This window comes from Fukomys damarensis, unplaced genomic scaffold (assembly GCF_012274545.1).
Source record: "Fukomys damarensis isolate Sample0158 unplaced genomic scaffold, DMR_v1.0_HiC HiC_scaffold_2, whole genome shotgun sequence".
Taxonomy (NCBI): Eukaryota; Metazoa; Chordata; class Mammalia; order Rodentia; family Bathyergidae; genus Fukomys; species Fukomys damarensis.
This window is the reverse complement of record NW_022900914.1, coordinates 41,902,605-41,974,693: the sequence shown is the minus strand read 5'-3', so window position 1 is coordinate 41,974,693 and position 72,089 is coordinate 41,902,605. Positions and strand designations below refer to the sequence as shown.

At 43.0% G+C, this 72,089-nt stretch overlaps 1 pseudogene; it reads left to right on the top strand.

Annotated features, from left to right (window-relative positions):
• The first annotated feature begins 23,559 nt into the window (after positions 1-23,559).
• On the top strand, positions 23,560-68,996 carry LOC104852265 (annotated as a pseudogene).
• Positions 68,997-72,089: the final 3,093 nt, after the last annotated feature.

The window sequence follows — 72,089 nt, the reverse complement described above, 5'->3', positions numbered from 1 at the left end:
GCTTCAGCAACCTGTTCTCCAATACGCTCATACCCTCTAGCTGCCCTTCCAACAGGTATAAAAAGGGGGTGTGATAGATGTATTCACATCAAGATGGCCAAGACTGAAGACTTACCTTCTTTCTGGACTGTTCACATTTCAACAAAAGAACTGAAGCAAGAAGACAATGCTGCTTAACAGAAAGTTTAGGCTTAAGAAGAAGGATTTCTTTCCTGAGCGTTCTGGTTTGAGTTTTGGTTTTTTGTGTTTTTAGAGGGGTGGGTGACTTTCAAAAATCCTCCAACACCTCTATTTCTTTGGTAAATAACTGACCCTGCTGTCATCGGAAAGGGGGTGGGAATCAGCTGAAGCTTCAAGCAAATGCTCCATTTCCCAGGCTTATCTTATTTTCCCCCTCTCCCATCCCCAAGCCTGGGTGGGACGTTCAGCTCCTGTGGCAACCATGTCCAACAGGGCATCTCATCCCACAAGCACAGTATGGGAGGAAGCATGAGCAGGAATGTTCTGGTCAGACTCCAACCATCCTCCCACACCTGCTAACAGCACTCCCTGCTGCCAACCCTCAGCAGGTCAGGGAGTCTTTCCGGCAGGTAGCCAATCTCCCAGGTGGTGGAGTTCAGGGCAGGCAGGGTTGAGAAAAAGGAGGTAGACAAGGAGGCAGGCTCTGGGGAATTTTACAGAGACCCAGGCAATGTTTCTGAGCTCTGGCTTGGACTGGTCATTAATCAAGCCCCTCCCAGGTGCTCAAGGGTGGCTTCTTCCCAACTTAGGAGAAGTGCCAAAGAGAAACCCAAACAGCCAGGGCTCAAGTGCGGTCTAGGCAGAATCATGAAGAAAATACAGAGAATAGGCAGACAATGAGGGCTGCTTCGTGTTGCTGGTCCACTTGTTGAGAAGCCACATGGGCCTCTGCAACCTCAAATTTACCAACACAGACTCTGCAGAAACTGGTGGAGTGTGGATGGTGGCCAGGAGTCAAAGGTCAGATCTCAGTGCAGAATATAGTGGTGCAAAGCAGACAGAATCTGGCCCTAGTCTGAATCACAGATCTGCCATTGGCTAACTATTCTGCCCTTGACAACTTCACCATCCTTTAATTGTCAGCTCAAGGATATTCCACCAGGCATGCCAGCTTCGACCTCTCAAAATAGATCAGATTCTCACTTACAAATCTCAAGTCTAGTAATCCCTTATAATTTTTATTCATGACATTTATCACCACTTGTTAATTTTATATTTTTATATGTGGAACAATTTGTGTAATTTCTTTTATCTTTTCTGCATGCTGTGCTCAGAGAGGGCTGGGACCAATCTCTTTCATTCTTCATTTTATCCCAAGGACTAGCACATAGAATTGAGGCCATACTCTTAAGTGAAATTAATAAGACACATGTGTGTAAATACCAAATAGTTTCTCTGGTGTGAAAAACTAAAATTGTAAATAAGGACCAAAGCGTATAATTGATACTGTGTAATAGGAAGAAAAGGTCTCAACAAGTAAGGGAAGTGGGAGGAGTAGGGAAAAGAGAAAAGAAAAAATATGAGAAAAGGAAAAACATGGAAACAATCTCTTTGTAAACAGGGAAGGGTGGAGAGGGTGAAGGAAGGGCTGGGAATGGGGAAAAATCAGAACCAAGATAAGTCATGTAAAGATACAAGATCCCAATTGGGCTGGGGATTTAGCTCAGTGGTGCTGCTGCCTTCCTCACAAGGTCTAGGTCCCAAGTTCAACCCCTGGTACAAAAAAAAATCCCAATGATGAATGTAACTGTATTTTATACCTAAAATGTACCAATAAATTTAATTTTTTAACAATTTGAGAAATAAATGAAGTATGCTGAGTTTTTGTCATCTATTAAATTGGGTGACAGCATTTTTCTTGTAGGTTTGTTACAAAGATTAATGAAACAATATCTATGGTTTTTCTTTTTTGTTGTTGTTTTTTTGGTTTTTTGTACCAGGGATCGAACTCGGGTCCTTGTGTTTGAGAGGCAGGCAGCAGAACCACTGAGCTAAATCCCCAGCCCCAATATATATGTTGTTTTTTCTTAAATCCTCCCTGAGTCTGCACAGAGCAGATGTTCAAAGTGGACCTATCCTTTGTTTCTTTGGAAATCCACCATAGAAGGACCCACTTGATCACCAAAGGTGCTGTGTGAGCCATGAAATTCACCAAAATAGAAAACCAGAGACCTAAGCCATCCACAAATTCCATCACCAGTCCTTGAATAATCAAAACTAGTTGGCACATTACAATTAATCACTCCTTCTCTCTAGATATCCCTTGATGGCAGGAAAAGTTATCTCCAGCTTCGGTTTTCTTCCCATCCCAGATAGAGAGCAGCCAGAGGGACTGTAAATTCATTCCTAACATTTTCAGTTGTTTGAGTTATGTTCTACTGGAATTAAGAAGGTGACTTTAAAAACATGAAGGAGAAATAAAGGTTGCACTTCCCAGAGCAGAGTACAGGTGTAAAATGAAACTGAACTTTTAATATGGGGATGCTCTGGAGGAGGAACTGCTAAGAATATTTATATAGAATACTTGCATTATGGGTAATTTTTTTAAACCCAAGCTTCAACTTGCATGACACAGAGGCATAAGTCTACCACTTAATGACATTTATAACTCAGTAACAATACATTTTGTATAAATTACTGCTGAGGCTTAACATTTCTGATTATGATATATCGAATAAAGTGATGTCATAAAGGCAAAGTTTGTAAGTTACGACTGTCCTGTTGCTTTAAATAAGAAGATTTCTGGAGACAATTGTCTTGATGAATATAAACTCAAATGAACCTTGAATCTCTTCAATTATTCTTATTTAGAATTCATTTTCCTTTGAACTCTCATTTAACTCAAAGCACAATTGTTTCATATAAATCAAATGCGTGCTTGTATTTCCTGCAATAACAAGTATGCTTTAAATAATGAAGCAACACCTATGATCATAAAAGAAACTGTTTCAATGCACAAAAATACAAAAAATCAAGAGATTTATTATCCTAGTTCAGTGACGAGAGTTGAATATTTTTGTAGCAACAGACATCCCTATTCCCGACAACACTTTTTGTTTGACTTTTTAGTACATTTTCTTTTTCACAAGACTAGGTTGCCTTAGTACAAGTGAGAAAAATCAGGGCCAGGGATTTAGCTCAGTAGCACTGCGCCTGCCTCACAAGCACAAGGTCTTGAGTTTGATCCCCATTACCAAAAAAAAAAACAAAAAACAAAAACAAATGAGAGAAATCCCAGATTCATTGCATCATGCCACTGGTGACTAAAAAGCTCAGCCCTCTCCTTCCTCCATTTCCCTGGGAGGTTAAAGAATAGAAACATCTCTCAACCTATCTGGGCCTCTTTTTCACTATGAAAGGGCTGGGCTATATCATCCCAAGCTCTAAACACTATAGCTCTGTATGCTTTTCCTTTTCCACAGAATTACAGTGGGGAGGGCCAGGGATTTAGCTCAGTGATTCCGCTATTTGCCTCCCAAGCACAAGTATGTGAGTTTGATCCTCAGGACAAAAAAAAAAAAAAAAAAAAAAAAAAAAAAAAAATTACAGTGGTGAATAACTAAGTTAAGGAGTGTGAATATACTTGAAAAGGTATAAAAGTGCTATACATCATACTTGCTAGCTTCCACTCTGAATTTTATAAATACTGTTACATATCTGTGATGTGAACTATGCTGCACAAGATACTACAGAAAAACTCTGGAGCATCTCCAAGCTATTACAGGTAACACAGTTTCATAAAGCAGAGCTTCTGGAGTTCCCATAATGAATTCTCTAGAATAGAAGTTAAATCCCATATAAAATAGCTCAAGTGACCAGATGATCCCAGACAAAGGCCAGCATCCCCTTGGAGAATCTCCCCCAGCAGACAGAATACTGAAGAGCTAGCCAGGTAGGCTAACAGGTAGAAATCTCTCTTCCCATTCTCTCTCCATCTTCAAAGCACTGCAACCTGTCTTTAATACAGCCCTGGGTGTGGGATTTACATTTTTAATACTGACATTTATGGTGTGGCTTTTTCCTGGTTAATTGATATCAGAGCAAAACGTTTTCCTCCTCTCCTGAAATAAATCTCTTCAAGAGCTTCAGTTGAACATTCTTTTGTTCTAGCCCTCATTTGAAATGGGCTCTATAAAGCCGCCAGACCACACTACATAATCTTTCCCCTCTCACGTTTTTAAATCTGGGAGTTTATGCTTTAATGGCTTTGATGTGCTTACTATTCAGCCTTTTACTTAAACCATGTTCTTCCCCATCCAACAACTGCCTTTCCCTCAGCCAAGCAGCCTGTACCCTCTGAGGCTGAAAGGATTTATTTATCATCCAGAACGTTTCCATAATTTTGGAAACATATGTTTTGAAATTGCATTCCAATATTTCATACTGTGTTCTTTGTCTTGCATCTGTTCTATAAAGACAAACAAAACACACATAATTGTCTTCCAATGGCTGAAAAGCCTACATTTTCCACAAGAGTTGGTTCTTCCACATCAGTAAAAGAGTCACCCAAAACTAAGGCACTTAACTCTTTTGATGTCATTTGAACACATATTCTTTGTGTTAATTAGAGCTAACCACCAATAATAGCAAACTTCTACATCACTGTGTGAAACTTTAGTTGGCTCACTTCCAAATTTATTTCAGTTGTACAAGATAATCTCTTTATTGAAAATTAGCTGTCATTGAAAAAACTAGTCTCAAGATGACCCTCAACAAGGCACAGAGAACTCATAACCTTCCTCCTCCGGGGGATGGATGACCTGCGTTGTCAATATTCTTTCAAAAAACATACTTCCCTCCCCCGTAGTATCCTACTAGAAAGACAATAAGCTGATGCACAACAAAAAAGATCAAAAGCCAAAAACAAAATTGAATGAAACATGAAGGAATAAATGGCCAAAGTATGTTGAGGTTTTTTTTTGCTTATTTGTTTTTTCAGTGCTGGGGATCAAACCTAGAGCCACACACACACACTGGAGGAGTGCTCTGCCACTGAGCTACAACTCTGGCCCTTTTTACTTTGTGTTTTGAGACAGGTTCTCATTCAGTTGCCCAAGCTGGTCTTGAACTTGAACTTTTCTCCTGCCACAGCTTCCTGAGTAGCTGGGATTGTAGGCCTTTTCAATAACTATTCCAACCACACACCAGCCCCCTCCTGTTCAAAATGTTTATGCACCACACATTCCCCTTCCTCTCCCTCCCCCCACCTGTCTCTCCATTTAAACATTAAAGACCTCATCATTTTACAAGTGTCTTTATAATGTGTGATCAAAAATTCAGTGAATGCTGCTACCAAATGCCATTCAACAGAAAGGCAGGCTCATAAAAAGATTACACTGTATGCTCATCCACCTGATTCACCAGATCTGTCACTACATAACTTCTGGCTCTTCCCCAAAGTCAAAATGACCATGAAAGGCAAATGCTTTAAATCAATTCAGGACACTGAGGCAGCCAGGACAGCCCAGCTAAAGACACAAAAGGAGACTTCCAGAACTGCTTCAGAAAGTGGCAAGAGTGCTAGAATAAAAGGTGACAGCAAGTACTGCAAGTGGGATTAATGGCAACGTTTTTTGGTGTACTAATTTTTTTGATTTTACACATTCACCCTATTTTTATCAGGACTTTTATATTCACTGTATTTTCCTAGAATGTCTGATATCAAAGCAGGGCAAAATTCGATTGATCGGCTGTGAAAAATTGAAAAAACCCCCAAAACTGAGAACCACTCTTTATCCTATTAAAAATCAAATCTCATCATGGAGATAAATGCTTCTGCCTTTTTTACCGTGATCATCAAACTCTCAGCATTTGGACACTGCTAAAAGAGACGTCTGATGTCTGCAGTGGTATGCTGGTAAATATTTAACCACCGGCTCAAAGTGAGGGGGAGGGAACTCTGACCTAGAACATTTGCTAAATTCCGTAATGTAAATACCTTCACCATGGCCAATTTCAAGATCCCGAAGTGATGTCGCTGAGGGTGAGAGCTGGGAAAGTCTATGTGCAGTTGGTGCTTACAAGGTGATGTGAGTTGTGCGTTGGTTCCACCGCCCTACCAGATGCCCACAACTCCAGGATTTTTACTGTGACATGGCAGCAGTTGTAGAAGTTATACAGTCTGCTGTCAACCAGCCTGTTCCAAGAACAATTTTTAGACATTCTTGTCAATTTCCTAGGCTAACAAGCATGGATGGAAAGACCAGTCCTAGTTACTGTGTTCAGCCAACACACAACATAGCCCATGTTGGAGATGAGGAATTCACTGGGGAATATTCAGAAATTTGCAGTGTTTGGGACCAAAAGGTCAGAGAGAGCCAAGTCAAGGAGAGAAGGCCCAGAACACCCACTGAGCTGCTGGGACTCCATCCCACAGGCCTCTGGTTTTCAAACTTTTTGACATAGAAATTTGTCCTCAGAGAAAATCTTCATCTAGATACCAATGTATACAACTAACCTGATGGGAGATGAGGGGCAAGTCCAGAGCACCCCCTTCCTGTTGGCCTACTTTGCCCCCAGGCCTCCTGGCAGCACAGTTGGAAGACTATGGCTCCTGGCCAGAGACAGCAAGCAGAGGGGCCCAGGGAAATCCTGCTGCTGTGGCTTCATTTCAAGAAATTCTTCTGAAGTCAATAAATTCTATATATCTACTTTTATCTTGAACAGACATCTTGTTCTCTCCAGTACCTCTTCCTCTGCTGATTTGCAGACTTACCCCCATGCAATTTAACACTTAATTGCATCCTGTCTTGTGTCATTGTCAAGTTGTTTCTTGAGCGTGTTTTCTCCTCATCCAGATAAATGATCCTGAAGACAGGAAACCTACATCACTTCTCTTGTACCCTCTTCAACGGGCCACACAGGGCAAGGAATGGGGTATGGAAAGGAATGGCTCTTCCAACCCTAAGATCCTAAGACTGCACACAGGATGGACAGAGTAAAAGCAGTAGGTACCGTATCCCCACAACAAGCATTAAGTTAGTGGACATGGAGTATTTAGGAGGCAGATGTTTGTGTCTAGGGACTAAGAGTTAATTTAAACAAATTCTTCAGTGCATGAATGCTACTGTTTTGGATCCATACACAAAACCTCTTGTCACACTTAGAATTTCCTTTACTTTCCATTCCCTAGCCCAATTTTGTCTCCCTATAACCCTTTTATTGTGTTTACATGTATATGTCTGTCTATTGCCTTGTGCACATTTTCTTTAATGGACAGAAATAATATATGTTTGTGGGTTTTGTTTTGTATTTTTATTAATGCATTAGTTGTACATATTAATAGGGTGAAGTAGGGCTGGGGATTTAGCTAAGTGACACCATGCCTGCCTCACAAGCTCAAGGTCCTAAATTTGATCCCCAGTACTGCAAAAAAAAAAAAAAGCCATCTGATTTAATAGGGTAAGTATAATACATACATGTATGGTATGCACTGATCAAATCCAGCCACATTTTTTCCATCACTACCACCACCACCCTTCCCAATCCCTAGTAAGATAGCTCTACTTTTCAGGTCAGCTCTTTTAGCACCCACATGTGAGACACAATGTACAGTACTTGTCTTTGTCTGGCTTTCTTCACTTAACAAATATCCTCTAGTTTCACCCCTTTTGCTGCAGACAGGATTTCATTCTTCTTTATGGCTGAATAATATTCCATTATGTATAAATACTACATTTTCTTTAGTCATCTACTGATGGACAGCTATGGTGATTTCATATCTTAGCTATTGTGAATAATATAATAAATATAGTCATGCAAATATCTCTTGTGTACACTGATTTAATTTCCTTTGGCTATATTCCAAGAGTAGAATAGGTAAATCATATGGTAGATCTACACCAGATTTTTTTTCTAGCATTAGAGATTGAATCCATAACAACCTAAATGTTAGCCTCTTAGAATATGATGCTTTAAAAATATCTTTTCTCAAACTATCATTCAGTAACTTTATGGATTCCTAATTGGATAAAGCTGCTTATCCTCGATTTAATAAAAATTCATCAACTTTTTTCATTTATGACTTGTACATTGGGGGTTTTGCTTTGTTCCCCCACCCATATGTTACAAAGATATCCTACTACAGAATGCTCTAAACCATCTTTAATGTTTAGAGTCAACACATGTATATGGTGCACCTTACCAACCCACTTACCAAACCACAGTACGACAAAACACTCAAAGTACAGCAGCAGAAAACCATAAACAAGGCCTCTGCTCACACATTTGCAGCATCAGCAGGAATCAGCTCATCTTTGTGCCATGGAGTATGAATCAATACAGTGCCACTGGGGCTGAGGGATCCATTTTCAGGATGATGGGTAGGGGGCTGATGAATTGGTGCTGGCTGTCAGCTGGGAGCTCAGCTAAGGCTGAGGGTCAGGGACCTCGGTGCCTTTCCACTTGGACCTCTTCACAGGCGGCTTGGGCCTCCTCCCATGATCATGGCTGAGTTACAAGGGAAAAAGTCACAAGCTGTATCACTTATTATCACCTTTAGATATCACGTGATAAGCCTGCATCAGCGACATACTGCTTTAGAGTTCAGCATGACACCCACTGTCGTCACAAACCTGCTCAGAATCATGACAAGGAAATACGCATCCCACTTCTTAGTGGGAGGACAGTCAGAATTACTTTTTAAGAAACACGTGTGGGAGGTGAAATAGTGTTACCATTGTCTTTAGGAACAGAATGTGCCATGGGATCCAATTATCTTAGTAGGTCATTTTTTCATTTGTTAAATTCCTTATACATGTGGGCTGTCAGCGGAGCTGTCCATTCTATTATGCTACTCTATTTGTCTCTATCTTACCACATACTGATGTTGAAGTTTATGTCGTAACATCTTAATATATCTTAATATCTGATGGGGCAAGAATTTCTCTCTTTGTTCTCTTTCAGATTAGTCAGTCATTGATGAATCTTTAACCTTCCATACAACTTTCCAAACACATCTATCAAGTTTCTTTTAAAAAGTGCAACTATAATTTTGTTGCAGTTGCCTTGACTTTATAGGTTAATTTAGTAAGTAAAATTAACAAAACTTTATATACTCAAGTATATAAAATTAGCCCAATCTTTCTTTTATCACTTTTAATATTTTCAATAATTCTTCTTTGGAGGTTATGTCTATATTTGTTAGTCCCTATATAGTTTACAGATTCGTTGCTGTCATTAATGTTATACTGTTTTTAAATATATTTTCTAATCTGTTTTTGCTGGTGCTGAGAAATTTAATGATTTGTAAGTTGGTCTTACATCTGGCAGCCATGTTTAACTCTAATAGTTGGATCTGTTTTTGCTGTGAAGATAATCATATTATCATCTTTATCTAATAACAGTTTCAACCCTTTTCCTCTAATACATGTATATTTCTTTTCTTTATTTATAGTGTTGGCTAGGAAGTCCAGCATTGCATTAACAATAGTGAGTGATAATGAGGATCCTTGTCTTATTACTGTTCTTAATAGAATGTATTTCTCTACTAACTATAATTTGTGCTTCTGCTTTTTCAAAGTAATGAAATAAAGAATTTTATTAAACACCTGTCTACATTTACTGAAACAACTATGTGATTTTTTCTTTGTTAGTCTAGTGATGTGATAAATTTTACTATGTTGAAACATTATTTTACTTTTGCATAAGATTACTGAGTGATATCAATACTTTTAATAGTAACACGATATGCTATTGCAGTTTTATTTATGATTTTTGTGTCTGTGATTTTAAACAGAATAAATCAATAATTCTCTTTCTTTTCTTCATTCAATTTTGGAATAAAGATTATGTTCACCTCAAAAATGAGAGGGGTAGTTTTAATTTTTCTGTTCTATTTTGAGGTAGCCAAAATTTAAGTGTAAACCTGTCAGGGCCAGGTGCTTTTTTTTTCCCTTTGGAGTGAAGTCTTTGTTTATTATTCCAATTTCTTACATGTTTGTTCATTTATCCAAGTTTTCTGTTTCTTCCTTTTACTAATGTAGAAATCTCACAGTGTTCTCTAAATAATTTCATTTCATGTAAACTTTCTAAATTTAGTAGGATAAAGTTATTCAAATTTTCTTATCAATTTTATATTTCTGTCTATAGTGATTCTCCCTTTTCAATATGTATTTTATTTATTAAATATTTTCCTGATTAATCTTTACTAATGCACATTTTCATTAACTATGAAATATTAACAGGATAGTTCCTGCTATTTGTATTTTCAAAAAGAAAAACAACTTTTTGGTTGTCAGTCTTCTGTACTTTTGCATTTGTTTGTTCTCCAATTATTCCTATTCCCTTATATTTATTATTTCTTCCCTTCTTATTTATTTCAATTATTGTGTTGTTCTTTTCCAACTCCTTGAGTAAAATTCTTAACTCATTTGATGTTGACCCTTTTTGTTTTCTGGAAAACTAGATTTAAAGCAATACATTTTCCTCTGACAATCATTTTAGTTATGACATACTTATTTGGGATAGAGAACATAATATTATTATTATTTGTTATTTTTTAATTTTGCTTATATTCTTTAGGAATGCAATAAGCAAACTTCTCTTTTAACCATTTTCTTAGTAGTATTATTTAGTTTGCAGACAGGATTTTTCCAGGTAACTTTTAGTTCTGTAGTATTTTGCATAATTATGATTCCTTGGAATTTATTGAGGCATCACATGCAACATGTAGATGGTTGATTTTTACAGATGTTTCCTGTGTGCACTAGAAGCTCGGGAAGGCAGAGTGCTGAGTGCACCCCACAGGCTCTTTCTGAGAAGGGATGGGTCCCAGAAGAATTTGAACCCAATGTGGACCTGATCACCACATTAAAGATAGAGAATAATATCACATGTGGTTGAATAGGATTAAACGAAATGAGATATGTAGGAGTGATTTTTAAATCACAAAGTGCAACACAGATATTAGTGATTCTACTCATTCCTTCTGAAAAGCTCCAGTACTTCATCTGCTGTTGGTCCATCATGTAACTCTCACGTTCAGACTCTTGGCAAACAACCTGGCCTGCTGCTCTACAGAGCCAACAGAACCCATAGGAAAAGAATTCTGCCAGCTCCCCATCGAGCCACCAAGTTGAGGGGTGCTCCACATCCTCTTATTTCCCAACATCACAGCTGTTCCCATGGAGAACCTGTGTTCCCTATCCAGGGCAACCCCACCTTGGATAACTCACTCCCATTTCTTCCTGCCTTCTCCAGGATCTACCTTTATCAGTTACTCCTTCATGCCCTGTAGCTCTCAGCCATTTTTGTCTCTACTCAATCCTTTCATCCTAATCTCTCCACGTCATCCTCCCTTCCAATCCCCAGACCCACACTTCCTTTTAGCTCCTTCCACTCTGACTTCTTTCCTTCACAAAGTAACCTGCACTTGCTTTATCTGCCTTCTCATCACTTTTGGCCTCTTCCAGTCCGATTTCCATTCTCATGCCTCCAACAAACCTAACTTTGCAAAAGTCTCTCGAGTTACCAGATCCAAACTTTCCCCTCCCTTGATCTCTCAGCAGCCTTTGATAGAATGACCAACTGCTCCCACCTTCAAAAGATCATCTCCTTTCTTGACTTGAATGAATGAATAAACCACATGGGCCACTGGTCTGGCTAAAAGGCCCCCCTCTGCATACAGATAGTCCTGGGCTCATGATGGCTTGACAAACAACTTTTTGACTGGACAACTATGTGAAATTGACGCACATTCAATAGAATCTACACCTCAGATTTTGAATTTCGATCTTCTCCTGGGCTAGTGATATGCATTGCAATCTTCTCATGGTGCTGGCAGCAGCCCCGAGTCACAGCTCAGATTCAACCATGTGATCTGACCCCCCTACCATGTTCCTAAGCGATGATGTTCAGGGCATTAAGGACAATAAACGTATTTGGGATTATGATGTTTTCAATGTACAAGGGGCTTATCAAAACACCTCATTTTAAGCCAACAAGCACCTGTGTATCTAAGGTCTTGCAGAAATTGTCAAAACGTCCATCCTAAACTACAGGATAGAGACAGGTTTTCCACATACAAGAAATGGGCCCCCATACCATAATGTAACTCAGTCACCATAGAAGCTGCCATTTCTAACAATGTAGGCTACAGACGATAGAGACTGTCCAAACCCCTTCTCCTGAATAGAAAACAGGAATAATCCTCAGCCTAGAGCACTTGACAACCAGGGCCTTACCTCCCTGTCCTGGAGAACATCTCTCGGTTCTGTGCTCTTTGCTACAAAAGAGAAGCCAGAGCCCTGACTCCATGACCCTTTGGGCCACCACTCAAATGCACCCTCTCACAGACTCCTGACCCACAGGTTACAGGGGCTTTTGTCCCGTTCTTCTCATCCACCCCCCAGCAAGCAGCACAACTGAGCAAACAGTTACAGACTGCCTCCTGTACCTTCTCTGTACAAAGCAGCACCCGTCACAAGAAAGGACTGTGAGCAGGAACTGGGGCAGGGGTGGGCACTTCAGCACTGAGCCACTCTAAAAGCTGTAGAGGGAAGGGACTCCAAGTGACAGCAGGGCTGAGGTCCAGCCAGAAACCTGGAGCTATGACCCCCTCTGCTGTTCCTTTACAGACTAAACAGAGATCTGCCCTAGCAACACAAGAGGGAAGGGGAGGAGGACAGATCAATAGGCAGGGAAGAACACGGCGGAAGAGCAAAGAAACCAGGAACAAATAAGAAATAACAGTGACGTCAAAGCTGTTCCTATGTGAGAGGCCTAATTATGACAATTAGTGTCTGTAGTTTGCCACACAGCATTTTCACAGGGCCCATCTCACTGGATTCCCAACAGCCCCAAAAGTGGACTATCCCAGTTTAAAGATGTGAAAAGTGTATCCCAAAAGACTATGAAATTCCCCATCTTACAAAGCTGGCAAGTGACAGAAATAGGGCCCAAAATCCTGACATCTGTCACTAACATGGTCATCTTTGCCCTAAAGTTCATGGCTTCCAGAAACAGCATGCTATGGGATAGATGAAGGGGAGAGGGCTTCTAGGTATTTTTCCTATTTCTGCAAACCCTCATCCCTCCAGCTACACTCCTCCTCTGCATCCATTCATCCACAGGAAACTGCAGGTTCATGAAAAGTCACCTGACTGGCTTCCTAAAGAATATGCTAAACTAAATGTGGTGGCACATACCTGTAATCCCAGCATTTGGAAGGCTGAGGCAGGAGGATCATAAGTTTTAGGCCAACCTGAGCAATTAAGCAAGGCTCTGTCAAAAAGAAGAAGAAGGAACAGGAGAAGAGGAACATACTGTAGTTATTTGCACAGAGCTAGGGCAAGGCCTCTACCACCAGCATCTTCTGGCACAGAGAGAAGACAAGGCTGTACCATCCTCATCCTTTCCTGGCTCAGATCCTTACCTTAGGCACCAATCTCGGTGCCCTGGTAGATTCAAGGGAAGATCTTAAAGCCCTTACAATGACATTGATGGCATGATGCATTTATCACAACAATAAAGAGCAACAAGGATACCAGCAAACATCTCCTGAGTGCTTGCTATTCACTGCCACCATGCTATGAGCTTTCAATGGCTTTGAATGGTGCTGGCTCCTTGCGACTATCTAATGGGAGGTTCTAATCTGATACCATGAATGTCTTCCAATATCTGGACTGGGATAAAAGGCTTCATGAACCTTGGGTTCCAGCACCTCCACAGAGAAAAAGGAAAAGGAAAGGGAGAGATCAAAAGCAACCTGAGAGCCACGGATTTAGCTCAGTGGTTCCGTCACCTGCCTCACAAGCACAAGGTCCAGAGTTCGATCCCCGGTACCAAAAAAAAAAAACCTGAGTGGCTTCATTCATGCCATCACCATTGATGGCCAGTCTGTGAGAAAAAGGACTAGTGGCAAAGGAGACCAGAGTTAACTTGAAAGTGCATAGTAAAACCATTAAAAATGTGTCCCATAATCTGACTGTTCTGAGACAAAGTTTCCATTCTTGGAATAGGTCCTTCTGACTATTCCCTGTGGCCTCGTTCAGAGCTGAGTGAGTGTGAAGGCATAGACTCTTGAGATGTGGAGATGGGCCTCTCCTGTGAAGAAAAAGAAGAAGGTCGAGCAAAACTGCATCCGTGCAGGCCTGAGCCATGTCTGCTGTCAGTCAGGGGCACTCCACTGCATCGGATCATCACCCTGGGGGACATGTAAATGTCCCTGAGTCGAGAGGTTGGTTTGTTCTTTCTGGTTTCTTATTTTTATTTTTAAAAAGCACGGAGAGGGCCAGGGATTTAGCTCAGCGGTCTGGCACCTGCCTCATAAGCACAAGGCCCGAGTTCAATCTCCAGTACCATATATATATAGCATGGAGAATTTTACCTTATGAGTCTACAGGAAATTTGTAGGGTGTTCCATAGTACTCCCAACTGCATCCCTGAAAGTTCCCTCCCGGGATGAAGGTGGTCTGACAGGTGGCGGGGTCTGAGGCTGTACTGTCCTGAAAGTCCTCTCTGACCCAAATGGGCAGGACTCATGTCCAACCCCAGGGGTGTATGCTTGATTCTCTCCACCTATACACAGGAAAGATGCTGCCCTATACACACAGTATTTTTACTTGGTGTACCACATATGTTAACTAATTCAAAGTTTTTAAATAGGGATATTTGAATACAGAGAAAACAAGAGTAGGGAAAGAACAGTAAATCCAGGGATGAATCCACCAGACAGTTGTGTGGTTTTCAGACTTATCTAATTCCAGCTACACGTGCACATCATGAACCGACAAAAGAGGTGCCCACAGTCCACTGCTATGGCTTATTGCAGACCTCTAAGCAGGGTAGCCAGCCTCCCAGTGCCCAGGTATTTCCCACTGTGCCAGGTGGGCAGGCTGTCTGTCAGCCTCCAGGCTACGAAGGGAAATGCCCTTGTGAAAGCTTGCCGATGCACACCAGCGTCTGACTCCCTCTGCGCCCACACACCTGTGTCCCTCCTCGACACGACTGCCTCTCACTGGACACAGCGTCCAAATCTTCCTCGGGAACTGAAACACCTGAGGAACTATGACAAAACCAAAGAGAACCTGTCTCTCAAAAGTTAAAGGTTATTATCAATGGTCAGTGGAAAGGTGGCACATTTGGACAAATTCCACCCAGGTTTTGAGACCTCCACTTTGAAGGTATCCTGCTTCAGAAGCACAGTTTTAATGGACACTAGGCTTTATTAAAAAATATATATATATACACACACACATATATGTGTGTGTGTATATATATGTATATGATATAACATATCTAAATGCAATGATTTTACCGCTAAACTAATAAGACAGAAACCACAAAATTGAAATTCTGTCTTTCAAAGGGTTTTATGTACTCCTCTAACTAAAAACAGGTTCACAATAAAAAGATCCAGTTTTACAAGTGAACCTCACCAAAAATAGTAACTATGGCCTTGAGAGCATATATCCCATTGCTATATAAAGGATTTAGTGCATATAAATGTCTAAGCATAATAATCTCATTTATAACATACCATTTATGACATACCAGGGCCCTGAGGTACCCTACAGCCACAATGCTCCAATTAAAGCATCCTAAAGCCTAACAGAGTCACCCCAGAAGAAGCTATTCTACAAAACCCAGCTCATCCCACCAAAAAGCGCTGGTTCCACGGTAAGAGGGTGGTGACAAAAAAGGGGGCTTTTTGGATGGAAAGAGAACATTTGGTGTCTAGTCCCCAAGCTCAAAGCCTCCCACAGCACCTAGGAGCAAGAAGTGACCCCAGAGCAAGGACGCATCATAAGGAGGGGGATCTGAGTGTCCATCTCAGGCTTCCCTAATGAATTTGGTATTTGATTATTACAAATGAGTACTTCTGAGCTCAAAAACTTGATATGTCCAAAGGACAGCTTACACTGGAAAACAAGAAGAATGCTTCTGCTCCAGAGGACTATTTGGGCATGGAATTGGAAACCTCCAGTCGACCCCAGGTTACTGTGTATTTGTAGGATCTCAGCCACTCATAGGAGTATGTGTTCACAGGGGAGGTTGTCTCATCTGTCCTATCACAATAGACAATTTCATTGTCACCAAATGGAAAGATACGTGTCAAAATGTACTCTCCAAACCAGGTATGGTTGTGCATGCTTGTGCTCCCAACACTCAGAAAGCTGAGGCAGGAGGATTGCCATGAGTTTGAGGCCAGCCTGCATTACACAGTGAGTTTTAAGGTCCACCTGAACAGCATAGCGAGACCTTGTCTCAAAAACAAAAAAGTACTCTCCATTCCTAGATATCAATGGACAAAGGAAATTTCCAACAGACCTAAAAATTTGCTAAATTAAATATCTTCAGAGTCAGCTCAAAGCTGTTCTTAGAGAAGAGGGAAGACGGCACCCTGAGTGTACGGGGTGGGGAGGGATTAATACAGCAATGGAGAAGAGAAAATCAATGCTGTGCCCCCTCATCCTCTCACCCATTCCTTTACACTTACTAATGTCAATGCTCAAAGCACTGTTAGCAAGACAGGAAGAGGGTAAATTGTAATTCTTCTTTTCTTTTTCCATGCTGGAGTTCAAACTCAGGGCCTCACACATGCTAATCAGTGTACTACAGAGCTGTCTCTCTGGCCTCTAAACTGGTACATGTTTTAATACAAAGAAGCAAATAAAAAATAAATTGTAACATTAATCCTTGAAGTAATTACCATTGCCATTTTAGTGTTTCCTGGCACTTTTACTATGTGCATATTTAGATACAAATTCTAAAACCATTTAAAGCACATTTTCTATATAATTATATAATCTGGCTTTTCCTTTTATACTACATTATAGTTATCTCTCTAGATCTGTAAAAGATTCTTGATAAATATTAAGATGTCTCAATTTTTAAATTAAAATTATGTATAATCAGAAAAAATAAAGGATCGATTTGGAATTTGCTTAGCAAATTACTATGTTTTGGTTTTTTTGTTTTGTTTTTTGTTTTGTGGGGGGTTGGAAACAGATATCAAACTCAGGTCCTTGCACTTTTGAGGCAGGCAGCAAAACCACTGAGCCAAATCGCCGGTTTACAACTATACAGTTTAATCACTGGCTTAAAACTATACAGTTTCTTTCTTTTTTCTTTTTTTTCTTTTTTTCTTTTTTTTTTTTTTTTGGTACCAGGAATAGAACTTGGGACCTTGTGCTTGCAAGGCAAGCGGCAGAACCACTGAGCTAAATCCCCAGCCCTGTGTTTCTTAATAGAGTGGAATCAAAGGAAGAAAAAATGTGAGATCTAATCCCTTCCCTTAAACAACTGAGTTAATAGATGAATCTGTATACCTAGTTAAAACCTCTGTACAAATGGAGATTTGTACATATAGAGGGGCAGGATGTGGAGCTCAGTGATAAGGCACATGCTTAGCATGCACAAGGCCTTGGGCTCAATCCCCTGCTGCAAAAGAAAAGAAAAAAGAAAGAATCTGTATCTTTGGACAACCAGTAGGACAAAGGAAGGGAAGCAGAAATGCTGGCCCCAGTCATCAGCACCTGCTTAATGAGGAAAGCAGGGAACTGGCCTTGGGAAGTCGTACAAGCACTTTCATCCATAAACAGAGCAAGAACAATACACTGGCTTGATTGTGGGCATCAAGAGGTTCACTTCCTCAGAACAAAGCTTCTCTGCACACCAATAGCTAACTTCTACTGTTGGGGATATATCTCCCGATCGCCTATTCTCTATCCCTCTTACAAAGCACATGGCCTTAGGAGTGTGGCACTTAGCCCGGATGTGCTCTTCCAGGCTCCTGTCCCCATGAGATGCCATGGGCCAGTCTCAGTACTTCTGCAGCCTGAGATAACCCTCAAATACTCAGCACAACACTTAACTACTGCCCAATGGGGCAAAATTGGGAAATGTGTGGAACATTACTTGCCATCCCTTATTAAAGTGATAGCAATAAATTTATCCTTGAGTAAGAGGCGGGAGTCTTACAAATTTACCACCTCTCTTATCTCATTGAACAGGCAACATTTTTTAATGCCAAAATGGAAGATTTAAGAGTTACCGGACATTATTCAATGACCGTGCTTATGAGACAGGTCCAGAATACGGAACCCAACTCTGCTAGTTTCCTCGTTCCTTCTCAAAGCACTACATACTCTTACACAACAGTGCAAAAGAGCTGACGTTCTTTGGTTCTGAGAGCCGGTTTGAGGAGAGGAGAGCATGAGGATCTAGGAAGCTTTGAAGGTAAAGACAGCATTTCCCAAAAAAGACATGGAAGATCAGAACCCAGTCACTGGGCAGAAGGGATATGATAATTTCGAAAAAAAAAAATTCTTTCCCCTGGAGGGACCAGTACATATATTCACTTTCCCACCCACAACCGGTATTTAACTGGAACTCTACCAAGAATCCCATTATGGGCAAGAACAGCTCCCGCCACATGAAAGCCAGGAAGGGCCCGCGTGGGAAGAGTGAGTCTCCAAGCTCGGCTGAAGGACTTAAGCTGTTCTGCTTCACTCGGGCATTGCCCATGCAGCCCCTTTCGTTATTCCCTAGGCCTCCTCAAGTCCCAAACACCCAGCGGAAAACCCATCTCCCAAGACATCCTCTTTAGTGCTTTACACCTGCCTCTCAGACCTGCTGGGGCTGCTCTGTGATCTACAGCCCTGTCCTGTGGCTCCAGCTGAAGCCATGTTAAAGCTAAGCTTCCATAAACAAGGGCTCCTCCTGAGACACGTGTGTCTTTATGTGTGTATGTGTCCAAGGACACCCTCAACTACCCTCCAACCCAGTCCAAGCCAATACTGAAAGTGTGACAGTCCTAAAGTGTCTTAAAACACCAGAATTAGCTAGCATGTTGAATCTGAGGTTAACATACGGATTTTTTACTTTAAAAGGCTAGATTTTTCACAATAAACATGTGTTGCTATAGAGACAGCATAAGCCTATGTAAACTTCAGGCGTTCATATTCATAGAAACTCCTGAAGCAAGACCAAATGTTGGCCCTAACATTCTTGTTCTTGCCAACTTCCAAATAGTGCACAAATTATGCCAAAAATAAATGGATGTGACTAATACAAGCTTAGAACATTTTTTTTTAATTTTTACCTTGAGGGTAACATTTGTTGATATTGAAGCTGGGTGTGTTAAAGCATGCTTCCCCCCTTTATAAATCCATCTGTTTTATTTACACTTCCTAAAAGACCCGTGTGCACATTTTTCCATAAATTAAACAACTGCTACTAATCACGTATCATTTCAACCTGCGCCCCAGTTCTGTTTTAATGCTGCGTCGCTTCTCTTTTGTTTGTGTTCTGCGAAGCACACACCACAGACAGAGTAACCAAGACTTAACTCTTTGGGTCCCAAAAACACACTCCAGGGCTGTAGAACTGTCGACAAGCTTTTGCACAGGCAACACCTCCCAGGTCTGCAAGCTCAGGGTAAATCCTATTACAACTCAGAGAAGTCAAATTGGTTTCTGCTGCTGACCTTCTTTCCCATGACCCTTGCTCCAGCCTTCCAGGCCCCAATCCCAAATCCCTCATTTCTCCCGCACGGAGGTCAACCTGTACGACAACTGCACTCAGCCCCAAATCTACTCTCTTCTGCACTGGATCCTTGCTGCTAATTACTGTAGTCACACTTCTTAATTCAACAAGCGCCAGGCGGCTGGCTGCCGTCTCCCCATGGGATGGGTCACCAACTATCTCGTGCAGGTCACTAAGTCGGAGTTTATTTCCTGACAGGAGATGGCATTACAAGGTAGCTGTTCCAACACGAATGGTAATCAACAATAATTAAAAACGATACACCCATTCTGACTCACATGATAGTGATAAAAAAAAAAAAAAAAAGAAGAAGGGCAATGGAAAAAGAGAGAGAAAGAGAAAAAACTAGCCACAGTGGATAAGAGTTTCATTTCCCTTTAGAATTTCTAGAAAACAATGTGGGTCTTTGTTTTCTTTCCATTCATACAGAGTGTGTCTACATGGTAACTTCAGTGAAAAGCAGTGCTTCCGGATTTTCTGTAAAGGGAGGAGATTTTTTGTCTCCACTACAGAGACACCAGGGAGAGAAGCAAATTAGGAATCCTGTCACACATGGCACCCCCATGTCTCTCCATGCGTGATGCCGACTTTTAATCTTAGAAACTGAGGAAATCACTGCGGCCAGCCCCTGTCACCCAGAAGTGGGTTAGCCTGAGTTCCGTGAACTGACTGGTGCCCACCTTGGGCCTCTCTAGATAGCTGGTGGCCCCAGCCCTAGCCCCACACTGCAGTTCGCCCACCTTGCCAATGAGCAGATACTGTAGTCCTCCCCACTGTGCTTTACTCACAGGTCGAGCCCATGGTCAAAAGCCAGGGCAGTTTCACCTTATGAGTGATAGGGATTATCCAGGATCTACTCCCTCTTGTCGCCGTTACCCAGCTCCTACCCTGACGGTAAGCCAGGTTCCTGGAATCAAACCTGGGGACTACAGTCCACTCACCAGTAACCGAGCAAGGTACGTCCCTGAGGAAAACCGGGAAGGGTGGAGAGGACTCAGAGCAGGGACAGGAAAAAAGCCAAGCACGGTGTGATTCCAGGCCGAGGCCCAGCCTCAGCCTCCCCCTCTCGGAGAGTTTCTGAGCTTCTGTGTGGTAACAAGGGGCTGGGCCTTCTTTCTCCCACAATCAGTCCTCTGCTGCCACGGGGCAGGGAACCCACACACGGTGGGCTTTCTCCACCATGATCCAAGCCGCCCCTCTGCAGCAGCCCTGTGCCAGCCTAGCAAAGCGAAGTGGTGTGTGGGCATGCAGAGTTATAAAGGTTGCCGGGGCCCTGGCAAGGACTATTACACCCCCAGGGGAAGGGAACACTAACAGCATTTTAACCTTTAATTCTTAAAGCAATTCTTAACCCAAAAAAGCAGATTATGTAGAGAAGCAGGTATGAATCCGGGGAGAAACAATCACATTCTTGATCACTCGTCCTAAGAGGGAAAGATCACAGTGGACAGTCTACTCATGTGGTATCGCACCTGGACCAGGAAGTAAGCGTGGAGACCTGAATAGCTGCATGTTAGAGTGCTGGGAATCTGGAACCTTAAAGGGGTATGTGATTCTCCTTCCCCCATGACCACCATCTAATCATGATTATCCAGCTCCTCCAGTGTGGCAGCTCTGTAACGAACTGCTACATGTGGTGGTACACACCTGTAATCCCAGCCACTTGGGAAGCTGAGGCAGGAAGATCCCACGTTCTAGGCCTACATGGGCAATTTAGCAAGACCTCACCCCAAAATAAAAGTTAAAGAAAATGGACTGGGCATGTAGCTCAATAGTAGTGCATGTGGAAGGCCCATGGTTCAATCAAAGTACCATAAAAACAACAACAACAAAAAAGTTGTGGGCCGGGGATTTAGCTCAATAGCATGGCACCTGCCCCACAAGTGCAAAGTCCTGAGTTCAATCCCCAGTACTGCGGAAAAAAAAAGTTATAAGGGGAATCCCATGCCCAGGATACCCTGCTGCCCTCTGACTAGCCTGCTTCTCACCTCTTACCAACTTGGGCCATTCCAGGGAAGATGGAGAAATGGAGGGCAGGAATTGTAAAGGGGCCCACATGCTCCCCATGAGGTCTTCTGAGCCTGAGCCAGCTCTAAAAGATTCCTAGAGGGCGTATTGCTAGGGCTGCCAGACAGGATGTGTGTCTTATCTGTTATTGATGCTGACAGCTGTAGGATAAAGAGATGAAGGCCCAGCCCTGCAGTGTAGAGTACACCAGAATCTCCTCTCCTACTGAAAGTAGGTCCCTTCCAAGGCCTGCCCCACTGCACAAAAATTGCAGTCGCAACAGATTAAAAAAAAAAAGTAATGACTGTACAAGCCTATAATCCCAGGACTCCCTCGGTCTGAGGCAGGAGAATCACAAGCTCAAGGCTAGCAATGGAAATATAGTAAAAGCCTGTCTCAAAATAAAAACACTTAAAAGGCCTGGAAGTGTAGCTGAGAGCAAAGACCCCGGGCTCCAGTACCACCCAAAAAAATTTTTTAAAGCTTACAATTGTCACTGTAAAGTTTGGCGTTGCAGAATATATAAAAAGAGGGTACATTGTTTATACTAAAGTAGTGATTCAAAAAGAATATAAGACAGGCCAGGCATGGTGAAATATGTCTGTAATCCCAGCACCTGGAGGCTGAGGCAGGAGGATAGCCATAAATTCAAGGCCAGCCTGGAATTTGAAAAGAACCATGGCGGGGGGGGGGGGGTTGGACTGGGGCAGCAAGAGCAAAGGAGGATGGGCTTTTGATCCAACGGGAAGATGCAAAGGAACCACTAGTAGGCAGTGAAGCCCTGGAAGGCCAGTCCAGAAGATCAGCTCCCCTGAACCCCACTCCACACAAAGCCACATTCCTGCACCTGTCCACATTCTAAGTGGCCACATCCTGAGTGACTGCAGGGAGGCCTTTCCTACGTGGGCTGCTCGAGGGCACCTGCCAACTGCTGGAGTAGACAGAGGATGGGATCCGAATGCCCGCCTCTTGGACTCCGGTGCTGCCCGTGCCAGCCTCACCAGCCGCCGGTTCCCTGCAAGCGCACTAGAGCGCCCCCAGGAGAAGGGTGAAAAGAATCGGGGGTGGGGAGCTCCCCCTTCACCTCAAAGAGTCGTGGCAATGGCTGCCTCCCTGTAGGACAGCAAATCACCCCCATAAACACCCTCCAGCTGCCTCTCACCTCCTTGCTGATTTATTTTCCAGCAATTGGCCTGTGTTTAATGAAACCTGATCAGCAGTAAGAAGACTAATCAGACCCAGGACCTTCCCCGCTTCCCTCCCACTCTGGGCAGGGCTGACCTGGACTCAGGCTTCCAGCTTCCCTCTCTCTCCCCTCCTGAGGATCCCCGGCCCTCCCTCGCTCAGCGCTCAGCCCGACTGCCCTCGACTGTCCTAAAACAATGGGGGCTTGGGCCGGGGCGGGACGGCTTGGCGCAGATGGCAAACCCGAGGCTCCTGGCTGGCTGGCATGGATGAGAACTCGCCGGAACAAAGTGTGCAGTTTTAGAGGCTTTGGGGTGTGGACGGGGGTGCCCCTCATCCATTCGACTTTAAGAACAACTCTCCATCCTATCCGCTCCCAGCCTAAGTCGCTGCATTTTTTTTCTTTAAAATAAGAAACCAACTAATGATAGCTCTTCCCCAATTGCCCCATCTCCTCAGAGATGGGACTGTTGTCAAGAGGACTAACTCTCTGACAGCTGTGGATTAACAACAATAACAATTTGTGTTTATGGGGAGCTTTTAACTTTTCAAAGTCCTCCTCCATCCATCATCCCGCTTGATCCCGCTGACAGCAGAGTACTCAGGTGTGGCAAGGATCACCAGGGCCGGCTGGAAGCGTAGGCCAGGCAGATTGCGTACTCCGAGGATGGGGCCCCGGGGAGGGACGAAACCGCCTCAGAGAATCCCTGCCAGCAAATTGCACCTGCAAATGCCGTTCACAGAGGCAGCCCTTCCATTTCACATTGCAGATGAGGCTGAAGAGGAAGTAACTTTCTTGCAGTGCGGGCTGCGGGGCAGCACCACCAGTGAGCGCTTGTGGAGCGTTGCGCAAGCGCAATGAGGAAAGCTGATGCCGCCAAAGGGAATAGGAGGGTAACTGGGGAAACTTAACTTAGGTGGCAGTTTAGCAGGGGGCCACCCCTGAGAGGTGAAAAGACACAAAGAGGCCAAGACACCCACTCATTCATTCACTCGCTCCTTGATTTAAACAGGTGTCTAGGAGCTCCCATTGGGCCAGCCACACCACAGTGGGACAGGAAGTAGACACAGAACCTGCCTTCAAGGCACACGCAGTGAAGTGAAAGGCAAGCAGGGACAGCAGGATGCTATTTGAGATCCTGCCCTCTACCCGCCCTCCTTGGCCCCTGCATCCCCTTGCACTGGGCAACAGAGATGCCTCTGTGCTCACTATAAAGAGAGAGAGGACTGATGCAGCCCAGGACAAGTGAAATTGGTTTCAGAATGGCCATTTCAGACATGGCAGAGCTTTCTCTGAAAGAAGGATTTCGTAAATCTAAAATCTTGGTTTTCTCACCAAAAGCCAACTTCTAGAAGTCTCCAAACATAGAATTCGTGTCATGAACGACAGAGCATTGGACAACAGACAACTTTGAAGTGTGCCTGATTCTAGAATATTCCACCAGCTTTACAACTCCCCAGCAGCTGTTCAGAGCAGGTGATTCCTAGGGATCCAATCACGTGAGAACAATGGAGGGTCTGGAGGACAGAAGCCCTGATTTACAGCCTGCATAGTCTGGGTCCCCTATCATTTGGTCTTTGGACTGATGATTTAGACATTTCTCCCCATACATGCAGAGAAAACTGACTGGAGTATTTACAAAGGAAGTGTTTTTGTTGTTGTTCTTGTGGTTATTTTTCAAAAATGCCTTGACATTACCAATTTCAAATATGATGAGATTTGACATGGCAATGGACAAGTTTTAGGTATTTAATCTTTTTTAAATTATAACTTTAAAAAGGAGAATGTATAACATTGCCACCATAACCACTTTTTTTTTTTGTACTGGGGATTGAACTCAGGACCTTGTGCTCAAGGAAGGTGCCACTGAGCTAAATCCCTGGCCCTGTCTGGGATGTAATTTGTCCTCCATGTGTTGGAAACTCTGTCCCCAGGGTGATATTAACAGGCGAGACCCAGTATAAGGTGAAGGGGTTATGGCCTAAGAAGGGATTAAGATAGTCCTTCTAGGACCCTGAGCTAATTCACAGGAGAGCAAGTTATTAGAAAAGAGCAAGCCTGACTATGGACTTCTCTCTGGCTTCCTAGCTCACCACATGATCTCTTCCTTACACACTCATACTCCTACCATGATAAGATCCACCATTAGGTAAATCTACAGGGCTGCTCAGGCTTGGACTTCCAGTATCGCACACCCATGATCTAGTATCACAAACTCATGATCAGTATCACAAATCTGTGTTCCATCACCTCCTAAAAGCCCCACCTATGGATGTGTGAGACTTTGCAGGGATACCTAGATATAAACCATAACATAGGCAGTCTCTAGTATCTTGTTATAGCAACCAAAAAATAGCATAAATCGTATGTCTAGAAGTAGGATTGCTGACTCATATGGTAGTTCTTTTTTCAATTTGTGAGGAACCATTACTCTGTTTCCATACTAGATGTGCCATTTTATATTCCCCACCAACAGTACACAAAAGTTCCAACTTCATATTTTCATGAACACTTATTTTCTTTTTTTATAGTAGCCATTATACTGGCTAGAAGGTGATCTCTCATTGTGATTTTGACTTGCATTTCTCTGATGATTAGGGATGTTGAGCCTGTTTTCACATGCTTTTTGGCCATCTGAAATTCAGTAACACTTTTCAAAAGTATCGATTTCTAAAGCTCTGAAATCCAGTTTGCTGCTTTGGGGACAGATCTCAGTTGCCACATTACAGGCATGCAGCACCATACCCGCCCAGCCTCAGTTGCCACATTTCAAGAAGAATGTCCTGGTGGAAAAAGACTTTCGATTTTGTACTTTTATCAATTGACTAAAGCCAGATTTTTCAGCCTTATCACAGTTGACATCGTCTTTGCTCCAGGGACACGCTTGCATTGTAGGATGTCAACAGCACCCCAGTTTCTAGATGCCAACAACAGCCCCTACTCCACTTACAGCAACCAAAAATGTCTCCAGATGTTGCCAGTTATCTCCTGGGGAAGAAAGTGATCCTGATCACATGTTTAAATACCTCATGTTTCTCTGGTGTGAAAAAACCCAGAGCGGAAATAAGGACTGAGGTGTACAATGGATGTTGGGAAATGGGAAGAAAATGTTCAAATGGGAAGGGGAACAGGGGAGAAGGGAGAGAGAAAGGAAGGAAGGGACAAAAAAAGGGGAAATGGAAGGAAAAAGTGAAAATAGAGTCTTTGTACATAGGGAAGGAAGGGGACTTGGGGGGGTGGATAAAATAAAATTTATTTTTTTAAGAAGTGACCCTGTAGGGAAGGGAGGAGGGGGTGAAGGGAGGGCAGGGATAAGGGGAAAAAATGAGAACCAAAACCTGTCATGTAGAGGTACAAGATCCCAAAAATGAATGTAACTGTACTGTATACCTAAAATGTACCAATAAACTCAATGAGAAAAAAAAAGTGATCCTGTACTGGACTACAGTTTGCACTGTGAACCCAACACAGCTCCTCTAGAAACTGCAGAGGATCAGGCAGGGCCCAGCTGAGCAGCTCCTGCTTTATCCAAGTCTGAGTTTGTACCCTCTGTGCAGCCCATAAAACAACAACCCTGTGTGACTGCTATAGAAAGCTCTTTCCAGTTTTTCAAGTGAAATAGCTCTGATTTGCCTGGCTTCTCCTACACCAACGCAGGAGTACAGAAATCCCAGACCACAGGACTGAAATCATTTGAACTGTCTTTCTGCTTCTCACTTTCACACACACACACACACACACACACACACACACACACACACATGTGGCTTACAGATAGAAAACATGGACTAGAAGTCAGATGAGCAGGTTTCTCATGCTTGATCTGTGCCCTGGAGTAGCTCAATTCACAGAATGCTCCTTCACTGTCCACTGTGGGAAATATTTCAAGTCAAGCTCAGGCTGTTCCAGCCCTGCCTCCCTTATCTCTCTCAAGTCACTAGTGAAGGGATGAGTTTCAAGAGTTGTTCAAGCTCTAAACATCTGTGACCCGTGTGACTCTAACACTGTAAAAGCTTGCTATGCTGGAAAAACTGAGAGCATTTGTGGAAAAAGAGGAACAGAGTAATTAGTGGCCAAAGACTATAGAACCCCTTTAAACAAATACAGTTGAAATTTCCCAGTATATGCCATCCTGCCCCGGAGACTGTGTGAACACAGATGGGGTACTACACAAGGGGGCACGCCACCAGCCCCCCAGGGCCACCTGTGAGGAGTGCACATTTCTGTCTGTCCCAGCTGCAGGGAGTTACCTTGCCCAGCAAACCCATATCTGGTGAGTGTGTGACCCAACGGGCAATTGGCCCTGCTGCTGCAACCCAATGCAAGGCTCAGGTGACACTTGCCCCACAACCCCGCTGCCACTGGCCAAGGCTTCATCGTGCCTAATTGCAGTTCATCTTCTTCCTCTGTCCCATCCCACTTCCTCCTCATCTCTCCATAGGAAATCAACCATAATAACATTTACACCTCAGAGGCTAGGGATTTAGCTCAGTGGTGCCACTGTCTGCCTCAGAAGTGCAAGGTCCCAAGTTCGATCCCCAGTACCAAAAAAAATTTTTTTTATACCTCAAACATTGTCTTGGCATCCTGACATCTGCTCTGGAGAGCAGTTGGCTATTATGGGATAGCTGTGCATATATAAATATGTGTGTGAGATGTGGATCAGGGATGCCCCTCTCCTCGACTCACCCAGGACTGAGCCCTGACTGGTCTGTTGTTCTAGGCTGTCGGTGTGAGCATCTCACCTCACTCTGGCTGACTCAGGGAGGGATGGAGGTCCAATCCTGGGCAGAGAGATGAGACAAGAAGTATGCAAGTCATTTCTAGGAAATGTTTCCTCGGTAATAAAAAGCAACACAGGGAGAAGTTTCTTCAGCTAGACAGAGTCGTATCTATGTTTATCTCCACACTCTGACAGCCATCTTGGTACAAGAAGAAAGCACCAAATTTCATGCAAAGGACAAAATGGGGAAAATGGCAGCCCTTGGGATATTTCTGAGTTATAAATTTTTAAATCAGTCCTAAAGTTTCTGAATTTCAGAGTTCTTGTTATACAAGATAACAAATTATCCATATTTTTAAACCATTCTGACCTGGCCTATCTATTTGTGGCCAAAAGCATTCTATCTTATGTACAGGCAAATTAAGCACAACTTAATAAAGATTCTTGTAAGGTCTAAAATGAATACATAAAAAATCATAAATACTATGCCAACTTATATATGTAAGGCAATTAAAAATGTGTCAAGACCAATATAAACATGTCTTTGAAATTCCACTTTGTTTGTAGTATCTTAAAAGAATTTATCATGCAAAAACAAACCTCATTCCAATTCCTACTAATTGTTGTTGATTGTCAAAGTATTCCAAGTCCAAGGTAATAGCTTCAGAATTAACCACTTACCAGCCCAATTCTTTAAATACAGGATGACCAAAAATTGCACATTTTTTGTTAATTTCACTTATAAGATAGTATAACAGATAATTTTAAAATGACAATTTTTTAAAATTTATTCAATACAAGAATCAACTGGTTAAATGACACCTGCCTGAGCAATGCTTGGGAGAGTCAGTATGTGAACAAATGCACTGCCCAGGTGACACTGGGGGTAAGCTGCCAAGTGGTTAAGGTTTCCTAGAGAAATTTCCCAATTTACTGATCCTACCTATGTATCTAGATTATTCCCTGGAAGCCCAGTAGGACCTATGGTAGCATCTAATTCTTTCAGACCACCAAGAAAACAATTTTGGATATAAATCCAGAATTCACTGGATGATTCCCTAACTGCTACATCAAAGGGGCCTCTCCTCTAAACAGATAGTAGCTTGTCCCCAGAGAGACTTGCTCCTGTAGTGTTTTCCAAAAAATATAACTTGTTAATGGGAAGCCATAAACTTCTCATAGTCTAACAGAAAGAAAAATTCTAAACGGACAGAAATGCAAATTTCTGTGCACAAGTCCACACATAAAGGCCAAAGGGCAGCTCACTCATGAGCTGACAGGGCCAGCAGGGCCCCAGCTCCCCAGCTGGACACAGGCAATCTGTCTTCTGTCTCCACCAGCTTATGGTTTCCAGGGTTTGGGCCCAGAAACTGTTCCCTGTGCCAATTCCCTTTGGCAGGAAAGATATCTTCTGGCATCACCATTGCTATTCCCAGTCCTTCACCCTTGCCAACCTCCTCATGTTTTATCTATTTTTATTTGAATTGGTGATCAAGGGATTAACCTAGCTTATACAAATTCCATCTTCCAAAAGCCATTATGATGTAGTTGCAACAGTGATATTTCACTCTCCAAATGAATCGTATTGGATTTTAATGCTAGTAGACTCCATTAAGCAACACCTGATTGGGTTATTTCCTGGAAATTTCATCTTCATTGTTTTTTTTATCCCTGTTATCCAAAAATCACAGCAGAAGAGCTATCAGAGGCTCCTGCCAAGCTGTATTGCATTATCCTTGAAATCATGGTCACATTTCCTTCTGTTTCTAACAAGTCAAATGCCTATACCTGTTTCATTCATTCATGCCACAGCATGCCCTTACAGTTTCAACATCTACTGACAAAGGAAAAAAAACTCCAGTTTTGTTTACATTACTTAGTAATTGTGAGGGACTATAATTCTTCACAAAAACTCTGATGTGGAATAAATCAATTATATGTGTAATATTCTATACTTACTAGAATTTATTTTAATGGCATTAAAGCATTTTTCTCCTTAGAATGAAAAGGCCAATTTGATTTTACATTTACTTATGTAACCTGACTTAAGTCTATATGAGTCAAATGAAGAGCCAAACAATTGTCTGGAAACTAGTCTGAAGACATCTGATTTTTCCTCTCACATCTCCAGAGTTGAAGCAGTTCATAATCTTCTCTACAAAGCAGTGTATTTAGGACTTAACAGAGTCTAACAGTACAAGTTCCTGAGGACCAAGTGATGTTTGTCTTGTCCCCACAATAACTCCAGGGCTGTGTGATGCTTACTGTATAATAGGTGATCAATACTTGTTGAAATGAATGAATAGACAAATGCCTGAGAATAACTATGAATATCCAGGTTGTGGATAAACTACTGTAGCAATGTGTCATCCATTTCTCCATGGAACTCAGTGCCTACCACAGGAGGAAAATGGAAAAAAAATCTTGCATAAATGACTATGTGTGTAAAAGACAGAATGGGAGAGATGAGAAAGGCATGAAAGAAAGAGCAAGTTTGTCTCTCACCCTTTGGACAAATATAAATACTCTGATTTAGTTTTCCCTTTTCCAAATAAAATCTTCATAAAATGAAACCCAATGGATCAGCACTTTCAGTTAACCAGAATTTTTAATTCTTTTATTAGAAACAGTAATACCTCAACTGAACTAGGTAATAGCCAAAATTTATATCTCCCCCAAAAGTAACACTTGGGCTATGTCTCAATACCATAGAGTTGAACTGATCTAACACTAACGTGCCCTTCTGAAAAGGGAAAGTATTTACTAAACATCTAAGGTACACAATAGAACACAAAACAATATAGGATACAAACTGACACAATTCAAAGAGCTTACAGTTTGGCTGGGGTGAAAAGAAGTATGAGAAATAACCGTAAAATGCTACAATGACTGATTCAACAAAGCAGAGCATAAAAACAGATAAGTTAATGGGCAAAAATTAAATGCTACACTGTAGAAGATTGCATAATAAATCTCCCTCTTACTAAAGAGAGCAAGCCAAAATGCAGAATATCTTAAAGAGAATCCTAAATAATAAATTATATATTGTAATGGGCAGCTGCAAAATTATTTTATTGTAAAAATGGCTAAATTAAAAGATACTAGTCATGAAAAGATAGATTCTCAAATTTCTCACAGAAGAGCAATTTGTACCTCATGCTATTAAGTATTTCAGAAGGCATTGTTTGTTTTTTGACATTAAGTAACTATTCATGAATTATTTCTACAACTTAAATAAATATTTTTAAACATTTAGGGATAAAGCCTAATTTAGGTTTCTAATCTTCTCCTGCAGTCTGTCTGGTATCCTTTCTCCACATTCTTCATGTCAATAGGGTGCATTAAACTGAATTTGGACAAATGTTCAGAATGGAATATTTGAATAATAACCTTCTTAAGTTTGATAAGTGCTCATTCACATTCCATAAGACAAAGCATGAGTTGGAAAATAAATGAATTCTGACACATCAAAAGCATTTTCCTTTCTCTCTGATATTTTATCTGTTTGTTGTCTAGATCTTGAAATACTGGAGAATGTTATCATCAATTCCAAATATAATTATGTGTTTCTAGAAAAGAGACATCATTATTTGATAGCATAAATAGCTTTTGCATGATATCCAGTGACATTTCCCCCATTTTGTTCTCATAAGTTATCCTAATTGAACACTTGGAGGAGATTCAGGCCCTGTCCACGGAGGTAAAAATCAGAAATGGCATTAAAGCTATGATGGAACATCCTACTAAAAGATTACTTCTACAGGATAATTAAATCAAAAGCCAGACTTAGTGTGGGGGGACAAATACTAATCTCATACTCTTCTCCCAGAAGGAAAATGACATCACCTCAAAACACAAGGGGTTCATCTTTCCTAAGGTGCAGACAAAAAAGGGGGAATCAAGCACACAGCCTCATCTTCTTTATTCCACTCCACATGGAAAATAGGCACACAGAACTCCAAGAACCGCATCATATTGGGTTAATACCAATTCACTCTTTCAACTACAAGATTAATATATGCACACTGGGCAAAGTGTGACAGACACATAAATATCCCTGGGCACTGAACTTTTTTTAAACAACAATCTACTTGGTTACTAACTAGCATCCTAAAGAGAGATTGTGGAATTTTTTTATATTCACTCACATATATTCTGGCTTTCATGGGGTGGAGGTACAAACAGCTGGGACACAGGAGCCTCTGAAAGTTGCCATCTGCCCAAGCCTGTGACCAACATACAAATGCCCCCATCCCTGAGCAATAGCTTGGGATCTACAAAAAGGAAAATTGTGTTCTACCAGTTTCCACCTTCCCTAACAGAAACCTTCCCTCCTTAGAGAACAGTCAATGCCAACTGCCAGCAAAGGCCAGTCCAAAAAGGAGTTGAAATGGGTTCCTCTCTGAGTTTGTGACTGTCTTCATACTTCTCTCTCCATCCCAATCCATCAGGACTCCTGGTCAAAGGAGAAGGCTAATTAAGATCCACTCGCTTCTTGATGCAGGTCATCACTTTCACAGTGGGATAGAGCATATCCTACATACCCACCTGGATTCGGAGACGTCAGTGTACTAAAAATTCACATGCTCTAGGAAGATTAGGATCACATTCACAAATAGCCAGCTCAAAAAGGATCTTTTACAAGCAATGACAATGCTAAAATAAAAGATGAAACTACATGATTCAATCTCTACAACCACATTTCAGAGTGTTGTGGTTAGGCCATTCCTATACACCCTCCTGGGGGACCAGAAGGCTTCTGGAAAATGATATCTGCTACCGTACTTACAGAAAGGCCTTTGAGTCCTTTTAGACTTAAATGATTGGGGGATTTATTTTTAGAGAACTGAGCATTAAAATCACACATGCATTGCATGTACACACACACACACACAATCTGTGTGTACTCACAGACCACCTCAGACAACCCAAAGGGAAGAAAATGTGGGGATCCATGTCCAGATTTGCATCACAGAGTCTGTGGAAGAAACACCACAGAAAATTAAATGCAGCACGATATTCCCTGCAGGCCCATGAGGAGTCAAAGCTTTCTCAATAAGGGAAGCTGCTGCAGAGAGAGGAAGAGGAGGCCAACAACAAACACTGCAGGAGCCAGAGCAGCTAAGGTGAATTAAAATAGCCATCATCTTGGAAGGAGAAGCCCATTCCCAGTGCAGTAAAGAGAAGAAAATGCACCCAATGAGTCACTGAGTCACTGGGTCGAAAAAGTAAGATAACTTTGAGGGCAAACAGAGATGGGAAGAACTGCACAACAGCACTACTCTCCCACTGATGAGTATTTCAAATTCTCCTAGAACACAAAAAGCAACCACCTGAGGACTCCAAAATGTAAACGATAGCAGCAGCTCAGAAAGGAAAGGAAAAACATGAAGAATAGTCGGTACATCAATGAGTTTTTCCCTTCTTTATCTTCCAGCTTTTACCCCAAGGGGCTCAAGTTGTGAAGCTGGGACACAGGCATGAATAGCAAACTTCCAAGAGAAATCTTCATTTTCTGGTCAAGAAAAAAAGCCTCTCATAGTCCTGAAAGTGTGGAAGAATAAACTCTTTAAAATGTATTTTATTTTTCTCTCCCAGTCCTGAAATCAGGCCAGTCCCACTTTTTGAGATGCACTGCCACAAATACATAGACATCTGAAATCCCATCTTCCGCCACAGGAAAGGGTCCCTGTGGTGCAAAGAGTGTGGCAGAAATCTTTGTTATATTTTACCCCAATACTTTGAACTTGAGAACAACTCGAGTGGTGCAAAGTCATCTGAGAGAATAAGAACGAAGGGGGTGAAAAGCCTATGCTAGCCAAAGGACGAACTGAGAGCTGAAGAGTTTGGAGAAAGAGTCCCCTAATTCCATGCGTGAACCACAGCAAGGCTAAGCTGCACATGTGGGACACAGACCCAAAGAAGCATGTCAAAGGCTTTGAGACCCAGCCAAGCCCTAGACTAATCCCTAAATGGCACATGTTCAGGGAAGACCCAACAGCATTGAAAAGTGTTGAAAACTGAACCACTCTTGGATTCACTGCACATAGAATGTGGGCCAGAACTCCCAGTCTGAACCTAATGGGGTTGGCTGCCTGCTGAAAAAGAGGAAAAAAAGTAATCAACATTCTTCATAGGATTTCAGAAGGACTCAGAGTCATGCAACATAATATTCAAAATATCCAGGATACGATCCAGAATTGCTTGACATGATAAAAACAGGATAATCTGGCCAATTCTTAAGGGAAAAGATCATCAACAGATGCCAGTCCCATGATGAATTCTGGTTCTGGAATTCTAAGATAATGGCTTTTAAACAGGTACCATAACAAAGCTACGTAACCATGCTGTAAAAATACACAACAATTGGGCCAGGGATTTGGCTCAGTGGTGCTGCTGCCTACCTCACAAGCACAAGGTCCTGAGTTCAATTCCCAGTATCAAAAAATAAATAAATAAAAACTACACTATTGAAATGAATAAAAAGACTTTCTCTGAAAAAAAAAAGAAACATAGACTCACATTAAGAAGAACTGAATACCTGCGGATTTAGCTCAGTGGTTCCACCACCTGCCTCACAAGCACAAGGACCTGAGTTGGATTCCCGGTACCAAAAAAAAGAAGAAAAACTGAATAGAAACTTTAGACCCAAAAAACACAATATATGTAGTGAAAAATTTATTAACTGACCTCAGTACAAGAATGGGGATGACCTAGGAAAAAGTAAAAAGGCTTTCAGATAGATCAATAGAAATTACCTAGTATGAAGAGTAGAAAGAAAACAAGACTGGAAAAAAAAAAGTCTCAGGAACTTTAACAACATCAAAAAGTCCTTTAACATTGACTGACCCAATAAACAAATCAATTTGTAAATCCAATAGCCTGATTTAACAGATTTAAAAAATAAAGACAATGTCTTGAAAGCATCCAGAGAACAACAGATTACATTTAGTTAATAAAACTACAGATACGACCCTGAAACAGTGGAGACCGAAAAGCAGTGGAACAACATCTTTAAAATGCCAAAAGAATCCTCAACACATAATTCCATTTTCAGCAAAAACATGCTTCAGGAAGGAAAGGAATAAAGATGCTACAGTTTGAATGTCTCCCCCAAAACTCATGTTGAAATGGGATTGCCACTGGTACAACATTCCAAAAAAAGAAGTCTGAGAGGTGATCCTGAGGGCAGATCCCTTGTGAATGGATTAAAACCATTAATATGGGAATGCGTTTGGGATTCCAGGACACTCCTGACAAAGCAATTTTAATTCAGCCCAATATCTTTTCTCTCTCTCTCTTCCCCTTCTCCTCCTCTGCCCTCCAACACCCATCCCCACCAGGAATGATGTAGCGTGAAGTTTCTTGCCAGGTGCCAGGGAAGTCTTAGTCCTTCCGACTTCTATAACCATGTGCTAAATAAACCTTGTGCAAACATGAAAAACCAAATAAGCACTAATACAATTGTAGTGGGGAACCTAAATGCCCCACTTTCACAAATACACAGATCATCTAGGCAAAAAATCAACAACAAAATACCAGAACTGAACCAAGCTTTTGAATGCATGAACTTAATAGACATCTATAGTGTTCCACCCCACAAAATCAGAATATACATTCTTTCAAACTGCACATGGGTCATTCTCCAAGATATACCACATACTAGCTCACAGAACAGGTTTGAATAAATGCAAAAGAATCAAAGTTATTCCCTGTATATTATCAGATCATAGTGCAATCAAGCTGGAGATCAATAGCATAAGAAACCGTAGGAACTTCACAAACACATGGAAATTGAATAACACTCTCCTGAACAATCAATGGACCACAGAGGAAATTAAAGAAGAAATCAGACAGTTTTTACAAATAAATGAAAATGCCAATACAACATACAGGAATCCATGGGACACAATGAAAGCAGTTCTACAAGGAAAATTCATAGCACTGAATGCCCACACTAGGAAAACAGAGTGAGCTCAAGTAAACAACCTAATGATGAACCTTAGACTCCTAGAAAAACAAGAGCAAGAAAAACCCAAAGCTCAAACAAAAGAGGAAATTATAAAGGTTAGAGTAGAAATCAATGCAATGGAAAATAAGAAAATGATACAAAAAATAAATGAGTCAAAGAGTTGGTTTTTTGAAAGAATAAATAAAATCAATAAACCCTTAGCTGACCTTATCAAAAAAAGGAAAGAATAGGCTCAGATCCATGCAATCAGGAATGAAAAAGATGAAGTCACAAGAAATCCAACAGAAATCCAGAGGATCATTAGTACCTACTTTGAGAACCTGTACTCTAATAAAATGGAAAACACAGAAGAAATGAACAGATTTCTATATACTTATGAATTACCGAAGTTGAACAAAGAAGATAAAAACATTTTAAACACCCCAATTACAATCAGTGAAGTTGAAAATGTAATTAAAAATTTACCAACATAGAAAAGCCCAGATCATGATAGATTCACTGCTGAATTTTACAAGACATTTAGAGAAGAACTACTGCCATTACTCTTCAAACTTTTTAATAAAATTGAAAGGGAAGCAATACTTCCAAACTCACTCCTGGAAGCAAGTATCACTTTTATTCCCAAACCAGGGAAAGACACAACTAAAAAAGAGAACTACAGGCCAATCTCCTTAATGAATATAGATGCAAAAATCCTTAATAAGGTACTAGCAAACAGAATACAGAGGATCATTAAGAAGATCATACATCCTGACCAAGTCAGATTTATTCCAGGGATGCAAGGATGGTTCAACATACATAAGTCAATAAATGTAATACACTATATTAACAAAGTCAAGGACAAAAACCATATGATCCTCTCAATAGATGCAGAAAAAGCATTTGACAAAATTCAACACCCATTCATTATTAAAAACCCTGCAAAAAATTGTAATAGATGGTCTATATCTCAACTTAATAAAGGCTATCTATGAAAAACCAACAGCCAACATTACATTAAATGGCCAAAAACTGAAAACCTTCATGTTAAAATCAGGAACAAGACAAGGGATTCCCACTATCATCACTCCTCTTCAATATAGTTCTGGAAACATCAGCCATAGCAATTAGAAGAGAGAAAGAAATAAAAGCAATAAAGATAGGAAAGGAAGAAGTTAAACTAACATTATTTGCTGACAATATGATACTCTACATTGAAGATCCAAAAAACTCCAAAAGACTTCTAGGCTTAATTGACACTTTTAGCAGAGTAGCTGGATACAAGATCAACACCCAAAAATCAATAGCCTTATACACAAATAACAGACTCACTGAGAAAAAAAATTACGGAAACAATTCCCTTCACAATAGCATCCCAAAAAATGAAGTATCTAGCAATCAATCTAAAAAAAGAAGCAAAAGACCTCTACACTGAAAACTACAGCACTCTGAAAAAAGAGACTGAAGAGGATATAAGAAATTGGAAAGATATCCCCTGCTCCTGGGTAGAAAGAATCAACATAGTGAAAATAGCCATACTACCAAAACTGCTATACAGATTCAATGTAATCCCAATTGAAATCCCAACATGAGGCCTGGGCCCCAATCCACCGTGGGAAGGATAGCCACACCCTCTCCCACCAGAAGCCACCATCACTCCAGCACCAGGAAGGTAGCCGCGCGGGTGCCCCTGAACCCCTACAACTCCCCTAACCCCCCCCATGCACCCTCAGACCGCCTGATTGTGCCAGTCTTTGGACCCACTCTGCAGACGCAGAGGTGGTCATAAAGTGTATTTTTCTGAGTTCCCAACTTTGAATATCTTTAAAGAAAGGGCGTGGGAAACCTATAGTAGAATGGTGTGGAGTTCAATCGTTCAGAAGGTTGCGGAACTCAATCTGGGCCTTGCAGCCCAAGGTCAGTCTGCATCCTGGGTTTCAGCCATCAGCTAACTGAGATCAGGGGTCTTGCATCCTAGCTCTGTCTGAGCCCCTATCCTAAATGGTAAATATACTATGTTGAAAAGTTTGTTCACTGCAGACATGTTCTGGACTGCTTCTTGATTTCAATTTAATTTAAATGGTTTAAGGATGATAGACTAGTAACTACCACAGTGGTCAGTTTCCAAGCTGTGCTTGATCATATTGTGTTGCTGATTTCATCAGTCGGGATAAAGGATTGTGGTTGATTTGATGAGCTGTTTTCTCTGATGTTATGAAGATGAGAATGTCTGTGGGTCGTTAGAGACACAGAAGCTAGGGTGCAACTATATCAGGAAGATTTGGGTGATAATCCAGAGATTAAACCAAGGACAGCCCGACAACAAAAATAAAAATGAGAAAACACTTAAGCAAGACACAAAGACAGACTTCCAGTTCACCAATGGCAAACAGTAGGGCAAATGAGGATGAAAAGGCCGATAGTGAACCACCAGGACACCCTGAACTCAATGCACAGGAAGTAACAAAACAGATCAATCAGGCTCTAGAAAAATTCAAAACAGAAATAATTTCCCAGATAACCATAGAGATGGTGAGCAAAATGAAAGTTGTGATTCGAGACTCTAGAACAGAAACTGACAAAAAAAATAGATGAGCTCAGGACCATGATAGAAGCCATGAAGGCCCAGCATAAAAAGAAATGGAAACAATAAATGCCCAACATAGGAAAGAAATGGGATCCATAAAACAGATTCAAACAGATATCCAGGAGATTAAACACTCCATTGAAAGTGTACGCAATAGAATAAAAGAATGCGAAGATAGACTCTCAAATATAGAAGATAAGATTGCAGTCAGTGACCCTGAAAAGAGAGGTATCTTAAAAACAGTAAGAGATCATGAGAAATTGTTCCAACAACTCCTAGATGATGCAAAGAAGAATAACATAAGACCGATAGGAATCCATGAAGTAGCAGGAGAAAATACAAATGACTTAAAAAAGCTGTTCACAGAATTAATGACAGAAAATGTCCCACAGAAGAATTTGATGTTCAGATAAGTAAGGCATATAGGACCCCAACTAGCCACAGTCAAAAAAAATTCTATACCTAAACATATAATAATCAAGACCCCAGAAACCCAACAGAAGAACAAAACACTACAAGCAGTAAGAGAAAAGAAAAAAATCACATACAAAGGAAAGCCCATCAGAATCACAGCAGACTTTTCAACACAAACCCTTAGGGCAAGGAGAGCCTGGAGTGAGATATTTCAAGTACTAAAAGAGAACAACCTCCAACCTAGACTGATGTATCCTGCAAAACTCTCTTTCAAAATGGATGGGGAAATAAGATACTTCCATGACAAAGAACACCTGAGAAACTACATGAATACCAAACCAGCACTACAAGGAATTCTAAACAAGGTCCTAGAAAAAGACAATGAAGGCTTCAACACCATGAGGCCCAACAGAGCAAATCAAATAGGCAAGGCAAGAAACTAAAAGAAGGTGAAAAAGTAAAAAGAATCAACAAAAGGCCAATAACATGACAATAATAAATCAGTACATATCAGTTATAACCACAATGTCAATGGCCTCAACTCACCAATCAAGAGAAATAGACTGGCAAAATGGAATAAGAAGCAAAATCCAACAATATGTTGTATACAAGAAACACACCTAGTGCAAAAAGCCCATAGACTGAAAGTGAAAGGATGGAAAACAATTCTCCATGTGACAGGAGCCCAGAAAAAAACAGGGGAAGCAATCTTATTCGCAGACAAAGTAAATTTCAAACCAAAACTGATTCTAGTATTATAGATGTAGGATGGTACTGTATCATACCTCTGTGAATGTAAAATATCTTGTACCTCCTTTATGATACATAGTAGTGACTGTGCTTTATCAGAGGTATTTTTAATGATATTGCTCTAGAATGTTCTCTTTCCAGATGATGATTAAAATGCTAATAAAAAAATGGTACCAGGTACCACAACAGCAACAGAACTTTGCTGTTTTCTGGGTATTATTCTTTTCTTTGTTTTTTTTGTTTTGTTTTTTTAATGGAGTGTGCTGAATGTCTATAATTTTGTTCAGATGATTGCAGAACCTGGAAAAGCTGTAGCTGCTATTGATGCATAACAAGTATGCTATTATTGGTCTTTTTATATAAATATAAATATATATACATACATACATATATATATATATACATACATACACACATACATTTATATATATATATAGAGAGAGAGAGAGAGAAACTGACATATATATATTACATATACATATAATTTGAACTTTTGGAAACTTTAACTGTGCTGTCAACCTTGGAAAAAGTTATCCCAATTTACTGTGTTGAGTTGGCATTGTACAGAAATTAACAGCCATATTGGTCTAGAAATGTTAAGTTTTTTTCCATTTGTACAGGGATAACACACTGTATTAAATATGTAAGGTCATATCTACAAGGGTTTGATTACAGAAACTAATATTCTCTAAATAATGAAAAAAAAAGAATAATGTAAGACTACAAGAGCAAGGAGCAATTTAAATAAGTTCAGGGAGCATTTTCATCTTCAGAATTAAGGATTATTTTAATTTTACATCATTGCCTTTTCTCTTTTACTTTCATTTTTAGTTTTATTTTAGGATTCCCTATTTTTAATGTTCATACAGAGATTTCTTTAACTGAAATACCGAATAGTTTCTCTGGTGTGAAAAACTATAATAGTACACAAAATCCTAATGAGATAATTAATAATGTGAAATAGTAAGTAAAGGGCTAAAGGTGTAGGAAAGTGGGAAGGGTGTGGGAAAGGTAATAAGGGAGAGGAAAAAATATGAGAAACTGAAAAAATGGAAATAAAGTGTTTGTAAATGGGGAGGGGAGGAGGGGTAAAGGGAGGGCTGGGACAAGAGGAAAAAATGAGAATCAAGACCTATCATGTAAAGGTACAGGATCCCAATAAAGAATGTAACTGTACTGTATACCTAGATTGTACCAATAAATTCAATAAAAAGAAATTCCAACACTATATTTCACAGAACTAGAAAAAGAATCCAAAAATTCATTTGGAACCAGAAGAGATCTAGAATAGCAAAAGCTATCCTAGGCAACAGAGACATGGCAGTGGGTATAACAATTCCCAATTTGAAACTATACTACTAAGCCACTGTGATAAAAATGGCATGGTACTGGCAAAAAAAACAGACCTGAGGATCAGTGGAACACATTGGAAGACACAAAAACAACTCCATATGCACTCAGCTATGTCATCTTTGACAAAGGAGCTGACCATCCCCACTGGAGGAAAGATAGCCTCTTTAATGAATGGTGTTGGAAAAATTGGATCTCAACCTGCCAAAGATTAAAACTAGACCCTTATCTCTCACCATGCACTAAATTAAAATCCAAGTGGATTAAAGATCAAAATATTAAAACAGAAACACAACTTGCTGGAAGATAAATTAGGCAGAACTCTTGAAGACATTGACATAGGAAGAGACTTTATGAACAAATCCTCAGTAGCACAAGAACTAGCAGAAAGAATCAACAACTGGGATCTCATCTTATTAAAAAGCTTCTGCACTGCAAAAGAAACCATCAACAGAACTACAAGACAACCTACAGTGTGGGAAAAATTTTTACCAGCTGCTCCTCAGACAAAGGACTATTATCTAGAATATATAAATAACTCAAAACAATCAGCCCCCCCAAATATAAAGACCCAATTCAAAAATGGTCATCTGAAATGAACAGACATTTATCAGACAAAGAAGTAAAAGCAGCAAGTAAATATAAGAAAAAATGTTCCACATCACTGGTCATTCGAGAGATGCAGATGAAAACAACACTGAGATTCCACCTCACCCCACAAAGAATGGCTGCTATCCAGAAATCACACAATAACAAATGTTGGCAGAGTTGTGGGGAGAAAGGAACCCTTCTGCATTGCTGGTGGGAGTGCAGACAGATGCAACCACTGTGGAAATCAATATGGAGATACCTCAAAGAGCTGGGACTCGAGGTTCCATTTGACCCAGCCATCCCTCCGCTGGCTATCTTTACAAAACAATTAAAAGAATCATATCACAGTGATATATGCGCACCTATGTTTATAGTGGCACAGTTACGTGCACTCATGTTTATAGCGGCACAGTTTGTAATAGCTAAAACTTGGAAACAGCCCATTCGCCTACCAGTTGGAAACTGGATAAAGAAGATGTGGTTTTTCTATAAAATGGAATATTACTCAGCCATAAATAATGAGAAATTAGATTAATTAATAAGAAAATGGATACATATTGAGGATATACTCCTAAGTGAAATAAATAAGTCACACATGTGTAAACACTGAATAGTTTCTCTGGTGTGAACAAATTATAATAGTACATAAGATCCTAATGAGATTATTGACAATGTGAAACAGGAAGAAAAGGGCTAAACGTGTAAGGAAAGTGGGAAGGGTAGGGGAAAGGTAATAAGGGAAAGAAAAAAATAGGAGAAAATGAAAAAATGGAAATAAAATGTTTGTAAATGGGGAGGTGAGGAGGGAGTGAAGGGAGGGCAGGGACAAGGGGAAAAAATGAGAACCAAGACCCTGTCATGTAAAGGTACAAGATCCCAATAATGAATGTAATTGTACTGTATACCTAAAATGTACCAATAAACTCAATGAGGAAAAAATAATAATAATAATAAACCTTGTGCATAAACTATTTTGTTTATAAGGTATTTTATTATAGAAGCAAAAAATAGACTAATACAAAAGACAATCTTGGATTTAAGAAAACTAATGGAGCCCCGTGCTGGCCCTGCACAGCCAGTTGGACGGCCTGGCTCCCCTGCTGGACCCAACCCCCGCCCCCCAGCCCACTGCATTGAGGAGGCAGGGAGGGGAGGACTGGGCAGTCAGGCCGGTGGGTGAAGATACAGAACTTCTGCGTGGCCACCAACTGCACGCGGAAGATCATGCAATCCAACCTGGCTTTCTTCAGGTTTCCATGAGATTGGGCCAAACACCAGAAGTGGTGGAGAATTGTAGGAGAGCAGACTTAGAAGATGAAACACCTGATCAACTAAGTAAACAGTATTGGTTGTGAACCAAACATTTCGAGACCTCTATGACCTGCAAGAACCAGTCCTTATAGGAACGTTCTTCAAGATGATTCAATACCAACAATTTTTTATCTTACCAGTCATTTGAACAAGCCACATAGTAGACACAGAAAACGAATAAAAGAATTGAGTAAAGATGAAATCAGGACACTGAAACATAAAAAAATTGATGAAACTTCTGAACAGGAACAGAAACATAGAGAAACAAACAGCAGCAACGCTCAGAATCCCAGTGCTGACAGGCAGGCGGACAAGCAGGACAAAGACATTTTACCTTTAACACTTGAAGAGAAGGAAAGCAAAGAACGCTTAAAGTCTCTATTTGAAATTTTGATTCTTATGGGAAGACAAAGCATACCTCTGGATGGGCATGAGAAGGACGAAAGCCCGGAAGGTCTCTCTGTGCCTGATAACTTTCAGGCTTTGTTGGAGTGCCAGGTAAATTCTGGCGAAGAGGTTCTGAGAAAGCGCCTTGAGACCGCAGCTGTTAACACCTTCAAAAACACAGCAGAAAGCAGGTGCTGGGGATCTGTGAGAGCTATATTAGGGAAGAAACCCTCAAGGAAGTGAGGGACTCACACTTCTTTTCCACCATCACTTATGATGTGGGGGACACAGCAGCAGAAGAGCGCTGACCTGTCTTGGTGAGGTTTGTTGATGAATCTCATAACCTCAGAGAGGAATCTCTGGGCTTTCTGCCTTATGAAGCTGATGCCGAAATTATGTCTGTGAAATTTCACACTACAGTAACTGAGAAGTGGGGATTAAATATGGAGGATTGTCGTGGCCAGGCTTACATTGTGTGCAGTGTATTTTCTTCTAAAGTGAAAGTTGTTGCTTCTCGACTTCTAGAGAAATATCCCCAAGCTATCTACACACTCTGCTCTTCCTGTGCCTTAAACATGTGGTTGGCAAAATCAGTGCCTGTGGCAGGGGTATCAGTTGCGCTGGGAACAATTGAGGAAGTTTGTTCTTTTTTTCCCTCGATCACCACAACTACTTTTAGAACTTGACACTGTAATTTCTTTGCACTTCCCGAACAGTGAAGAAATGGGTAAAGAACTGAAGGAAATATGTCATCCTCAGTGGACAGGCAGGCATGATGCCTTTGAAGTTTTAGGGACCTGCTGGTATAAATAGCGATACAAATATTAGGTGGAATCACTGTATATGTGGCAGAGCATCAGTACTCTGAAGTGCAGTAACAGATTTTGATTTTATTGTTACCATTGTTGTTCTTTAAAATGTCATCTTTTACAAGGGCCTTGGGGGAAAATCTCCAGGGACAAACACTTCTGATGTCTTCTTTGCCTCCAGTAGCTTAACTGCTGTACTGCACTCACTCAAGGAAGTTTATCATGAGTTTTGGTTTGAGGAAGCCACATATTTGGTAATCAAAGTTGATATTCAAATGAAACTCCCTGGGAAATTTCATAGGGCTCAGCAAGGTAACCTGGAATCTCAGTTAACCTCTGAGAGTTACTATAAAGAGACCCTGAGTCTCCAACAGTGGAGCACATTATCCAGGAACTTAAAGATATATTCTCAGAACAGTATCTCAGAGCTCTGAAATGCTTGTCTCTGGTACCCTCAGTCATGGGACAGCTCACATGCAGCACGTCAGAGGAACATCACGCAGCCATGTGCAGAAGTGACTCACCCAGTCCTGACACACTCTCGGCTGAACTTCATTGTTGGAGAATCAAATAGAAACACAGAGGGAAAGACACTACCGTTTGTGAAGCCCTCCATCTGCCCGACATCATTTTTTCCTCATGTGCATGCCTTACTGAAGGTCCTGTGTATTCTTGCTGTGATGAAAGTTGAGAATGAGCACTATGAAAATGGATGAAAGCGTCCCAAAGCATACTGGAGGAACACTTTGACAGACCACAGTTCAATTAACTTGGCTCTGCTTAACATACATTTTGATATAAAACATGATCTGGACTTAATGGTGGACACCTATATCAAACTACATACAACTAGAGCTTCCTACAGATAATTCAGAAACTGTTGAAAATACCTAAGAGACTTCAAGTGGGCTTTTTCTTATATCTGATATTTGAAGAAAAGCTATACAGGGTATGTAGGCCACCTAATCACTGAATATGTTATCCTATAGGCCCATCATTGAATATATTAGCCATTGATAATCTCCGTATTCTAATGGCCCTGCTGAACTCTCGTGCACCTGAGACCTATCTGTCCTTCCAGAAGAAAGCCTTGTAAGTGCCACACTTCACTTTAGCATGACCCCTGCTGGTGGCACTACGGAATTGTTTTAATTAAGTCATTTTAGATGACACACTGCCATTGTGCATCCGCTTTCCAGTACTGAGTTGTCAGTTTGTTTTTGTTTTTGTTTTTCCATTAAGTTTATTGGTACATTTAAAGCCAGCAATACAGTTGAGTTGTCAATTTTTGAAGCAATGAATTTTGAGGTAGTGAGGGAGAAAGGAATGCGTCTTATAAAGTGTATGGTGAAGGCCATCACTGTCCTGTGATTAGTAGGAGTTTTAAGTGTGTTATTTTAAAAATCTAATGGACAGTTAAGGGAATTCCTAAAGAGAAGTTTATGAGCTCACCAGATTTCAATGTAGATTATGTCTTTATTAAGTGAACTTAAAAGAAGCGGTTACAGTTAAAGCTTGAGTGGAAGAGCTTGCCGTTGCTATTCTACATCTGGTTGTTGCTGTTTGCATTCCTTTGTGGCACCTACGTCTTCATAAGCTTCTTAGCAGGTAAATGTTGAACACTGCTGCTTCACTGTCAAGGCAGAATCAGAGGCCATCCATACAGGCAATTGGCTTGTCTGTTTTCTTCTGTCTTTTCCCATGACTCTTACCTACTGCCTTGTCTTGATTTATAAGCAAAAGCTGAAACCCTACAAAATGAATGTTTTGTGGTTTATCTAGAAATAATACAGAAAATATTGCTATTTTTGTGGAAGAAAATTTTGTACAGTTTATTTCAATCTAAATAAAATATGAATTTTGTTTTTAAAAAAAGGAAAGAAAACTAATGGAATTTTTGTCAATAGATTTCCTCTAAAAGAAACAAGTAGATGGTTCGTGCCCTTAATCCCAGCACTCAGGAGCCTGAGGCAGAAGAATCACTGCAAGTTCAAGGCCAGCCTGAGCTGCATATTGAGTTTAAGACCAGTATGGCTGCATGGTGAGACTCTGTTTCAAAAAAGAAAAAAAAAATTCAGAGCTGAGAAAGCCTCAGTGCCAACTCACAGCTAGAGCAGACAGAGTCTACTACACATTTCAGGCTGGTCTTGACAGACAGAGAAAATCAGTGGTAGTGAAACCTATCTCAAAAAAATTAAAAGCAAGAGAAATGATAAATGTCTGGGTAAATATTACAGTGTTTTTCCTCTTAACTTCATTAAAGTATTTATGATTATTGACTGCAAAAATGATATAACATTGCTAGGATTTTCAATGTGTGTGCATACATTAGACATGACAACTATAATTTAAGGTAAATGAGTCAGGAGAACAAATAACAAAGGAGATTAAACAGAAAAATGAATAATTAAATATGAAACATTAAAACAACCATATAGCTGGGTGTTACGGCTTGGGTCTAGATGTCCCCCCAAAGCCTCATGCAGTCATAGGTGGCTCTTTCAGAGGTGCAAAGCTGGATCTAGAATGTGTGGTGCTGGGATTAAGGATGTGTGGTTACTAAACCAGCCTACTGATTGGCTTGGCATCATCCTAACCCAGTAGTCTGGATGGGATAAAAGGGGCAGAAAGACACTGGTAAGGTTCCCTTGATTGCTTTTGCTACCCGGTGGGCACCACAAACTCTTTCTCCTCTCTGATGCCTCTCTGCCATATGCCTCTCCCTTGGAGCCAGCCAATTATGACTGAAACATCTACAAACTGTGGGGTAAATAAACCTTTTTCCCTTTAACTTTACATGTTGGGTATTTTGTCTCAGCAAGGAGAGAAAAGTAACTAAGACACAGGTATGGTGGTGCATTCCTGTAATCACATCACTTGGGAGGCAGAGGCAAGGGAATAGGAGTTAGAGGCCAGCCTGGACTGCATAGTGAGACCCTGTCTCAACAGCCCCCCCACCACACACACACACACACACACACAGTGCAGCACCAAGCCAAAGCCCACAGCCTAGAGGCTGGCTGGAAGGTCGCCGATTGTGAGTCTGCTTTGGAGGCTAAAGAAACCAGAAAACTGGAGACTGGCATCCAAAAGGGTCAGCAACAGAGAGCGCACTGCAAGACTGGAACTCTTCAAAACAGGCCTCCTCCCGGTCTTTTCCCTTTCATTCCCAGCCTTGCAACCACTAACTGACTGAACATATTCCAGTAGTTCAATTGGGCAGAAATGAATGAAAGAAACTTGTCTTTGGGGTGAGCAGGTGCACACCGTTGTTCTTTCCTTTCCATTCTCACTGCCACCTAAGGAGGCAACAGCTCTGCCAGGTGCCCTTGGCTGTGTGCTCGCCCATTCTCTGTCCAGCAGATGCACAGCTGGGTAAAGTGCGATGGCCGCCCACCCTCTCCAGTATTCACCTCCTCCAGCAAGGTCTGGCCCCAGCCACCGCAGCTCTCTCCTCCCCAGAGGCCTGACCTGATGGCAGTCTTACGGCTCTCAGCCTCTGCGGGTCCACCCACACATTTTCCCCCACAAAAATGCTCCCCAATAAAGCTCACGAGTATCTCATTCCATCTCGGTGTCTGCTTCTCTCAAAGCTAATGCAGAGTGAAGAACAGAAACAAAAGATTTCCAAGCAACTTTCTAAATTTCACTCCAGACTCTGGAGAGTTGGAAAGCACTTCTCCAAAGGAAATTCTCACAAAAAACACTCCAAGAGGCTTAATTTACTCATAATCCAGTTCATTCTTCCTATGGATTGCCACATTCATCCTGAGTCTCAAAAGGCTAAATTGTCTGAAGGTCATATAGCTACAAAGCAGTAAAATCATGCGTCTTCATTCGAAGTTCCATGCTCCTTCAACTATCACTTAGTGGAGGTATATTACCAACTAATACAGGGTAATATAAACCATCATCGTTGTCATCATCCTTATCTTTCCCTGAGGGTCTTTGCAGTAAAGTGAGAGGTTAAGCAGACCTGTCATATTGATTGGGGAAGACAAAATAATGCCAGCCAAAAAGATGCCAGCCTGGTGGTCCCCCAAACCTGTGACTAAGTTTACACGGTAAGGCAATGATGTTGCTCCAATTAAGCTTTCGGTGTTGAGTTAAGTTATCCTGGGTCAGCCCACAAGCCCAGGGGAGGCCCAAGGGTCCTTCTGAGAGGGACACAGGGTTACCGGAGTCAGAGAAGATGTGAAGACAACAGCAGAGGTTGAGGACCAGAGGCAGATGTGTGGATGGAGGGTTCTCTGCCAGCTCTCAGATTGAAGAGGCTACAAACCAAGGCACACGAACAGCCTGGAAAAGCTGGGAGGCTGGGAAACAGTCCTTCCTAGGACCCCAAGGAGAAACACAGCCCTGACAATATTTTGATTTTAGGATTTTTGATCACCAGAACTGTAAGAGAATAAATTTGCATCATTCTAAGCCACTAAGTTTATGGTCATTTCTTACAGCAGCCATAGGAAACTAATACACTGAAACTGTAGATACTCACACCCTAACACTCATCAAGAAGACACACACACATACACACGTGCACATATAAACAACACATGCACGCAGACAAATGCATGCACGTGTACCAACATGCACACTATCTTCACAGACTGTGCATCTCATCTGACCCTCAAACCCAAAACCTCGATGTATCCTTATGGTTCATACAGGTGCTTATCCCATCCCCTCTCCCAGAGCTGCCCAAGGTCCCCCTTGCACTCCCCAATTTCTGTGGCTCTAACTCACTTACCAGTGGACCTGTGTTTTTTATTTGACAATCAAGAGAAAAATCCAAGATTTCGTTAAGTCAGGCCTCTGATTGGTCATTTCACAGAAGGGTCCTTCATATGAGATATAAGATGCATTATATCAAGACCTAGGAAAAGCACAACTCCCTTAAAAATAAATACACAAACATGGACTTCCTCTAGGGAAGCTTCCGAGAACCTTTACATAAAAGTAAATCACGCGTAGTAATTCTGTGAGCTGGTTATTTGGAGACCCCTCAAAAAGAATGCATTCCTGGCCCCTCATGGAAACCAGGACTTGAAGTGCAGCAGGACTATGTCTAGTGTCTTCTCTTTATTTAATACGGAGAGGAGAAGCATCGCAATACAGGGTACTCTGTACAGCAACCAGCCCCGGGACCTGCTAACACAATAAAGACAACACACCAAGCCCTAAGGACAGTTCATAGCATCCAGTTCCAACCCCCCAGCAACAATGTGATCACTAATCCACAGGGTCACTGAAGTTAGCAGCAACAGTTCTAGGACATGATCGACCTCGGCAAGGTGTCCATCATCCTCTTTCCCCTGCCCAGTTCTCATTGATCTCCACGTGATTAATGCTCGTAATTGTCAGGAAGAGGAGGACACAGCTTTGTGATGGCCCTGGAAATTTCTAGCCTGGAATCTGATTACAGAATTTCCTCCAGAGCAGGGGTCACGGTATCTATTCCTTTATGGCACTTATCAAATGAGCTTATAAACTGCCTCCGCACAGGATGCTCTCATTAACACCCCACTGGAGAACAAGCACTTCAACCCTGGCTGCATCCTAAGTGGATGATCAACTTTCAGACAGGGCATACAGAACTGAGGAGGAGGACAGTGTGAACAGCACTCATACACTCAGCACTCACACAGGTTTGCACAGCCAAAGAAAACAAATAATGTCTGTGAAAGCCCTGGAAAAGAAATTATTGGAGCTGGGTTTGGTGGCACACACTTCTAATCCTAGTGCTCAGGAGGCTGAGGCAGGAGGATTGTTGTGAGTTCAAGATCAGCCTGGGCTACATAGTGAGTTCCAGGTCAGTCTCACCTGCATAGTGAGACCCTGTCTCAAAAAACAAACCAAAAAGAAAAATTCAAAAAATTTAAAATCCTACAGACACAGTACCAAAAATAAAAACCGTGAAGGGTAAAACTGATGTGTACGATTATATAAAAAAAATTTTGTATATCAGAGAAGTGAAAACCAAAATATAAACTACAAATGGGAGAAATAATTGCAACATAAAGGTTGACATCTTTAACCTGAAAAGAACTCTTTACGCAAGGAAAAGACACACTGCCAGGCATGGTAGTACACACTTGTAATCCCAGTACTCTGAAAAGCTTGCAAGTTCAAGCTCAGCTTTGAAAAGTTACAAATGTATGGAACCTAACCTCAAAATAAAAAATAGAGGACTAGGATGTAGCTTATGACAAAGGCCCCAGTTTCAATTCCCAATACAGAAAGCAGGAAAGAGACAGAGACAGAAAAGGGAGGGAGACACACATACCAGAAAAGTAAACCAAAGAAGGAAAATGAATGATAGATGAATATACAATATCTAACTTTATTAGTCAAGAAGTACGCAAATTAGTGGCCAGAGCTGGTGGTGCACAGCTGCAATCCCAGCACTGGGGAAACTGAGGCTGGAGGATTGTGAATTTAAGGTCAGCCTGGACTACACAGTGAGACTATGTCCCAGAAAGAAAGAAAGAAAGAAAATAGAAAGGAAAGAAGGAAGGAAGGAAAGAGAAGAAAGAAAGGAAGAAGAAAAAGCCAGGCATGGTGGTGTACATCTATAATCCCAACACTCAGGAAGCTGAGGCAGGAGGATGGCCAAGAGTTCAAGGACAGTCGGTGAGTTCAAGATCGCCTAAACTACATAGTGAGACCCTGTCTCAAACAGCAAACTAACAAAAAACCATATTAATTAAAACAGTAAACTTTCAGGCTGGGGATTTAGCTCAGTTGTTCTACCACCTCCTCACAAGCCCAAGGTCCTAAGTTCGATCCCCAGAACAAAAAAAAAAAAAAAAAAAAAAAAAAAAAAAAACCCAAAAAAAAAAAAAAAAAAAAAAAAAAAAAGTAGTATGTACTGTACTGGTTCCACATGATGAATGTAATCATTATGCACTGCAAACATGTACTAATAAAAATAGAAATTAGACGCTGTAATCTCGGCACTAAGGAGGCTGAGGCAGGAGGATCACTGTGAGTTCAAGACCAGTCTATGCTATGCAGCAAGTTCAAGGCCAGCCTGGACTACAAGACCCTGTCTCAAAGTTGATGATAAATCAAGTAATGGAATGCCACACAGCTGTTCAGAGGAATGCAGCATACACACTGATACAGAGAAATATTCAGGACATAGATGAGAAAAGGAGGAACAAACAGGGTGTTCGGTACAAACACATTTTGTGCGAGGTGGTTTAGATAGATGGGTGATAGAAGGGATTGGGAGATGCTACATCCTGCTGAGAGGAGATGCTCACCACCAGTTTCCTGGAGGAGGGGTACCCCATAAACTCCCCTGGTCCTTCTACTGCCCTGGTCCTTCTGCACCCCTCAGCTAGGAGTCCTCCCTGAGCCCGAGAGCCTGCTTGGCTGCATCTGTCTCTGTCCGTCTCTGCCGGGGTTCCATTTGCAGCATCACGCGGCCCTCACACTAAATTGCACCCCCAACCGTCCCTTCCTAGGGAAGAGTGGTGTCCCGGCTACTTGGACTCTTGCTGTGCATCTCTGGGAAGCCAGTGGGGATGTAGGGTGGGATTCGTCCCAAACCCCAACATGGGTCAGTCAGGCATCTGAGTAAAAAGCAGCGAAGCCCCACTTGGTGAAATGGGACAAACAGGAAGTCACTGGAAGAACTATCAGGCAGGGGAGAACTGTCTTCATATCTGACGGAAGGCCAGAGAATACGCTGAGGGGAGGTCAGGGGCCGGGTGCTCCCCGCAGCAGCTCCCCGGGGAGTCTGGCCCAGCATGCTTCCCGCTCAGCTTTCTCCCCTCTGTTTCTTCTGTGCACGCATGGATTGCTCAGAGCTGAGAGGGTGAAGGAAGGATGTTGTCTACCTGGCATCCTCCCCCACTCCCCCAGGCCCAGCAGAAGCCAGGCTTCCATGTAGCTCTCGGTCTCCCTCTTATTATTTAGGGAAACTTACTTAAGCCCCTTAGCCCCTTCCATTACCCTGAGCACAGCCATTGGTTCATAAATGAGTGGGGTGCTGGGCATGGTGGTACACACCTGTAATCCCAGCACTTGGGAGGCTGAGGCAGGAGGATCGTGGCACTGACCTCCATAGTGAGTTCAAGGCCGGCCTAGACTACATAGCGAGACCCTGTCTCAAAAAAATAACAGAACAAAACATAAATGAGTGGGACTCAGCCAAGCAAGTGGAGAAACTTCTTTCTGTGTCTATACCTATCAACATGTGCTGCAGAGCCTGTGGCTCTGGGGGTCTTGGCCAACCTAAAATGAAGCCTAACACCACAGAAGGCTCAACAGAAAAACCAAAGAGAATCCGATAGTCAGACCAGCCTGAACCTCTCTCCCCTTGCAAAGCAATTTTCTAAGCTCCCCTCCTGGTCTCAAACTCAGGCTGAGAAGGAAGAGGGAGCCACAAACAGCTCCAAAGAAAGCTTCCTGTGGACCTTGGTCTCTTCCTTCCTCTCCTCGCTGGCTGTCTGAAGCCTGGGTAACAATGCAGATGCAAGGCCCCAGAGAGTCCCTGGGAAAATGTGTAAATGCAGAATTGTCAGGCGCAGGGTGTAGCTCAGCCTAGAGCACACGGCCTTAGGTTTGATCCCTAGCACTGAAAAAAAAAAGAGAGAAAAGGCAGAATCATCTTCCCCTCCACCTGCCAGGAAAAGTCTCTAAGCTCTTTCACAGTAGTCTGTGACAGGACTCAGCCAGACAAGCAGCGCAACACAAAGGGATGTGGCACCTGCAAATCAAGTGGGCAAAATCGCCCTTGGACCAAAGAAGACAACCACGTTAGATAGCACAGGGCACATGAAGAAAAATGAATGGCAGATGTATGAAGCCACTAACAAAAACTGCGGGTCGGGGGAGGTGGAGCTGGTCACTGTACTGCAGCAATTGTACTGGGAGCTGAACCTGGGGCTTTCTCACTGAGCCACATCTCTAGCCCCTTATATTTATCATTTTGAAATAGGGTCTCTCTAAGTCACTCCAGCTGGGCTTGAACTTGTGCTCCTCCTGAGCAGCCGGGATTACAAGCATGCACCATGGCACCCAACTAAGCCATTAAGTATTTTTCAAAACTAGGAAAGTTTTGGGCCAGGGCTTTAGCTCTGTGGCACTGCCACCTGCCTCACTAGTGCCAGGTCCTGAGTTCGATCCCTGGTACCAAAAAAATAAAAACTAGGAAAGTTTTAAGTAGCTATTTAACTGACTTTGAAACACTGTAAGAGAGAACTTTCTAAGCTTTCCACCTTTAGATGTAGGGGGAAGAGAAGGGAGAAGCACAGAGGCAAAACTAATAGATTTAACATTTCTTTTTAGCTAAAATCCTTGGTAGATGTTAAGAACCTGCTGTTTTAGCAGTGTGGGGTGGCAAATACTTGTAATCCCAGCACTGTGGGAGGCTCAAGCTCAGCCTGGGTAATTCAATGACTTAAGGGAACCCTATCTCCACTTTTTTAAAGGAGAGGTGGGTATGTAGCTCAGAATGAAGGCCCTGGGTTAAATCTCAGTACCACAAAAAACAAAACAAAAAAACGCTGCTTTACTGAAACTCAGAAAAATCCTCTCCTAGGATCAGAAGCTGTGAAGACCATAGAAATGAACCAAGACACTATATGACAAACCAAGAAGCTTTTCCCTTATAAGACTCCACAAGCCACCCTGAACTCAGCATGGTACAGTCCACACTCGGAAGCCAGCATATGGAAATCATATTTCTGTTCCTTTTGTGGCGGGGAGATGTTGAGACTTATTATGTATTTCAGGCTGGCCTTGAACTCACTATACAGCACAGGCTGGCCTCAGCTCTCAGTGATCCTCCTGCCTCAGCCTCCTGAGTGCTGGGATTACAGGTATGCACCCCCACGCCCAGCTGGAAATCATATTTCTAATTAATATAGCCTGCAAGCTGTATCTCTCATTCATTATATCACAAAAGCTATGGTGACCCCCAGCTCTGCCCAGCACTCCTGGAGTCCAGTGGTACCCCACCCCGCTGCCAATGCCCTTGTGGTGGTGGCGGTTTTTAGCAGAACTGGGATTGAATCCAGGGCCTTCCCACTGAGCTACAACCCCAGCTCTCCTTATTCTTTTATTTTTGAGACAGGGTCTCGCTAAGTTTCCCTGGCTGGGCTGGAACCTGCAGTACTCCTACCTCAGCCTCCCAGGGCACTGGGATTAAAGGCACAGGCCACCTCCCCTGGCTCTTGTGTAGCTCTGTAACAAGGACTTAGAGGCTGCTTTTGCTAAAAAGCACTGGCTCTTCCCCTGGGTCTGTGGTGCCCAAGGGCAACTAAAAGCAGGGTAACAGCTTGGGGTCTCCTCCTCCCTGTCAACTGTCCTTTCTCAGAGCCATTTGCTCCCGCAAGTCACCTGGGATCCCAGAGCAACAGGTCTGATGGGTAAATATCTTGTGACAAAAAACAAAACTACCCCAGGGCAGCATCTGCATGCTTATCTACTTTGTTGTTGACCCCACCTGCCAGATAAAGATCAAGGCCTGACCAAGATGCCAGCTGTGCAAGGCCCTGAGCCCCGCCACATAAGCCCAAGGCAGTTGTCAGCCTTAGACCTCTGACACTGGAACTGTTGCCCCATGACCCCCAGTGCAGCCACCTGGAGAATAAACTCCTGTCCTGCCTTCTCCCCAAGCCTCTCTTCAGTTGGTCTTTGGAGACAAATAGTCGGCAATGGGTCAATCAGACCCCCTGAGCCAGGCCTCAGGCGCAGGACTCCAGTTACACTTTTTAAATTATAAACAAAAATTAATGCGCTTTTTCATCTTGTGCACAAATGCTTCCAAATGTGAGCTCCTATTTTTGCACCCTAGAATCCGTTCCACTGAACTTTGTTTTTCCCATGGAGCTATTGTTTTCAAGCCCAGCTGCAATTTGGACTAATGCAGAAATTCTACAAAAGCCTGAGGCCTGGCCCCTGCTTTCACAGAGTCTGACTGGACAATATGGCTTGCAATTTTTTAAATTATTACAGTAAAAGACACACTGTCGTGACTACTGCCCCTCACTTCAAGCACACATGCCCCATATTTCTGGCCACTTTCTGGAGCAGTTCTGGAAGTGCTCTCTCAGGCCTTGTCCTATGTTTACTTTTCATAGTCACTTTGACTTTGGGAGAGTTGCTCAGTGTCAGACCCAGAGAAGGAAGTGGATGAGGACGCACTGCAATGTTTTTGCAAGCCTGCCTTTCAGTTGGATGTCCCTCGACTGCAACATTCGCCGTGCATTATCTCAAGGTAAAGACGGTCACAAGAGGACTTCCAGAACAGACCCACAAAGTGGCAAGAACGTTTGAAGCAAGAGGACTATTTTGAGGGGATTGGAGGAAATATGTCTTTTACTGTCATAATTTTTAATTTAGACATTCATCATATACTTCGATCCTATTTCGTTATTTGTCTGGGGTGAAATGGCATCAAATTATTTTTCTTTTAATCTCAATTCTAGCGCAGTCAGAATCACTGAGGTGTATAAATAAAACTACCACTAGATGTCGCTGTCCCCAAAGGTTTAAAGAAAAATAGTCCTCAGGGAGTCAATGGGAAAATTCCAGCCTTAATTTTGGTGGAGTTAGGATCCAAGGAAAAGCCTCATTAAAAAAAAAAAAAACACCTGAATTTCTCATTGGCCTCAAAAAAAAAAGTCTGCTCACAAAACCAAGTCTAAGTCATTTACTAAGGCTGCCATCATAAAATACCAAAGACTTGGTGGCTTAAAGGACAAAGTTTCCTCTCATCTCTGGAGGAACTGAGATCAAGATGCTGGTAGAATCTGCTTCTCCTGAGACCTCTCTCCCCTGGGCTTGCAGGTGGCACATTCTCCCAGCATCCTCATGAGGTCCTTCCTGTGTGTGTGTGTGTGTGTGTGTGTGTGTGTGTGTGTGTGTGTGTGTGTGTGTGTGTGTGTGTGTAAATCTCTTGGTCTAAGGACACCTGTCATATTGGGGTGGGGCCCACCTTCCTGACCTCATTCTAACTGAATCTCCTCTTTAAAGGCCGTAACTCCAAATACAGTCACATCCTGAGGCACTGAGCATTAGTGTTTCCATGCAAGAATTGGAGGTGGGGACACAACTCAGGACCTAAGATGAAGAAATCAAAACCCAAACCAGTCTAGTTGGTGAATTACAACAAAGCAGTTTTCTAGCCATCGGAGAATTGCTAAGATCTTTCAGAAATGGAGGCCACTGTAAAGAACAGTTGCATTTTCCCCCCAATTACTCAGTTCTAATTCAAAGTTTTCTAAATAACCCACCTGAACTTAGTATCAACTTAAGGCGAGATGGCACGTAATAACTCACACCTGTAACTCCAGCACTCAGAAGGCAGAGAGAGGCAGGAGTCCATGTGTTCCAAGTGAGGCTGGAATATATAATGAGATCCCATCTCAAAATTGAAAAGCATCAATTTAAGTAGCCTTCCTTAACTCCAGTCAAATAACCCTATTTCCTGACCAGGACACTTGAGCTAAGAAAAGGCAGGGAAAGGAGGAGAGAGATCAGAATATTTTGTTGTGGTGGATTATATTCCTGTTATTTTTATAACTTTATTTCTTTTTATTTTATGAAACACTGAAATATTTCATAACAAACAAAAGAATAACAACAGCCATTACATTGTGTATTATCTTCAAAGTATTTAGTACAAGACATAAACCAAAAAGATTCTTATGAAAAAGAAACAGATAACAAATTTTTAAATTAAATTTTATTGGTACATTTCTGCATAATGATTACATTCATCACAGAGAATCTGTACTTGTGCATAATACATCTTAATTCTTTTTTCCCATTCCCCTCTCCTCCCTTCAACCCTTCTCCCCATTTATACAACTTTGTTTCTATTGTTCTTTCCTTTCTCTTTTTTTAATCCCTGTTCCCTTCCTTCCCCACCCCCTTGTTTCCCTTCCTATTTGAACATTTTCTTCCTGCTTCCCAATATCTAGCCTCCATTTTGCTCCGAATTTACCCTTCGGATTTCTCACACAAGAAAAATAATGTGATATTTCAACTTGTGTGTACAATTGATTTCACCTAGAATTATGTTCTCAGTGTGCATCTATTTACCTAAAAATGTCTCATTTGTCCTTCCTTGTGGTATAGTACCACCCCATTGTACATAAAAAACACATCTTTATCCATACATCTTTTGATGGGCATCTGGGATTTTTCCAAAATTTAGCTACTATAAAACGTGCTGCAATAAACTACGCTAATATCACTGTGGTATGATTCTTTTAACTCTTTCAGGAAGATACCTAGAAGGGAAATAATTGGATCACATGAAATCTCTAGCTTTAATTTTTTGAGGACTCTCCATACTGATTTCCATATGGGTTGAACTGGTTTGTACTCCACCAGCAGTGGAGAGGGTTCCTTTATCCCCACAGCCCCACTAACATTTGTTATTGGTTTCCTTAATGATAGCAGCCATTCTTTGTGGGGTGAAATCTTTGTGAGGTGGAATCTCAGTATCGATCTAATTTGCATCTCTCAAGTGACCAGTGATGTTGAACATTTTTTTCATATGTTTATTTGCCATTTGTATTTCTTCATCTGAGAAGTGTATTCATTTCAGATACCCACTTTTGTCTAGGTGTTTAAATTGGGGGGATCTTTATGTATTCTAGATAGTAGTCTTTTCTTTGATAAAAATTTTTTCCCATTCTGTGGGTTGTCTCTTCACTCTATGGTAGTTTTTTTGCTGTGCAAAAAGCTTTTTAATATGATATGATCCTAATTTCTCTCTCAGTGAGTTTGTTTTTTGTGCAAAGGATACTACTGATTTTTGAGTGTTGATGTTGCATCCTGCCACACTACTGAATTTGGTTATTAAATCTAGGAGTCTTTTGGTGGATTTTTTTGTTTGTTTGTTTGCACCAGGGATTGAACTCAGGTCCTTGCGCCTGCAAGGCAGGCCACCGAACTGCTGAGCTAAATCCCCGGCCCCTATTTTGGTGGAATTTTGGGGGTAAAGTATCACATCACTGCAAGTAAGGGTAATTTAAGTTCTTTCTTTCCTATCCATATTCCTTTTATTTCTTTCTCATCTAATTGCTCTGGCTCATATTTCCAGAATTCCAATAGTCACAAGAGTGGTGATAGTGGACATCCTTGTCTTGTTACTGATTTTAGAGTGAAAGCGTTCATTTTACCATTTAGTGTGATGTTGTCTGTTGGTTTGTCATAGATGGCTTTGATCAGATAAATAAAGACTTTGTATTTCAATTTTCTTTAGGGTTTTTTTGTTTGTTTGTTTGTTTTTACCATCAGTGGGTGTTGGACTTTGTCAAATGCTTTTTCTGCATCTATTGAGATTATTATGTAGTTTTCATTCTTGTTCTGTTAATGTGGTGTGTTACATTTATTGATTTGTGTGTGTGTTCAACCATCCTTGCATTCCTAGGATGAATCCTACTTGGTCGTGATGTAGGATCTTTTTTATTATTTGCTGCATTCTGTTTGCCAGTGCTTTGCCTTACTGAGGATTTTTGCATCTATGTCCATTAATGAGATTGGCCTGTAGTTTTCTTTTTTCATTGGGTCCACTGATTTTGTTATCAGGGTAATGCTTGCTTCTAGAAATGACTTTGGGATATTGCTTCCCTTTCAATTTCTTTAGAGTTTGAGGAGTAATGTCATTGGATCTTCTCCAAAGTTTTTGTAGAACTCAGCAGTGAATCCATCAGGATCTGGGCTTTTCTTTGTTTGTTTGTTTGTTTGTTTTAATTACTTCTTCAGTTTCATTGACTGATACTGAATTTTTTTACTTTTAAACCTTCTTGATTCCATTTTGGTAATTCATAAGTATTTAGGAATGTATCTATTTCTTCTGAATTTCCCATTTTGAGTACAGGTTTTCCAATGACCTTTTAGATTTCTGCAGAATCTATTATGACTTCCCCTTTTTCACTCTTATTTGCATGGATTTGGGTCTTTTGTTTTGATAAAGTTGACTAAGGGTTTGTCTATTTACCCTTTCAAAGAACCAACTCTTCTATTCATTGATTATTTGTATTGTTTTCTTAGTCTCCATTGCATTAATTTCTGCTCTGATTTTTATAATTTCTTTTCTCATAAGAGCTTTGGGTTTAACTTGTTCTTTTTCTGGAAGTTTGAAGTTCAACATTGTGTTATTTATTTGAGCCCACTCTGTTTTTCTGATGTGGGAATTCACTACTATTAAATTCCCCTCATAGTACTGCTTTCATTATGCCCCATAAGTTCTGGTATGTCAAATTGGCATTATCGTTCAGTTGTAGAGATTTTCCAGTTTCTTCTTTAATTTCATCTGTAACCGATTCATTTTTTATTATTTAATTTCCATATGTTTGTAAGGCTTTTGTAATGCAAAATTTATTTCTTTCTTTCTTTGTCTCCCACCCCACTTCCTGTGCCAGGGATTGAACTCAGGACCTTATGCTTGCAAGGCAAGTGTGGTGCCCCTGAGCTAAAACCCCAGCCTACAAATTTTCTTTTCAGTTAACTAATATAAACTTTTAGTATAAATGAAACAAATTAGCATATATATATTGAAATACGTTGACAACAATGGAATATGTAATTTGGAGAAGTATTTTAACTTCTCCCAACTTCCTATTTATCACTCTTCTATTTTGTTTTATATATAGCATTTCTCATATAATCGAAGCCATGCAATATTTGAGCTTGTGTGTCTGACTTATTCCACTTAACATTATGATCTCAAGTTGTATCCATTTACCTACGAATACCTCCAGTTTATCTTTCTTTATGGCAATGTAGTACTTCATTGTGTATAAATACTATATTTTCCTTATTCATTCATCTGGTGATGGATACATATGCTGTTTCCAAAATCTAGCTATTATAAATGGTGCTGCTATAAACAGGGGTATGCATGTATCTCTTTAATATGATGATCTAACTCTTTTGGAGAGTCAAAAGGAATTTCTTTTAGTCTCCTGAGGAATCTCCACGCTATTTCCACCAACAATGTAATAGAATTCCCACCAACAATGTAACAGAATTCCTTTTTCCCCACATTCTCACCAGCGTTTGTTATTTTTAGATTTATTTTGATAGCCAGTATTTCTGGAGTAAGACAGTATCCAAGTGTAGTTTCATTTATACTTCTCGGATGGCCAGCGATGAAGAGTATTTTATCATGTAATTATTGGTCACTTGTACTTTTTTTTTTTGTTACCAGGGATCGAACTCAGGTCCTTGTGCATGCCAGGCAGGTGGCAGAACCCCTGAGCTAAATCCCCAGCTCAGCCACTTGTACTTTTTCTGAGAAGTGTCTATTCATTTTGGTTCCCCATTTTTTTATTAAGTCTTTTATTTTGGGGCGATCTAATTTTTTTTTTAGTGTTTCATATATTCTAGAAGAATAGCTGGCAGAAATGTTTTCCATTCTGTAGGTTGTCTTCATTCTGTTGGTTGTTTCCTTTACTGTGCAAAAGCTTTCTAATTTGATATGATCCCACTTGTTGATTCTTGGTATTATTTCTTATGCACACGGGTTCTATCCATTCCCATTATCTTTTACAACACAAATGGTGTGTCTCCATTTAAGAAAATATAATACAAAAAAAAAAACTTAAAATCATTCAAAACTTCGTTACCAAGTAATACTCAGAATATATTCATCAAGACTTTTCCTCATTGCAGATGCCTGTGTATCCTCAAAAAGAGGAACTGTGTGGCTCTGTAACTTGCTTTTTTCTCACATAACAAAATATCCTGAACACTTTTCCATGTCAACACTAATGCAAGAAAGTCTGGAAAGATAAGATCTATAATGATTTCATGTATTTATTTTTATAAAAGTTACACAGGTACAAAGTCAAAATGTCAAACCATGGTGGAATATAAACAACTGGAGAAATTCTCCTTCTCTCCACTCCTACTCCCAAGCCCCAAACCCCTCATTCTCAACAAAACATAGGTGATTCCAACTGTCCCAACCTCGCAGCATACTGGATGGCTCCCCAGACCCTCTGACCAGGCCTCGGTGAGGGCTGCCCACCACATTACCCTGGGCAGTGTGAGCATAAGCAAGCAGGACGGATGAGCATGTCCCTGGGGGAGGAAGAACTCCCCTCGACAAATCCCAAACCCACTTCTCTTCCCCATCCTGATACACAGCTTGCAAGGGGATCCTATTCAAGTCAGAAGCCAGAGCTGAAGCCTTGGCATGTGTCTCCCGCCTGTAATCCCAGCACTTTGGAATCTGAGGCTGGATGGTTGCCAAGAGTTCAAGGCCAGCCTGGACTGCATAGCAAGACTCTGTCTCAAAAAGGAAAAACAAAGCCAGAGCTGAGAAAGCTTCAGCACCAAATCACAGCTAGTCACATGTCCAGACCAGCCCTGAACCTGCCTGGGGTTAGAGGAAGACGAGAAAGCCTTCCTGGGTGCCAAAATCCATGTGTACACCCTGCCCCCAGGGGATTCCAGGCTCTATCAGAAAAACTGAGGCCTCAGCCCTTCAGCAAGGGATTAGAGTGGAGGAGAGGCCAAGCAAACAAAAATAGTTTCGGGACACCCCAGAGGAGAACAGAGATTTCCCAGAACTTCTGGCAGGAAATGTGTCTTAATTGCCACCTAAAAATTCTGACAGTAATTCCCCCACTGGCCCAAAACAGCAGCAACGCTGCGAGATTCCTAGGACTTCAAGCTGCCACTTGCTCTAATGAGCAATGGAGAAACCAAACACATTTCACAAAATCGAAAACAAGCCTGGGGATATCTCCTGTCCACAGCACAACACGGGAGGGGTGGGGGACTAAGTGTTTTCACAGCAAATGAAACACCTGGTGGGAAGTTCCCCAGAGATGTTTGCTTCAATTTTCATACAAGCCACGAAAGGAGCCAAGGAGTCAGAGAACCAAGTCTGCACCCTTTTCTGTCCTCCATCCTCACTTTTCTTCCCCCCTTTCCTGCCCTGCCTCCTGGCCTTCTACTTCCTGGCTGAGCCAGCGGCTTGGACATCTGGTGAGCTCCAAACTCACTGGCTGCAGTGGCCTGTGGCCAGGGAATATGGGGGGGGGGGGTTCAAGCCTAACAGCATCCCAAGATGGAAGGACAGTCACCAGGGACAGGGAAGGAAGGAGCAGTTCAACTGGATCCTAGGCTGGGCCCTGGCTGCCTCCCTGGTCCGTGGGAAGCCTGTGAGCCTAGGTCCCTGGGGAACCCTAAGTCAGCCTGTGACTACTACCCACCAGAAGGGGAGGCTGGCGAGGCTCAAGGGCACACACTGTAGACTGAAGTATAAAGCAAACAGCCAAGAAAGTGAAAACCTTCAAGTCTGTCGGGTTGTCGGGAGGAAATAGGACACAGGCTGTAAGAGCGAGGCCTGAGGACCAGTAGTCACTCAGAGGAAAATCCAAGAAAACAACAAGGAAGCTGGGGCAGCCAGATATGTCGCTGTCTGATGCTGGGTCCCAGTGGCCCTGCCTCCAGCCTTCCTGGCTCAGGTCCTGCTGGAAACAGCAGCCTTCTGATGGGCAAGCTGGGTAACAGGACCCACCTGTTGCCTGATAGTCTGCTAGGGGTTCCATGTTAGACCCCTAAGTTATGCCACCAGTAGGAGCAGATCAGGTCACAGGGTGTCAGTAACAACATCAGTCTTGGCTGGGCTGGGAATGGGGCTTCAGGGACCAAGGCCTCGCCTAGGATTCGTGAGGACCTGAGTCCAACACCCCCACACTGAACACCGTTAGGAAATCAAATAGGCCTTGCCTGAGGCAGGCAGGGCATCTTGGCCAGTTCTGCTTCCCAGACCACCCAGTGAGCCTCAGGGCACAGGCACGCACAGCTTACCAAAGCGATGGGGACCAGGATCACTGAGGGGCTGCCGCAGAGGTTGACGACCACACTGAGAGATGTTGGTTACAAGGTTTTGTTTTGTCACAGAGCCTCATGCAAGATAGGCAAACACTCCACCACTAAGCCCTTTCTTATTTTACTTTGAGACAGAGTCCCACTAAGTAGCCCAGGCAGGGTTCAAACTTAGGATCCTCCTACCTAAGCCTTCCAAGTAGCTGCAATTACAAGCAAGCAGCATCACACCTGGTCACAGTTTTAAACTGCTCTTAAAAGACCAGTCAGCTAGGGGCCAGGGATTTAGCTCAGTGGCACCACACTTGCCTCTCAAGCAGAAGATCCTGAGTTTGCACTCCTCTTCCTTGGAAAAGAATGTAGCCCTACCATATCTTCAGGTTTGGGCTGCTGTTGGTAACCTCTCTGTGACCTACAGAATGCAGTCCTCTGAATGTCACACAGGCTTGGAGCAGGGTGGGCCTCACCACTACCGATGGCAGAAATGCTAGCCAATCAGACTTCTGGCTTCTTTTTTCTCTCTCTCTCTCTCTCATTGAGTTTATTGGTACATTTTAGATATACAGAACAGTTACATTCATCATTGGGATCTTGTACCATACTTCTGGCTTCTTCTGGTCTCTTCTTCCAACAAGAAAACCAGGTCGAGAAACCTACCTGGGGCCCAGGACTAGTTTCTAGAGTTAGCAGCAGAACCCAGAGGTCCTGACTTCTGACTCTGCCGTTCCCACCAGCCCCACGTTGCCCCAATCACCCAGAAAGGAAATGCAGCAAGGCTGTAGGCGATTTTAAACGCTTACTCGATTAAGCCCAGATTTCTTCAAAGTGCAGCTTTTTTCCCTGGAACTTGAACTGTCCAGAATCCTCCCATACACACTTCCTGGAAAGCCTAGGAGTCAGGCGCTGAGGGACTGGGTGACCAGAGACTAAACGGGGTGGGGTGTCCTTCCAGAGGGACCCCGGCACAGGCAGGAGTGTCAAGGCCAGAGCCGCTGAGAGGATGTAGGCTGAGAAGCCCCTCCCCAGCCACCTGAGATGGCAAGCAAGGACCCTAAGATGCTGCAGCATGGCTCAGTCCAAGTCCAAAGGCCAGAGAGCCCAGGCACTGTGTAAATCCTGTACTCCCCTGTAGTCCACACACCAGGCCTGTGGCACACGCTTGTAATCCCAGCATTTAGGAAGCTGAGGCAGGAGGATCACCACGAGTTTGAGGCCAGCCTGAATACACAGCAAGACACTGTGAGGAGGCGGGTGGGGAGAGAACCTAAGAGAGTAAAAAGAAGGCCCAGAAGGAGGCTGACTATATTGTTTTAAACCAGAAGAAATCAGAGCAAGTCTGATTGGCAAGCTTTTTTGCCATCAGAAAAATCAGAGCTGGAGAGGAGATAAAATCTACTGCAAAACTGCTCTAATTTTATCATGGAAATGTATGAGACAAAGTCATTATAACAGACTATCCTTCCCAGTGTTTTTTTGGAAATGGCCCAGCTGTAACAGTACCTTAAGAGTAGGCAATCTCAGCTGTGTGGAGGCTGAGGCAGGAGGATCACAAGTTCAAGACCAGCCTGGGCAACATGGTAAGTTAAGCCTGGTCTATACACTCTTGAAATTTAAAAAATAAAGTAAAAAATAAAAACCAGGTGTGATGGCACATGCCTGTAATCTCAGCACTTTGAGAAACTGAAGCAGGAGGATCAAAAGTTCAAGTCCAGCCTGGACAACTTACCAAATTAGCTAGAACCTGTCTCAAAAGTTTGAAAAAAGAGTGGAGATGTAGCTTGTTGTAAAAGCCCTGGGTTCAATCCTCAGTATAAAAAAAAAAACGTTGACAGCAAGGTGCCCTGCTACTCGATCTGGGAATCCCACCCTCCAGGTCCGTCATGAAGCAGAGTGTGCTGGCAGTTCTCAAAATGAGTGTCAGAGACGAGCTGTGTTCTGTGTTTGCTCAGCTCGCTCCCACACAAAGGCATTGCATAAAAATTAGTCCACGTCCAGCAGGCAGGTTCCGGCTGTGATGTGGCACCAGCCTTGGCCCCTTGGTGGGTTCAGGAAGAGATCTGGATAGGGACACTGATGGCCAGTCATCCAGAGGCCCTCTTCGTTCCGCAAAACACTGGCTGCCCCCAGGAAACAGGCTTCCAGGGTGGACCTGAACATCAGGGATTCTCAGCTACAGCCTGCAAGGATTTTGAGGATTACCTGGCATCTAAATGCAGGTTGATTGGTGCTTTTCATGTTCTTAGAGCTTTGGGAGGATGCTGTCATTTTGAAATAAATCATCTTATTTTCTTCCATCAGGAATCACCGCAGGGACTAGAGATTGACAAATCCCTACGTGTTGTTCTCTGACTCCACAGGAACTCCCTATTCCAGCACATGGACGCATATTCCTATCTCTTTGCAGACACACACAGTGCAGCGTGATTTGTCCTGTGAAGGTGGTGGTTAAACTGGGGGCGGGGGAAGGGCTCGCCCACTTCTCCCTGAGAAGGCAAGAAGCTGCCTCAAAGCAGGGATATTTAGGCCAGGTATGGTGGTGCATGCTTGTAATCCCAGCGCTCAGGAGGCTGAGGCAGGAGGGTCACCGTGAGTCATTATTCAGCAGTGTCATCATACCTGCAGTTTGGAAAAGACATTTTCAAACCCCAGCATGAGGCAGTCTAGGGTAGGGCCTGAGAACCTACATTCCAACCCATCCCCAGGCGCTGCTCATTCTGGGACTGAGTTGTGCAGGGTTCTAGTGCAAGGCTCCAAACCAACCTGCAGGAGGATTGCCAGGTTCTGAGACTTCTGGTGTCCATCTCCAGGTGGGTTCTCAGCACACACAACGGAAGTCAGCCCCAGATGCCTCCAACACAACCTGCCTTCTCACAGCTCTGAACTCACAGAAATTCTCTATTTTGGGGGTGAGTGACAGAACTCCTTGAGAGGACAGTGGCTCAGAGCAACGGGATACAGAAGAAAGAAGCTTCCCCACCAGCAGGACCTGAAGCTCCACGTCTTCACCAACGCTCCCGTACAGCATAAAGGCGAGGTCAACATTGCCGGCTCACTTTTCCTGCCCTCCTAAGCACTGTGAACCCAGAGAGCATTTTTCAGCCAGCTCCTGAGGTGATGGGAGAGAGGAAGCTCGCTACACTTACTTCCGCTGGTCTGCAGACCCAGGGAGAGGGCGACGCTGATGCTGATGGTGGGACTCTATCCCCAACAACCACAATGCCCGGCCTTTTCTTCCTCACTTTACCCTTGGGGAAGTGCAGGGAGGTTGGTATTGCTCAGACCACAGGCAACTGAAGCTGAGATGGGTTGTGTTCCTTGACCAGGGGCACAACTGGGTCCCCACAAAATTCATATACTGAGTCCTGACCCCCCCAGTGTTACCAATTCTGATCCTGTTGTGGTGTCCCCCATCGAGATGTCCCCCAAGAGCCTCACAAGCTCATAGATGGGCTTTTGAAGGGTGCCCAGATTACGGGGGTTTATAGCTGACTTCCCGTTAGGTGGGGCTGGTCTGAAGAGGGAGCTCATGGCTTATCTGTGTTGACTGTCCTGCGGCCACACCATAAGCAACTCTTCCCTGCTGTCCCCGCCATGCACCTCTGCCATGACACCTGTCTCGAAACCAGTGATCATGGATGGAAGCCTGAGCCAGAATAAACCTCCTTTAAGTTGTAGGTGTTGGGCTCTGTGTCTCAGCGATAAGCAGAGTAACTAAAACACAGTCCCCAAACTGGGTCCTTTTGCCCCCTGGGAATTGTGGAACCAAAAAACAAGTAAGAAAAAAAGACTTATTCCGGGGAAAAAATAGGAGAAGTGGGAGTTAAATTCACAGGTTAATGTCTCCATATTAGGGGGTCGGAAGGCTACAAATATAGGATAACAGAAATGAGGAAGAAGGAGAACCTGATAAAGGGAAAGGATGAGCTAATAAAGGGGTAATAAGCATAACTTTTCTGGGGATGGGCGGACATTGTCTGAGAATTTGGTTACAGCCTCTACTCCCTCCTTTTACGGTTCTTTTCAGGCATCACCATGGCAACTGTCAACTGTCACAGCACCAGAGAATAAGTCGTTAAGCGTGGGGATGGCTTGTAATGAAGCTAGAGGTTGTCTGGGGTCGCTCAGCAGCCACCATAGATCCAGCCCATTTCAGCTGGCCCCACTGAAGAGGAGCCTCTGGCCTACAGGCTCCTGTCCTGAAAGATAAACCAGATCAGGGTAGGGTAGAAATTCAGCCAGCTCAAGTGAACAGCTCATGATCAGGGTAGGGCAAGACCATACCCCACCATGTACTCCCACCTAGAAAAAGGCTCTTTACAGGAGGAATTAAGTAAAAATGAAGTCAGCAGCGTCAACTTCAACCCATATGACTGTTGTCCTTATAAAAAGGTAAAACTTGGAGACAGACACACATACAAGGGAGGGAGGATAACAGGAACAGACAGGAGAAGAGGGCCATCAGCAAGCCAAGAAGGGTGGCCCAGAACAGATCTTCCTCCACAGTCCTCAGCGGGAAGCAAGCCAACGCCTGCCTCGGCTTCCAACTCCAGAACTCCAGGCTGTGGCCCTTCCCTGCAGTGGCCCTGGTGACTATCACGACCCCATTCACACTCAGACCAGGGCTGGCAGAGCCCACAGGGGCCTGCGTGTCAGCAGGACACCTGGCCAGGCAGGTGCGCACTGCTCAATCAGAGCCACCACCACCTCTCACACAGACAGGAACAGCGGTGACCCTTTCCCATGTCCCTCCGTCCCCTCCCACCAGCCTGTCCCTCACTTGGCCATTGTCCAGGTGCCTCTCTGACTGGCTCCTTGCTCCCATCCAGGCCAGCCCGCTACTAGCCAGGCTTCCTGCAGCCCTGGCACACGCACCTCCGGCTTCCTGAAGGGAGGCCTCTCCTTGGGGCAGACAAGCAGCACTTCCTGTTCCCAGTCTCTGCTTCCAGGATGTTAGTCTTCCTCCCTGGGCCACACAATAGCTCCCAAGGCTGATGTCCCTGCTTCCGGACCCTGCCTTTCCTCCACCCAGCACTTCCGCACCTGTCATCACAGGAGACTGCGACACCCACAGAGGGACCCACAGGCTCAGGGTTCCTCCACCACCAGGGCTTTCACATCCACCCACCCGTGGGGATAGGCCTCGCTGGGGCCTCATCACACCTGTGTCACCTCCTCACTCACCCCCAAAGGCTCTGCCTGTGACACCAGGAGCCCGGGCCGCGTGCCCTTTGACCTTTCTCTCTTCTCCATCCACCAGCTCTGCCCTTCCTTCCGGTCCCAGCAGGGAACCAGCCCTGCCTCACAGGGCTCTCCTTTCCCTTCCTGGACATCAGCCCTGGGGGATCAATGGCCAGAGTTGTCTCCCCTCAGCCCTCCCTCCACCCACCCACGGTCACCTCTCTTTCTATTCTCTTCCCATCCGTATTTCAACTCAGCCAAATCTCTTTCAGCTTTAAAGAAAGAAGTCTGTACATACGATTTTTTTTTTTCCTGGAGGAAAAATATAAGAAACTGATTGGGCTGGGTGGTAGCACAGTGATAGAGTGCTTGCCTGGCATGTGTGAGGCTCTGGGTTGGGTGCACCCCCAGGAAGGAGAGAGAGGCAGAGAGAGAGAGAGAGAGAGAGAGAGAGAGGGGAGGGAGGGAGGGAAGGAGGGATGGAAAGAAGGAAGGAATAAAGAAACAAAGAAAAGAGAAAGAAAGAAGAGATTGATCATAATTGTTATCTGTGGAGAGACACTGAAAAGTACTGAATTTTATTTTTCATTTTATCAATTTGCTTTATATAGCATTTGACTTTTAACCACATACAAGTAACAGCATTGTTAAAAATAGCAAAAGGAGAGTGAGAAGACAGTGACTTGAGCGCCCCCTGCTCCAGCAGTGTCCCCCCTTCAGTCCCCTGGGGCTGTCTGTGCCCTCTCCTTCCACTGCCCCTCAGTTCTTCCACCGCCCGTGGACACCTGGCTGCCGCCCGCCTGCACCACCGAACCTGCTGGCAAAGGGTCCTGGCACCCTCACCGTGGGGAAGTCAGGGCTGCTGGCGAGCTGAGCCTCCTGGCTCACCCGCTGGCACTTGCCAGTGCTGCCCTCCCTTCTTGGGCACCCATGGCCCAGCCTCCCCTCTTGCTCTACACCATGCCGGTGTCTCAAGCCCTTGTCTCCTGAGGACCGTACAGTAGGCCCCTCAGGCTGAGCCCACCTCTAATTGCCTTCTCCCCTGCCAAGAGCCCCGACCTGCCCCTCGCAGCTGTGCCCCAGGTCGGGTCACCCTCAACTCTTCCCCACCACCACACCCACACCCCGTGGAGCTCATTAGAAAGCCCCCTCCGCTGTCTGCTGTTGCTGCCTGGGCCGCTGCCACCGCTCCTGGATGGGCCAATACCTGGCTGCCCTCATGGCCTCCAGGCCTGGCCCTCTCAAACCTACCTCGTACCTGCCGCCAGTGTAGCTTGTCTGAAAACGCCGTGTCCAACTCCGGACGCCTCGACCGGCTACAACCAAGACACCCGCCCCCAAAGCTGGTTTGCACTCCCGGTTTCTACGCTTCCCAAGACATGGCTGTGAATCTGCTCAATCCCTGGGTCCCCTGGAAATCGAGTTGACAAAGCCTCCAAAGTCTTCTCATACCTCCATAAGGAGGACCAGGGACGAGAGGACACGGGACACCTGGGTGTCTGGATTTGTTTCTTTTTTGTGGTTACTGTTGTTTTGTTTCGGTTGGTTTATCTACTTGTTTTTGAGATAGGGTCTCGCTGTGTAGCCCAGGTTGGCCTCAAACACGATCTTCCTGCCTCAGCCTCCCAAATGCTGCGATTCCAAGCATATGCCACCATGCTTGGCTTGAATGTTTCATTTTATGAGTCAAGCTAATGAATCATCCCATAACATATTTTTTCCTCTGGGGCTGGGGATGTAGCTCAAGGGTGGAACACATGTTTAGTATGCATGAGGTTCTAGCTTCCATCCATAGCACCAAAAAACCAAAAAAAATTTAAATGAAGTATAAAGATAAAATTCACATACTATAAAAATCCACCATTTTATAGTGTATAATTCAGTGGTTCTCAGAGCTGTACAACCATAATCACTGTCTAGTTCCAGAATATTTTCCTCATCTCCAAATATCTCCTGTACCCATTCCCCAAACCCCCTTCCTGCAGCCCCTGGGAATCGCTAGTCTTCCTCGGTGTGGCTTGATCTCTTCTGGACATTTCGTTTGAATAAAGTCATGCAGCACGAGCCCCTTGCGAGTGGCCACTTCCACTTCGCAGAATGTTCTCCCGGCTGTCCCTGCGGTAGAACACAACTACTTCACTCCCCTCTGCAGCTGGAGAGCCGGACACTGTGCTGCCCTACACTGTTATCTACCATGGGGGCGGGACATCTGCACCGCTGCTGCCTGCTGGCCGTGATGATTAATTCGGTGAGGCCATGTGACTTCAGTTCTCCTGATGTGTCCAGGACAGACTTACGGGGGCATCTGATAACCCTAGGCAACTCTAGGTGCATCTGCAGAGTTCCGACTGCTCTAAATCCTTGCTGACACTTTCTTTTTAACACAGCTGCTCTGGTGCGTTGAAAATTCCTCCTCCTACTTTGACATGTCCTTCACAAAGACAAGGGAGGACACTGCCATTTGGAATAGTGGGCTCTCTCGGGGGCTGCACTTGAATGAGGAATGGGGAAAGGCCTGCAGCCTTCTCTGTCTGCCTGGGTGTGTGCTGTCTGCCTCGCAGGAGCACTCAAGCCCTGCCCACACTCCCACAGAAGTACACAGCCCCAGGAAGAGCCGGGTGCCAACCCCAGGGTGCCCCCATAGGGGCTTCTCCAGGGCTCAGTCAGAAGCAGTGCACCAGGTGGCCCGGCAGCCACCAAGGTTAAGGACTCCATGGTACAGCGGAAGAGCGAGAGCCAGCAATGCTGCGCACTGAAGCCTGACAGGCTGCCTCCCTGCTCCTGCGAGGAGCCAGCCCTAGCCTAGCCCTGGCCCCTGGCCCCCACACTTACATGCCATTTCTAGCTGAGGGGGACCCGGGGCCAGGCCAGGGGCGTCCGTCAGGGAAGGAGCTGAGGAGAAGCAGCGCAGAGTCCCACATCAGGGCCAGGCCTGGCCAGCCGTGCTGGGGAGCCTGAGGCCCAGTGCCCGACTCCCACTTTACAAAGAGCAGGAGGGAATAGGAGACCCCGAAAGTGTTTATTTATTCACAGGAAATTGCCCTGCTAGGGGGCTTACTGAGAGCAAACTGAAATGACAGGCTAAAATTTGGTTTGTTCGTTATCTGCACATTCCAGTTGTTTGTTCGTGCTCCACCAGACCGCTGTGGCCTCCAGTGATTTCTGTACTACACAGCGAGTACATCCCCATCTCAGACTGTGCTTCCCAGACCACATCTCCTGCGGCGGCTTCCGTGAAACAGAACTGCTTTTCTTCCCGCATGTCCTCTCCCCACTGTCCACAAGAGGGCCAGACAGGTCTGCTCTGGCCGGCTTCTGGCTCCTCTCACCCACTGTGCGCCCCGTGAAGGTGAAATGCTACAGGGCCTGGAGCAGTTACCCAAGTACCCACGAACGTTGCTCTGTGGAACTCGAGGGCTGTTTGGAACAAGAGGTGAGCATCTGTTCTCTAAAGAAGACATGAGATCCAGTGAAGTGGAAAAAACGTTGCAATCTTTAATAACCCTGAATGTAGGTCTGTAAGTTTATTGGCCTTTTTTATTCTGAAGGGTATGAGAAAAATAATAAAATAATCCTACATGGTAATCATGAATTAATAGGTATTTTAATGAGACGCACCACGATTTTTTTTCCTAATGTTGAAGATGCAACCCAGGGGCATGCTACCATTGAGCTGATCTCCAGCCCTTTTTATTTTGAAACTAGCCAGGGATTTAGCTCAGTGGTTTTGGCCCCTGCTTCACAAGCACAAGGGCCCGAGTTTGATCCCTGGCACCAAAAAAAAAAAAAAAAAAAAAAAAGTCTTATTTTGAAACTAGTTCTCACGAAGTTGCCCAGGCTGGTCTTGAACTTGCGATAATCTTGCCTCAGCCTCCACAGTAGCTAGGATGACTATGATGTGCCACCATGCAAGGCACAACTCTGATTTTTAGAAGTGTTTTTTATATTAAGGCCTGTAAATGATAAAGTGAGTCTCGATTTGTGTTCAAGAGATGGTTCTTGGTGCCACTGTAAAGCATTCTGAATAGTGGGTGGAGACTGGAAATGCAAGTGTGTGTGTGTGTGTGTGTGTGTGTGTGTGTGTGTGTGTGTGTGTCTATCAGGGATCAAACTCAGGACTTTGTGATTCCGAGGCAGGCAGCAGAACTACTGAGCTAAATCCCCAGCCCATGAAAAATATTTTCAGACCAAAGAGCCGTGTGGACCAGCAGGAGCATTTACATTTATGGCAGAAGACAGGATGATCTGAGATGAGGCCTTGGACACAAGGTGTCAGCTCTGATGGTCGAGGTGGAAGAGTAGTAAAGCCAGACGTGGGTGGCAGAGGCGGGACAGAAGGAAACACACACATGATGATGGAGGGGTAATCGGCCCACCTGGTGCCTGATTGGGAGGTAGAAGTGCTAGGGATTAGAGGCAAGCTAGGAGACAGATTCAGAACTCACCGTGCCAATAGTATTTACATACATGTGAAAAACAGCAGAACACACATGTATGAGGGATGACTTCCTTGACTTGCC